Here is a 53,994-nt window from a genome sequence, read left to right as displayed (position 1 = left end):
TAAAATTTGAAATCATACAAAGAAATTAACTTTTTAAAAATGGTCTCTGTCAAAATGAAACAAAATAACAACAACTAAATAACAAACAGATTTTAATTTGATTTGATTCGATTTGATTTGAATAATATACACCCTAATATGGCATAGAAAACATTTATCTTCTTTTTTGAAAAAAAAAATTAATGGGTGTAGCCAACAAAAATTGCATAGAATGGTAAATTAGTATCCTTTCTTTTTAATTATAGATTTTCTATTCGAGTCCTTAGTATATAATCACTTTTATTACAGATATTATATGAATTATCGATGTGAATTTAATTTATCAGTTAAATTACAAAAACTAAATTAAATATTTGATTAAATTGAGTATATGACTCCTCTATCTAGCAATCAAAACTACAATTGAATTAGACATTTGTTAAAGTTGAGTATATGAATCTTCTATTCAAATATAAGCACAATTATCTTATTATTTTGATAATATAAACAATTAAGCAATGTTATCTTATTATTTTGATGAGTATAAACAAATACAAACGAATAATTGATGAAGCTATTATTTTAAACTTGACTTGTAATAAAATGTACACATATCCATCATACATATTATTATATTTATTCAATTATATAGATTTAGAACAGGTGTTTTTCTTTATAATTTGAATAGAACATTCTTGACAAATGTTCTCCAACACACACAAAGTGACAAGACGGGATGGTTTGACGTATAAGGTTGAAAGTAGTTACAAAATATTATCATTTGATGAGTCCCAAATGAGAGAAAAAAGGAATAAACTACGTCATTTTTTTGTATAAAAAATTTTATATTAGCATATTAAATTCTTAAAAAAGAGGAAAAATTTAAATATGTTATTAAAAAAACATTCATCTATGTCATCCGTTAAAAGTTTAATTTATCTATATTATTGTTGTTAAAGAAAAGGCACATTCAAATCATTTTTTATACTCAAGTTTTGCAAAATCATTTTTACATCTCAAGCAACATTTAACGCTCTATCTAAGTTGTTTGACATGTAAAAAAGATTCTGCAAAATCGAAATTAAAAAAAATGACATAAATGAGTCTTTATTTAACAATAATAGCATAGATGAGTTAATTTTTTAACAAATGATACAAATAAGCTCTTCTTTTTAAAGTTTGATGACATATTTGATCGTTTTCGCTTAAAAATAAAAATAAAAAAACCTAATACATCAATTAACAATTTTCACGATTCAAACCTACTAACTATAAATTAAGTACAAAAACAAGTTTACTATTGCTTCGAGGTTATCATATTCACTACATCAACAATGATCATTAGCGAGAATTAATTTTTAATTGTAGCTAAATATATAATTTTTAGCGATAATTAGCATTTTTATGTATTTTCCTAAAGCCTTTAGCGATATTACTATTAATAACACTTGACTAATATCGATAAAAACTTTAATACTCTTTATTAATATCAATATTTAATATGATTAAAAGTTATTTTTGTTCGAGTGATCGAAAAAATTAATTGACTACAAAAATACTATGTTCACATTTTACAAAAGCCTAAAAGCATTAGGTGAAATATTTCTTTTTGGTCCCAAAAAGTTGATTATCTTAATGTGATGAATTAATTTAAGGTATTAGGTGATCATTGATATTAACAATTATTTAAGTGGTCCAATGATAAGACAGAAGCTTAAGTGCGAATGGGGCACCATCTTGGATATGGATAATTAGTTCTCTATCACCGTCCTTTTATAAGTTTTTTGGGTCGATTTCGAATTTAAATTATAAGAATAGAATATTTTTTATTATGAGATATTTTTTTTATTAGAGTTTCAAAATAAGTATTGAATATTGATAAACGATTAAAAAATTATCCTTTCTTTTTCAATCAAATCACTTATATACTAGAATTTGTCCTTTATTTTTCAATCAAAATCACCCCTGTTTTGATAAATTTTGCTAGGAAATTGATTAGAAACTTAAATAGTATATTTTTTAAAAAAAATCAATAAAGAATCTTTATTCATCTCCAATAAACTTAATTATTGTTGAGTTGATGGAATTGAGTTGATACCAATCTCCATAGTTTATCCTGAAAAATAACACTAAATATTGGTTTCCCTAAATAAAACAAACAAAAAAAATGATGGGAACTTTACACTAAACAACGGCCCACAGCTAAAGTTAGGATAATTATAGTCTTTATTTTATGAAAAATTACATAAATTAATACGTTCTAAAGAATAATTACTGATTTTTAGCGATACTTTTTATTTATTACAATTTATATTTATGCTTTGTTAAATCTTTAATATGTATTAAAAGTGAATTATGTATGCAATATATATGAATTAAATTGTTCTTTGAAATATATCATGTTTGTTCGGTAAAAAATTGTCACATTGTATTATAAATGTATTAAAATTAAAATTTGTATTAGGAAAAAGGGTTTGATATACCCTTCAACTTTGTCATTTGGAGTTGATATACCCCTCGTTATAAAAGTGGCTCATATATGCCCTTACCGTTATACAAACGGCTCACATATACCCTTGCCATTACAAAATGGCTCACATATACCCTTCATTTAACGGAAGTTAAAAGATTAGTTTTAAATTTATATTTATTTCTAATTTTTTAAAAAAAAATTATTTAGGGGTATATATGATTCTTCTATCAAAGTTCAAGTTTTATTTTAATTTTTTTCATACATAAATTATTTTTTGACTTCTTTTATTATAATTATTTGAGTTTCTTATTCTTATTTTATTTTTTTCTTTCATTCCTTAGTTTAAAGAAAAAAAATTAAACTATTTTTTTTGTGTGTATTGTAATTAATTTCATATTCGAAGAAAAAATTTGGTCATCTATAATAAGTTTTACAAGAATATTAGTGAAACATAAATAAATTTGATTATCAGAATAATAATTATAAATTAGTCGTTGAAACAAAAAAAAATCAAAAAAAATATGTTTGACGAGGATTAAATTTACTCATATGGGATTATATTTTTAAAAAAAAAATAACAAAAATTTAGATTAAAAATTATTTTTTTTTCATTTCCGTTAGAGGAAAAGGGTATATGTGAGCAATTTGTTTACAAGTAGAGGTATATATGAGCCACTTTTATAACGAGGGGTATATCAACTCTAAATGACAAAGTTGAGGGGTATATCAGACCCTTTTCCCTTTGTATTATATGTGAATAATAAATTATTCTTTGTAATATGTATTAAACGTGTATTATAAATGAATTAAAAGCGATCAGGTGAAAAAATATTATAAATGGTAAATATTTTTTTATTTTAGTATATTTATGTAAGTTTGCCGATATATATAGTGTTTAAATTCTAAATAATGTATGATAACTATATAATTATATATAGACGCTATATTGTATATATTATATATGTATATATATATATATATATATATATATATCAATAACAATTACAAACTATTTTAGTTATAAATTAAAAATGCTTGATTCTCAGGTACTTAAACACATGCTGTTCGAACATCTAGTAATATCAACAACTGAATGAAAAATAATTAATTATCTAAAAATAAATTTGTTTCTCATGAATTTAAGCGCAAACCTTTAAATACACGAAAAAATAAAAATTATATCACGTTTAAAACTGAAATTAACGAGAAAGTTGAAAGGACCATGTAGAAACTCGAAAAAGAGAAGGCAAAGATTTTAATTTTGATTAAAAGAAACACGATCATGACAAATAAATTTATAAATTTCAGAGATATAATATTTTATTCATCATGCATAGCTGGCCAGATCTAGGAAAGTCAATTTTGCAAATACAATGGCCCATAAAAAATCATAAATAATAAATTTTGTAAGAATGATTGAAGACAAAGCTTTATTATAATTATTTTATAATAGAAATTGTAAAATATTTGTATAGACCAGTACGTACACCACACTACTTGTCTTGTGTTATTAACATGTAGATTAATAATATTTTAATTAGTCTTTTTAGTCGATTAACCAAAATGTCATGTCATAATCTGAATTTTATTTTAATCGAAGTTGTTCAAAATTATCATGTCTTTCGTAGACTTTGAATGAACTTTTATTTAATAATAAGTTTGTCAATCACTTCTCTCCCTCAAACTCTCACTCGCTTCCTCTCACTTTTTATAGTATAAAATATGTATCTATTTGTATAAAGTAAGAAAAAATTATATAAATACATATATTTTTGTTTCTCTCTCCAGATCTCACTCGCCACTCTCCATAATCTCGCTCGTCATCCTCGCCTCTCTCGCTTATACAAACAAGAACGAAATATATAATTTGTGTTTCTATTTGTATAAAGCGAGAGAAAATTGTATATGCACATGCAAATACATATATTTTCATCCTATACACTTATAACTATACAATAAAGATACTCCCCTACCCAGTTTCTTCTCCCTTTCTCTCTTTCTCGTTTTATACAAATTCAGATTGTATATAATTTCTCTCTTTGTCGTTTTATACAATTTGATTCAATTATATATTCACTGCCCAAGTCTTTTCTGCCTTTCTTTTCTTTCTCATTTTATACAAATTCAAATTGTATATAAGCGCTCTACACTTATAATTATACAATTCGTTTATGCACTTCGTTTTATATAATTTTTTGCCCAAGTCTCTTTCTCTTTTACTTTTTATACACTTCGTTTTATACAATTCACTTTAATTGTATATGTATAGCGAATTATACATACATACATACATATATATATATATATATATATATATATATTTGTTATAGAGTGCAATTATGCAAACTTTGATGTAATATACAAATATGAATTTTATGTTTACCATATGTGAAAGTTATCCTTTATTATATCATACAAGCCTGTGACATGAAATGCATCAAAACCAAAGCAAACCACCCCTGAGAGAAATAAATGAACTTCAAAGATCTTTGGCAAAATCTAAGAGGATTTTTCTGTACGTTCATTACAAAATATTTTTAGATCTCAATACACCTAATTTCATATAGCTGCTAAAAAGCATAAGCCAGAAAACACAATATGTGCTCCCTCTACACCTTCGTAATTCCAAATACATGGATTCGTTACAGTTTTCTATGATACTCCAACAGCCTCATAAATTGGTTATTCCTATACGAGTCATGAAGGGTATATATAAGATAAATACTTTCTCCATTCAGTATTATTTGTCGTGATTTCCACTTTTAGAGTCAAATTATAAAAAATTTGACAAACATTTTAAGATATATTTTTTCATATATTAATATGTAAAAAATTACAATTTATAGTACTTTTCATATAGTTTTAGAATATCTAATTTTTTTGTTTAAAATATTAAATTAATGTAATCTAATTAAACTTTAAAAATTAATTAAATTAACTTTGGAAAAACGCAACATGACAAACAATACCGAACGAAAGGAGTACCTTTTTTAAATATTAATTCCAAAACTTTTACCCAATTACCTTCAAATAATCTTACACCAAAAAGGGCGGGAAAGGGGTGGGGTAAACCAGAAAATTAGGAAGAAGAAAAGGGTATTTATGGAAAATAACAAACATGGTAAAAGAACAGTTATGGAACATATTTTCTGCGAAAGTTCAAATGGACCCCACAATTTCTGATCCACCTGCTACGCGGCCCCACACTTGTAATCAACGTTTTCTCTTCTTCTTTTTTGTTTTTTAAAAGCAAAGAAGACCTAAAAGAAAATATTAAAAACATCTTAAAATTTGACTTAAATTATAAATTATTGATAGTTTAAAAATACTTAACTGAACATGATTATATATTTGATTTGTCATAGAGTGAAATACTCTTTTAAATTTTTGTCAAGTTTAGAGGTGTTTTCAATACTTCTCTCGATTTTTAATAAAGATTCTCGTGCTCCTATAAGAGTTTGAGAGTACTTGCTACGCCATGACCATGAGGCAGATTAGGGTATATTTAAGTTGAGTTAGTCAAGTAGATGGTGTTCTTAAGTCTGTCAATAGTTGAGGATTGAAACTAATCATTCAGATCAAATTGTTTTCAATAGTTTTCTCTAAAATAAAATAACCAACAAAGATTGTAGTGGAGTGGTAATTATTCATTCATATTTAATAATAGCTCTCTGGTTTGATTTTCTCTAGATACAAAGTTGCATTTGTTAAAAAGTATTTTACACCGCAATGTGATACTTCTTAGCATAAAGTCAAATCCAGTTGGATTTTACTCTAAAATATCAGAAAATAGTAATAAACTAAAATAAAACACACAATAAAAAAAATCTTTTTTCAATTCATTTCATTTAAACACTCAAAGTACTGTTCGACTATTAATAAACATTTGATCACAAGCTAATACATTATTATTATTATTATTATATATTTTCATATCATTTTGAGAATGGTTTTGCTTGTATTCGCAAATATCTATTCCATATATAAATTAATAACTTAAAATGTGTCATTTTGAGAATGGTTTTGCTTGTATTAGCAAATATCAGTTCCATATATAAATTAATAACTTAAAATGTGTCATTTTGAGAGTGGTTTTGCATGTATTCGCAAATATCAATTCTATATATAAATTAATAACTTAAAATGTTTTTTTTTATATATATATATTAACCTAAATAAAGCACAAAATAACATACTTATATATTAATTAAGGTTAATCATATAACTAAAAGAAAGGTTACTTATATTATATTACACGATCAACTTGTTTATTTAATATGTAATTTGAGAAAACATACAAAAGCTATTCTAAAATTCGAACAACAATATTTAATAAAAATATTTTGTCATATATTAAAGTATTTAATTGAAACATAAAGTAATTTATGTGTTCAGCAAAAAAATAGACTATTTGTTTAGATGTTGACATGCGTGTGCATACACGTGCTCTGTACCCCATAATTCTTCATCTTTGGCTTAGCTGTTTTTGTCTTATAAAATACTCACTAATCATTAACCCTCCAAATTTATGTGTATAATTTTTTTTAAAAATGAATTTAAATATACTAGGGGAATTAAGATTTTGAAAATTTATATATTTTAGAGTCGAGGTAAAATAGTTTAGGCACTGACTAAATTAATCTTTCTCCATTTCAAAAAGAATAATCCTATTTCCTTTTTACTCTATTTCAAAAAGAATGATCTCTTTCTTTTTTGGCAACACTTTAACTTTAACTTTTCACGTGACATGTTTAAACCATAAGATTTAATGACAAGATTTAAGGACATTTTGTTAATTTTGACATAACTTTAATTTTGAACCACGAGATTAAAAAGTCTCATTTCTTTTCTTAAACTCCGTTCCAAGTCAAATTAGATCATCTTTTTTGAAACCAAAGGAATACATGTTTTGTAACTTCGTTTTGTTTAAATATGTCATATCATCTATATAATCATTATAGGGCAACTTTCACATATAGCAAACAAAAAATTCATATTTGTATAATATAACAAACTTTGCATAATTGCGCTCCATAACAAACATAAAAACTGTATAATTCGCTATACATATACAAATGTATAATTCGCTGGCCTAAATTGTATAATTCGCTGGGCTATTTTGCTGCAATTGTATAATTTGCTTTGCATATAGTTGAATCGAATTAAAATGTATGTATATTGCATAATTATAAGTTTATAGCAAAAAGATATATCTTTTTCTCGCTTTATACAAAAATAGAAACACAATATATACACTTCTATTGTATAAAGCTAGAGAAAATTGTATTTCACTGCAATTGTATAATTCGCAATTGTATAATTCGTTGGTCTTTTTTTCTGCAATTTTTGAAGTAAAATGTTTGTAAATTGTATAATTAAGTGTATAACACGAAGATATACATTTTTGCATGTGTATATATAATTTTCTCTCGCTTTATACAAAACAGAAACAAAATTATACACTTCTGTGTATAAAGCGAGAGAGGCGAGAGAGAATGGAGAGTGGCGAGCGAGATTCCTGGGAGAGAGACACTGACAAATTTTAGATAATGTTTGCTATGGAGCACAATTAAATCAAACCCTAGCTATTCTATTTAATTTAGGTTATTAGTTTGCTATTTTATACAATTTTTCCCATTATAAAATCTTTAAAATATAATGATATTAAATATGTCATAACATTGTTTGATGGTGTAAAAGTATATATTCAGAATACGTAGAACTAATTATTTTTGAAGTATAAAAGATTACTCTTTCTTAAACTTTTTTTTTTTTTAATATAAATTGAAAGTTGTGCTTTCCTCCTCAAGAAAAGATTCAATATCTTTTTTCTTTTGATTAATTTATGAGATTTCAAAGCACGTTTTATAGACAAGTATAGAATTAATAATATTTTATGATAATTAGTGTTGAAATGTTAAAATCCTAAATATCTACAAGAGATAACGATAAGTATCGTTTAGGTCAAGCTCAATAAATAAATTTGATGACTTAATTAGAACCTAACTTTAGGAAAAGAATAAAATATAATGAACAATATATATCAATTATGTTATTTTAAAAAAATAATATTATATGGAATATTTTGTATGTATTTGATCATTCGATTAATTATTTACTAGTTAATTTTACCAGCTTTCATAATTTAAAAGTATATAATTCTTATTAAGATATTTTTGATATTTTTATGATCCTAGCAAATCAGTCAAAACATTAAACGCAATAATTTTTTTTCAATATTAATGATATTTATTAGTTGAGATTATAATTTATCCATTTTAGTACGTTTACTTTATGCATAATATAAATAAATTTTGGTGTTATTATAAAGTTGTAATATTTGTCTTTCTTGATATAATTTATAATAGGCTGGCATCCATGATTTATGACCAATCAGAGTTAGTTCATGACATCTGTTTTTTTTTAAAAAAATATTTTTTTTAGAGTTATTCTCTTTTTGTCTCTCTTAATTACATTTTTTTCTGGGAATAAAATGATTTGGAGATTAGTTTTAACGGTTGGAATTATAGTTTAACAGTTATTTTTAAAAATGCTTTGAACGTGACATTTATAATTAATGAAGAACCAATTAAATATTGATGTCACGGTCAATTTGATTGTATTTTGGTTTATTCCGATCAATATAAAATAAAAATTTATTAGTATGAAATTCGATTAATTTAAATTTATATGATATATTTATTTAAAGTGTAAAATAAAAATATTTTTATTGAAAGCAAATCAATTTGTTAAAATAAAAGAATACTTATCATCGTAGTATAATTTTTTGATGATACAATCAAGTTGATTCAGTGTGCATGATTAAGAGAGTAATCGCTTTTGACTGAATTTAATTAGAGGGCATTATAATTAAATTAATAATTGTTTTGTTGCGATATTTTCTCAATTTATTTTTATTCGTCATATTTTATTTTACTTACTCAAAAGGTTACATTTATTTCAAATATTTGTCTGTAAAATTGGAAATGGATTCTTTGAAATAAAATTAGCATGTCTAAAATCAACACAAAAAGTACTTTAATTAATTTTAGTCATAATTTTATATGATCTGTGAAGGGAGAGTAAAGTGTTCGTTGATGTAATTGAGCTTGAATGTTTATTAGTCAAGGCGTTTAACAGTTAATTAATTAATTTAACGGTTGAAATTAAATTTGTATGATTTATATTGTACGTTATGAATATAATGTCATCACTAATTATAAAAACATAAATGCCACATTATAACCTGTGGAATAATCATCAATGTTATTGCCTTTTGTCACGAGCCTAATTATATTTGAAGTTTGATATTCACCTAATCAATTTAACTTATTGATAGAATCGTTTAGTTTTAAAATATTTTTGAAAAGGAGAAGAACAAATATATCGTTGAATCATGTAAAATTGATTCATTTTATTATTCGTTATGTTTTAGGTTAAGAAATGTATTTTGATGAATTATTTTAATTTTTTACTTTCTTGAGTTGAAGATTTTTTTGGAATCGATATATTTATCCCACAAAAATAGAAACAAAATTGATATATATCTATTTTTATCAAACTCTATTTATATAAGACTATATATGCCGGATATAGACGGTTTCATCTTAGACGAAGGATTTCTGATCTGATGCACTCTTTTCGCCCAAAAATGTATATGGTGAACATAGATTAATTTTTAACAGCTAAGATTGCATATTTAATTTTGCATACTCTTAACCTAACTGAAAAGAATGTGCATATTTTTCATTAAATTTCTGACTCCGCTATTAATATCGAATGTATTATCATCATTTATATTATTATTTTAAGTTAAACCTTTCCTTCAAATATAAGAGATTAAGTATTTTTTGTGATTTTCTAAAATAATTTCTATTGCCTTGTAAGGTGACACGTTGGTATTTGTAAAGTCATAATTGGTGCAACGTGGCATTTTTATAGAGAATTATAATATGTAACCAATTAGAGTTAATTATTAATAGCGTGCCTAAATCAAAGTGGGCTACTTATAAGAGACAAAAAACGAAACTTCACATCTCTTGTTTATAAATTTTCGACAATTGTCACAATGCCACTTGGAAAACGTCAGACTTTGTATTGTCAATTTATTAAATCAATTATATTGGATTTAAATTTAATACATTTGCCAAATATAACAACTTTTTTTTTTTTACATAATTCTGATTATCTTGTCTATTATAATTTTAGAATAACCTTGTTTTGAATGAAGCATAATGAACCAAGATATTTTTAAATTATGCAGAATTTAGTTATTCCTCGATATGACTTAAACGGTTGGAAACTAAAATTTAGATGTTTTTAATACATGCTTTGATGTCTCCCAATCAATTCAGTTTAGTGTAGGGAATAGTTGAATAAAAATTTATTATTTTTATATTCTTTGACTAAAATTTAATAAGAGGGAATTATAGGACATTATTATAAAGCTTGTCTCTTAATGTTACTCAAAAGGTAAGCATTTTCATATCAATTTATTTATTTGTAGCAGTAAATATTACAAGTTTTGGTACGGTGTATTCAGAAAGTAGGCTAAATTACCATCACTGGTATAATAAGAGTATTTTTATGCTGATGGGTCGATATAACTGTAATACTTTAGGCCCAATAAGTTTATACAAGTCTAATTACAAGTTCAACGCAAGAAATTGCAGAAATTTTTGCTAGATAGTCTCTTTTTCGGACACTGTTTATTTGTGAAATTTTTAGATCGCGATCTAAACATATCTTTTGATCAAATGAACATATTATTAAAAATTATTTAATCATGGAACGCAGTCAAAAGACTATTTAAGAGTCCCCAAATAATTGCCAAAAAGAACATTTGTATACTCTATTTACTGAAATTTGAAATACTATAGGCAAACAATTTGTAGGTAATTGTGCGTCGTCTTGCATTCACTCATTCTAGTAGCAGTTTGTAGTTTTGCTCTTGTTTTTGGTCCTTCAAAATTTTAGTACATCCCAAAATTATGCTAGATTTGAAAAATTGTACCTCATATTTCTAATATACTAACCAAAAGGAAAAGCATTGAAGTTCATGTATCAACTGAATCTGCCTCTAGCAAATTTCAACTCAAGAAATCCAACAAACCATTTGAACTTAAGCCATAGATGTTACTACAAAGACGATTGCAAATCCACCATCAACTAGGTAAGAAAGGGGATGGATAAAGCCAGAAAAAGTGCGCTAAACGCAAGGTGAACACGTTAAATACTCAATCACTAATTTAAATTCAAAGTATGTTGATTGGAATGCTGACAGCCCAAGCTAAGGTACCTAAGAGTCTATTACGGCAGTGGCACTACTGCATTATTAACAAACACATCCATCACATAGTCTACTTACTAGTGAGTATTAGTTACATGTCAGGAAGAGCTGAAAGGATTATGCTGATTTTTGCCAGAATACCTGTACAGGACGATAGTGCTAGCAGCTTCCAAGCATGGCTGTAATAACAACCGGCACCCTCCGACTAATTCCATGCCATGTAATGTTCTCTCCTGAATAAATAGTCACCTTCTCTTGCACAGCACACAACCTCAAGCTTGTTTCACCTTTCTCAGCACCGGATGTGCTGCCCATGCTTTTCTTTATCAGAGAGCCTTCCTCCACCTCATCCCTCAAAATCAAATCATTCAGAGTCATCATACTGTCACCAACTGACCTGAATTTCAGCACTCTTACTCCATCTTACATAGAAAATACAGTCAAACATGACAGCACAAACCAAGTTGCTGGATGCAAAACCATAATCCATAAAGCCACAAACTGGTGGTCCTTAACCGTTGTAATGGAGTTTCTGATTTTGTGAGCCTTGGACTTGTGGGGCTTGAGGCTGTTGAGGTTGGGAACTTTGCATGTTCAATGGTTGGGTGTTGTAATGCCCAAAAGGCTGCGAGTACAGTGGATTGAGTAAACTCTGAAGAAAAACAGAAACAAAATTGATATTGCCATTAATTAGACTGGTGAACTAACCAATAAAAAGATCATTTTGCAACACGGGAAGTCCCCTAAATCTTGATACTGGTGAAGAATGAACTTCCCAGTAGCTAGAGACTTCACGTGATGTGCATATTTCATATTTGGAAGTCTTTCAATGATCTTGTTAACTACCAAGCAGAATTATGATGCAGTAACCTGAGAGTGAAGTGGATTTGCATTGGACATGCCAAAATGGTTTTGTGAACTGTCCTCTTGTGATGGATCGCTGTATCCAGCTTGTGTGAAGAGACCTTGGGATCCATAAGTCATGTAATCCTGCAGAGCAATCAAAATGATTACATAAGCATTAGACCTACGTAAACAGGAAGAAGACAAACATCAGCAAAGAAAACCACATTAGATAACAGTTGTTCACCACCTATGAAGAGACTGCGACCTCTTCCAAACCCCCCCCCCACAAACTTAATAGAGCAAGAAATGAAGGGGCCAAGGGGCCGGACAGCTTACCTGTGACATAAATTCATTTCCTGAACCAAAACGTGAGTATCCAGCTTGTGAATTCCGGTTCAAATAATTTCCTGGAAAACCAGCCTGTGCTCCCTGATTTACATAATCAACAGCATATCCACTTTGAGAAGCCTGAACGGAAGTGAAACAAAGCTGAGCTAATACTACTTAACAAAAGGGAAAAAAATGCACGTACAAATTAGATGGACAGGGATGGGATAATAGCAGCTTCATATGAACTGCTAGATAGAGAATGTGTACGACAGTACCTGTGTAGAGAAGTCAGCAACATGATATGAAACATGGGATCCCTGGCTCTTGAAATCATCTCCCAAGAAGTCCTGATTAAAAAATTAAAGGATAAATGTGATACTTGGCGAAGCAAACAACAATGATTAACAAAATCAATTACCTGTGACATGCCGCCCATTGAAAATCCATCGCGAAATGTCTGGCTTGGTCCTTGAACGGCCATCTATGAATTTTAAAATTAAAAAAACATGCTTGCAACTAGAACAATAAGAATATGATAGAATATTGAAAGAATTAACAGGTTTACTAACATTAGAAGCATATCCAGGCTGAGATAAAGGTCCTCCGGATGGTTGACTGTTTGGATTTTCAAGTGCAGAAAAGTTGAAGTTAGGTCCATGACTTCCAATAGGTTGCTGGGAGGCTTGCTGGTGAGAAAGATGGCTACCAATTGGAGCATTGGCATTCCCACGCCCGGCACCAAAACCCCGGCTACCTAGCTGTGGAACATGAGGTACAGCTCCAACAGGTCCCTGTATAGCACCACGAGCAGGAATTGCATACGGTTGGGGAAGGCCGCCATGGTAAGGGGAGATGGGAACTCGAGGCATTGGATAACCAGAAGGATAGACACCAGGTCTGTGAGTACCATTGGATGGACGAGGTGCCATGTAAGAACCTATTAAAAAGATAAAATATTCAAAACCTGAGCATAAGACAGGACTAGATGTATGAACTCACTGTAATTTGGAACATAACACATGCTTCCACTTCCCGGCACTAATTCAAGAGAACTTGGCAGGTAAAGGAGGTAGCTTGGATTCTAACAACCTTATCAGATGATGAAACCTGCTCAACGTTGAATCATCAATGCCAAGCAACTGCTTTCTACCCAATTACGAGGACCATTATGTTAATGTGTAGATTTTGGAGCCCCTACGGATTCCCATTACGAGTAGGTACTCTTTTTTTTTAGGAAATCACATCTTATCTGAATAATCTACTATGTATATGCTCGTACACGGGTTTATCCCCAATAGCGTCAATATGGTGCCTCTTTTTTCTTTCTTTTTTTTTTTTGGGGGGGGAGGGGGTTACAGTAAACATGCATGACTAATGAGTTGCCTGTCAAATTCTTCGCGCCTCTAGAAGGATCCATATGGAAAAAGTCACATCCATTTCATAACATTTTCTACTATACAGATAAAAGCTACTGAATTATGAGTGTTAAGTAACCCAATAGGAGAAAAACTAAATTCCAACATACCCCTAGAGCGACTACTTCGCCTGTCAGCATTGGGGTTTGATGAGGCAGGAGATCCATAATTATCACTGGGAACAATTCCAGGTCCACCACCAAAGAAAAGCCTGCGGTCATTGTAGATCTGCAAAACCAATGATACGAAAGATCAACACCACATCAGAACCACAATATGATACATTCTGCTGAGGCACAAACATCAAACTTAGAAAGAACATATAAAAACCAACAAGTACCTTTTTTGGCTTCTGAAACTGTACCATACTTTGCTTTAAGTTATTTAAAGGACCTTCTACCAAGCATTCATGCTCCTGATTGACAAACATGTAGAAGTTTGAGCATCTCAAGGCGTAATAAACTAAAAGAGATATTGAAGTGAATCCAAGAGTTTAAAGCAATAATGATGTATTCAGACAAACTCAGCAATACAACACCCTCTTCAAAAGAGGATTGGCCCAAAAATAACACGCAATGAGCAAGATATCAAAAATTTCCAGTTCAAGAACACCTTAGTTTAGAATAATCGTGAAATGCAGAATCTTAGGTAATAAGCATTTTAAAAATCAGCATTACAATAGAAAAAAAAGAAAAAGTTACCTTAAGCATTTTCATTCAGAACTATTTAAGAAATTACCTTGTAGTGTGTCAGCAACCCATTCCAGAGAGGCTGCTTGCTCAACACTTTAGGATTTCCTAGGATAACGATTCCATAACGAGCACGTGTAAGAGCAACATTAAGCCTGCGAGGATCATTCAGAAACCCAATGCCCTGAAATGAATAGCAAAGTAAACTATAAGTGCACCAGTTATTTATAAGGCACTGGCAATATAAGACGTTGCGCACAGCATGTTTTTTTTGTTTTACTTAACTTTCTGGCCAGAACAACCAACAAAGTATTAGAAACTCAGTCTACCCCTTGTACCCCCAAATCAAAAAGGGGTGAAAAACTAGCCTTTTAACACTTTAAAAAAGATGGAATGCAAAAAATCAAAGGTTATGGTGTATACAGGCTGTGGAAAGAGCGGGAAAGAAATAAGCAAACATCACATGAAGATGACAAACTATACACACTAAACCACATTGGTATCATATTAACATGAACAGCAAGCGAAAACAGATAATTCTGGATATCTATACCAACCTGATGTTCATTGCTCCTGACACAAGACAAGATGATATAATCTTTTTCTCTTCCTTGAAATGAATCTACACTTGCAACCTGATGATAGAAATTACTCAGTTAATTGGAAGAATATAAGAGAACGGTAAGTAGCCCCTCTATTCACAGGTTACCTCAATTTCCTTGTAAAGTTGCTGCCTTAAAGCACCATTTCTAGACATATAATTTACAATATATGCTCGTTGACCCTCATATGGTGTTATAACTCCAATCTGGCAAATAAGATACAGACAAAGTTGTATACAAATGAATTATTCAACTCTCCTAGACACTTTGATTGCTGAGAAAAGGAATTCTTAGTACCGGAAAAAAGTTATCTGCCACTATGCATTTGGAAGTAGGTAAGTGTAAGTACAGGTTTTTTAACTTAAAAATAGGAATCTCTTCAAATTAAGTCTTGCCAATTTTTAAGGATTGTGGTTTCTCTTAAATATATTTATATGCTTGAAAATGATTATTCCATCTTTAAGTTTTACTTTGCAGAAATTTTGTACCAACTTCTTTAGCATCCAAATGACAAGTTAAAAATCTAAATAACCACATACCTGACTAGGGACTACACCACTTTTGAGGAACGTAGTCACTAGCTTCTCAACGTTAGCAGCTTCAGTTCTATTTAGATAGGAAGTTCCACTAGCACTGATCTCTTCTTGTCCCATCTATATAGAGAGTAACAACTGCGTATGACTTTATACAGCCAGAAATGGGAATACACAAAATAGAAAGTGAAAAAGAAATCATTAGCCTATATGGCTATATCTCTACAACACAACCTTAGTATCTCATAGCCATAGCAGTAATATCTAAAGATAATCAAGAGAGAACAGAAACAAAATATATACATCTTTTCACTCTAGGAAGGACAATAAGAAATCAACTATATAAATTAAGAATACCCAGACATAATTGTTTATATAAAATTGAGCATACCTGGACATAAAAGAACATGGGACGGTTTGGCACAGGCCAAGGAAAATCAATGCCTAATGATTGTCTCTCGTTGATGGTTACACCGTTTTGAAGTGTACCTTCGTAAAAGCTATTTGACGGGAACTCTGACAGTGCAGGATGCATACGGTATTGTACCTAATATTGCATTTCAATGGACAGGAGAACCAACATTATATATCCATTGAGCAAATATAAAGGGAAAAGCAGAGAAGGTACACACATTTTATAGTAAAGAGGAGTCTGAACAGCATAGACAATAATCAATAAGTTAATGATAAATGCTAACAGAAAGGAACAGACAATCACGAAAGGAATGGAAGGAGAGTATCTACGACTGTACTTTGTTAGGCAAATGAAAAGGGCTAGAATGGCATGCACAGAAACTCAACAACTGAAATCTAAGTTTAAGCAGGATAGGGACTTGATAGTCCCACTACACAAGCTGGTATGAAGCATGGGAATATCACACACTTAAAACTAGAGATCTTTTGTCCAAGATCTAGCTGTTGCTTGTGGGAGGTAACAGGTATCTTGTGAAATTAGTTCAGGTGCGTGCAAGCTGGCCCCGACACTACAGTTCTCTCTCTCTCTCTCTCTCTATATATATATATATATATATATATATAAACACCACCCAGAAAAAAGGTAAGAAGAAATAACTGTCTACATAGAACACATGAGCGCTTCAAATCATTATATCTATTGCATGAAGAATGAGAGAAAACGCTGGATCTCATAATTCAATCCAACCTCATAATCCCAGAAAAGTTAACGCATCAAAAAAACCGCCCAGAAATTCACCTGCAGCCTGATTGGCTTCACACCCAGCAGTACAAGACGTTCAAACAGGGATTGAGCAAGCCCAGCCCGTGCAGCTTTCTTGCACATAATGACAGGTCCAAGCTGGCAGTGATCACCAACAAGGACAATCTAGCACATACATGACAGTAAGTATCTTCCATATGTATAGCATACCTCAATATGAAATAAATAGCAGCAGTTACCTGCTTTGCTCCAAGAACCAAAGGAATAAGGCATTCAGGTTCAGCTGCTTGAGTGGACTCATCAATGAGCACCTACAATAAGGTTGCATAGAAGAGATGCCGAAACCATCAAGGAAACATCCAAATGAATGAAAAGGCGCACACAAAAAACTAAATGGATAAGAAAGTGAGGAAAAAGAGCTAAAGATCCTCGACATCTTCACCTCTGAGGCAAACCAACCTGACGGAATCTAAAATTTGCCAATCTAGGATCTCCAGCACCAACACAGGTGCAACAAATCACATCAGCACTTTGAGCTATCTCCCTCTCTGTAGCCCGTTTCAGAGCTTTATATTTCTTCTCATCACCGCTGGAGAGTTCTCCTGAACATCAATAAATTAAATGCATTTGGATAATGTGCACAAATTTATCAATGCTGCAAACAGATGATCGTGTATGTACATAGAAAACCAAACTCTTCAAGCTAACAAGTTCAATTGGAACACCAATATCCATAAAGCATAAACAAACTATAAGGGAACACCAACCTTGTTCATCCTTCAGTTGCTGTAACTTGTGAAGTTCACTCTTCTCGGATGTGTCAAGATGACGAACCTGCATGGACAAAGAGTTGAAGAATGGATGGAAACTAAAGAATAGAAGGTTCTGAAAGAAAAATTATACGTAAGTGTGTGATAATTCACAAAAGAACTAACCTGATAGTGAAGGGTTAAATGCTCAACTGGAGAACTGACAGCTTCTCTCGACTTAGCACAGAGCCTGACAACCTGGGAGAAAATAATTCAAACAAAAATAACTGAAGAATCCAACATTTGATGAAGTTTCTATTCATTTTCCGTGACTCCTAAGTTCTCATTACTTTTGATTTCTCTTTCCTTCAGTTGTGTGGTTATATAACAATCAGCAAGGCGCCTTCAGGTTATGGAAAAGTACTCCTGACCAATCAAAAAATATGGAAAGGGTGTAGAGGAGGGGAAAAAGGAACATGTGATGTCAAAAAGACAAGGAAGAGTAGTTCAAATTTCAATAGGCTACTTCCATTATACAACAACAAAGATACATGTGTTGATAACCAAGCAAAAACAATGACTGAATGTTATTTTTCTGGAACTAGTGAGTATTTTATTTTTGATGCATAATCATAGAATCTTCTGTACGATAAAAAAATAGTGAATGACAACTTGTAAGAATAGTTCAATGAAAGCTATCCAGCAGAGGGAGATACACACAAATGCTGCTCCTCACCTTCAGTCCAGTAGCACTTATTTTCTCTGCTAATTGGTCCACAGCCACGTTACTGGGTGCACAGACCAAAACCTGATGAAAAATTGTCAAAGAAACAGTAGAGAATATGCTTAGAATCAAGGGGTTACACTAAACAATGAAGACAAGGTCAACTTGTAGAACAATTAACTTACCTGACCCTGGCCTTGCTTGGCCATATGATACACGATGGCAGCGGAGGTAACAGTTTTTCCCGTACCGGGCGGACCTTGAATTAAACTGACGGGCTTCTGGAGAACACTTTTTACAGCAAAAACCTAGAAAAATGCACATGTACTATAAGACAATATTATTCCTCTTATTCATTTCTATCCATCAGAGATGTGATGGGGTGACCATTTTTCCCCTTTTCTTTTTTGGGGGTTGGAGCAAGCAGCTATAAGGCACCATTTTCAGGCTAATAAACTGACAGCTGAGCGGAGGGAAAACTTTATGAGCAGAGCAACCAAACAATACTGCCAACAAATTGGATGCAGGTGGTGACATTAGTAAGAATAGTCAGCTAACGTAACTATCATAACATGTTTAGTTCTCTAGATGCACAAGTGTGCACGTGTATAAATCCCATAACTTCTATTCCTAAGGTGTGCACTTGCAACTATGAACTTGCCCCCGATTATATATTAAGAATAATCCTGAAAAACGGGTAGGAGCAAGATAGATACTGAAACTAGATAAAACTTCAAAGAAAGACAGAACCGCCAACCTGAGACGCGTTAAGCTCTGGAAGACCAGGAGCACCAAAACGGCGAGGAAGTGCATTCCGAATCATCTGCATCTCAACTTCGTGACCTAGCAGATGATGGTAAATATACCTACATAGTAGAATCAATGAATCAAACACGAGTATCCTAATAAAGAAGTTATAATCCGGTTAACACAAGCAAAGTTATTTACAAAAGGTCATCATGTATGAAAAACTACAGCTATATCATATACTTTAAAGTTCCCTCGTGACACCAAGACTGGACAGCAAAGCAAAGTGAATTATCTATCACATTCAGCAACAGCAAAGTAAAGCAGGATAGTGAATTCTTGCTACATAAATGCTTCCAAGAATCACAGTATATCAACACTTGGAAGAAAGTCAGAAAGTAAATGTGAGATGTGTATAAGCAAGATGTAGAAGTACATATTTAAAGCAAAATAACACAAACAAGAGGGAGAAGGACATGTATCATTTTCTTTTAACTTCTTTTAGAAAATTCAGACATTCTCACTCACCCACTAACACTTGTCTCATCCACAGCAAAAGTTTTCATTGCAGTTTGCATTCTGTCAAAGCTCGTACTCTTCCAAACAAAGTCAACACTCAGCCCATGGGTCACATCAACCGGAACTCCCTGCAAGACAGAAATGTCGCAAACGAATTAAGAACACAAATCGTGATGTAACTTTTCTGTTGTTGTTTTTTTTTTTGGGGGGGGGGGGGGGATGACAAGAAAGAGAATAGGAAGTCCTAAAACTAATGTACCTGACTGGCACGAAGCTCAAGGGCAACCTCTTCTTGAGCAGTTAATTTTATCTGAAAATCGAAGAAACAATTCACCAGTCTTGGTCAAAAAGCCAGCCAAAACACACAAATACCAGATGTCGAAGAATACACTTCTCCTTCTAAGTCATCTTGTATGTGTGTTAAGGGTGTTCTTAAGGAGGCTCCATAGTTTTTCCCTTCTAAACAGGGTGAGATATCAAGGTCCATACCACATGCCCCACTGACTGCCATGCTGGATGAGCTGCATCCCCTGAATAACGCAGTCGTAGCTCATCACCAGGTACAAGTCGTAACTCATTGTCTTCCTAAAAGAACAGAACCCTATGTTCAGTCCAGATGAGTGAAGACACAAGACATCCCACTTCAAGAAAGAATTGGCAGTGACAACAATGTAACAACACAAGAATTCCAAGCTTGATGAGAGGCATAGGAGGCAACATTTATGAGGATGATAATATACCTTCGGGAAAACAAAATATGCTACCCGCTTCTTGTTGAGACCAATATCCCACCGAACAGTGAGGTTATCTTTACTTTGAGACTCTTTCATCATCTACCAAATAGAAATAAAATCTTGTTACGTCAGGCAGTATGAAACCTCAATAAAAAAATAGCAAGACGGAGAAACGACACTATCAGTAGAAATTTTTGGGGTCTTATACAACATTATCAGTTTCGCGAAAAAAAGGATGATATCATTAGGTAATTGACAGGGATAGAACACATAAGAGGAAACAATGTCTTAGATAGACTACAGAACTCAATCATAAAAGAAAGAAGAAATATCTCATAATTTACAGATAAGACACATTTAAGAGCAAATATAAGGTTACTTCTGACTTAAGACTATTGGAGAGACCCTCACTCTACTAAAATGCAATTCTAATGGTACTAATCACCCAAAAGAAAAGGAACTACTACACTATCCAAAAGAAAAACCTACAAAGGAAAATTATCTACTAAAGGAAAGCAAACGACATTTTTGTATGGAACAAAATGCCAAGAAATAAAATAGAAACATAATGCACTCAAAATTCAGCAAGTAAAAAAAAACATCTAATGGCTGACATACCTTATCATAGTCAGCTTCAAGCTTGATCAGCGGTGCAAATATGTTTTGATACTACATTAGAAGGATAAAGCCAAACTTAATTAACATGTCAACCACAGGAGCAATTCATGAAAATCCAGGGTGATTTTATGGAGCATCTATTAGACAACAAAAGTTAAACAAAATAGGATAGCAACATTAAAGACACCTGATAGGCATCTTCATACTTCAAGCCAACAGGCTGAGGTTCATCATCCACACCTGGCTTCTCAAGATCTTCCAAATTAGCATCAGGATTTGTCTTCCACAATTCTTCAATTTTATTTATTTGTTGAGCACTGATTTGCCGTGCCCGCAACTGTTCTTGCTCTGATGGAACCTGCAGCAGGCAATAGATTACAGAAATAGGAGAGGAGCAAAACTCAGAAAGCACCATACGAGGAATCAAGAAAGAGTATCCCAAACCTTAACCAGCCATTGCAAGAAACACCTATCATCGATTAGGGGGCACCACTGACTCAAATCCCAATTCATATCCTTCAGCGCATTAACATTCAAACATGGTTCCCTGCAGAGGAGAACAACGACACTCTCGGTCTTGGCAGAGATGAAGCCAAGAAGAAAGACGTTTCGACATCCACAGTTGTAGCACTCTAGAATTGTTTCTCCCAATGGACTATCTTTATGAAGACAAACCTCCTTGTGTTTCGCTCGGACCTAAGGTCAATGTTGTAGATTAAATTTAGAAATTTCCAAATGCCTTGTTTCTAAAGTGAGAATGACAGATGTACCAACTACAGGAAAAACCAAGATACAGCTAGCAAACAGATATAGCTCATAACCTATTTTTGTCGATGCGTGAATATATCCCACTCATTACTATAGTAACAAGATTCAAATGTTAGCACACTCTTACATGAATATGAGTCATATTTATAGGTGAACTCACATCTAATGGACATTGAGCATGTAAAAAAGAGAGATCAAATAGAGTGCATCAACTCCCTTAATAAATCAGCAAAAGGTTCTGCCTTCGCTCTTTACTTATTTTTAAGTAGATAATGCCGTCGCTTCTCAGCTTTGATAATATACAGATATCAGTTTAATTTTCCCTCTACATCTAAGAAAGTAGACTTGCAAAAGAAATAAAATCTTCAACTAACTGACAAGAACCTAGTTATCAGAACAAGAAGAAATGGACACCACAAAATTATAGGCCCTGATATTAGCATTCCAAACACAAGAAAACGGGTCTAAAGAACAACGCCTTCATATTACCATGTTGGGTATCCGTCACCATGACGCCATGTCCAAGAGAAAGAACAGAACAAGGGAAATGACCTCATACATAACATCAGAGTATTCGAAAGGGAAAGAGAACATATTAAGAGGCACAAAGGATTCTTCATCAGTGACAAATAAGCTCAGTTCATAAATTAAACAACTAACACTAGATCATTTTAATCAAACTAGTTGGAGTTGGATGTACAAATCCCACATTCTTTTTTAAACAAAAAAAGGGGTCATTTGGTAGAGTGTATTAGGAAAAATCATGCATGCATTAGCCTTGTGTAGTATATTCACCTTGTTTGGTACTCTTTTCTAACCTATGTATAACTAATGTTTGCATTGGTTATACACTCAACTGAGTATTACTAATACCATGAATTTTTAGCTATTAGCAATGCAATGATTTTAGTGCATGCATTAGCTGATTAAAGACCCAATTGCCCCTCAACTTTTTTAACATCTTTTCCACCATAATAGTGGATGGTATCTTTGTTAATAGATTTTTTAATGCAATGCATGCTATTTTAATGCATAAAAATAGTCTATGTATAATTAAAGCAAACATAACTAATCCATGCATTGCTAATGCAAGCATTAGTAATACACTCTATTTAGCATTATTCTTATACACTCTACGAACGACTCCTCAGTTATAGATTAAAATGAGGAACAACTTAGTGCTAAGATATAAATCCACTACATTCTTTTCCAGTTGGGCCTGATTTATTCCACCTTTCAATAAGTTGTTCTCCAGTTCCTAAAATCGCCAATAAATTGATTTATTAAAAAATTACTGGTGAAGTCTTCCTGTTCAGTCCAATGCAACAGCTTTCTACAATCCCACCAGCTATAGTAATTGTCATCATCCCTGACAGCCACACTATGGGAGCTCAGTCTTTCTTTCTTTTCTTCTGAAGGGGAAATGGGGAGGGGATTATAAGGTGGGGAAATCAAACCCGCACCAATAATGTGAAAGTTCAAGTAGCCAACAACCAGGATGCTAAGATTCTTCATGGGAGCTCAGTTCAATTTTTCTTCTCTCTCCTTTTTTCAACCAGAGGCAGCAAAAGCCTTCAATTGCATCATACAAGGAAAAAACAAAACAGCAGGTCTGAAAAGAATTTTTCATGCAATGACCGTAGGTCAAAACACCTCACAAAATTTTTTTGATAAGTTACAACACCTCATTACAGACAATATTACATAATGTGCTCGAAAGCAGCTAATTATTCACAAGTTTAAAGCTTCTATTTCAAAAACACACTATTCTGTTCAAAGGTCCACACTACTATTACTCGCAATTCTTCTTTGAAAAGTAAAGTAACTGTCATTTCACAATTCACACTAAATTAAACATCACACAGCATACAGAAAGTAGCTTGTCATTTGTATAACAAAACATTTGGTCCCTCTTTCAACACATTTCCATAATCATAAGTATTTAACACAACATAGAAAACTATAGCATACATACCAAGTGATTAACAATATGAGAACCCGAAGTATTCCCTCTCGAATTACAGAACCATTTGCGGCAGGATGGGACGTTACACCTAACCACACAAGCAGGATTCGTCACTCCACAGTACTTACAAGCATGTTCAACCGCAAAATCTCCTTTTCCATACTCAAAATTCTCATCATCACCAGTCTCTTCAAAATTCAACCCGCTCATCCCTGCCGCCAATGCATCCACCGCCACCGCTGCCGCCTTATTACTACTAATCTTACTGCTACTACTACTCCTACTCCGTCCACCGTCACCGCCACGTGATTTACCTGACGCTTGAGAAGCATCAGACGACGACTGCGGACGATCAGGAACTTCAGAGACTAAGGAATCAGACGGTGTAGGCCAAGCAGATGATCTAATTGGCTGTGAAAGCTCATGAAACTCAGGATAATCGAATTCTTCTCCCTGTGTGTTGAATTCCAAAAATGTGTACACATCGTTACCCGTGTCCGGCTGCGACGCTGTGTCGTACAAACTATTCCCCTGAGAATCCATTTTTTTGGTGATGACAGACAGCACTCGTTAATCACATACGAATTCAGCGTCAGCGTTAGGGTTAGGGTTTAGGAATTTGAATGCGCGTAAGAAGAAGAAAACAAATTGTGTTTTTGTTTGAGATTTGTTGGAGACAGTTAAGGAATTAACAGTGTATGGAGGTTGAGGGAGATCGAAGAAGAAGAAAGATAGATACAGAAATGTTGAATGTATAGGTGAGTGCGTTGTTATTTTTTTCGTGAAGACGTCAGGGTGGGGGGTGGAGTGGAGTAACGGTGGGGAGGTCACGTGAGATAAGACTTGATGCTGTGTGTGATTGGGTGATTTTCGTTTGGTCTTGTGTCATGGGCACGTGACCTTATTCTTATTTTTTCTGTATATAATACATGCCTTTTGTGGGACCCGATAGGAATAGAGTGAATATCACGTGTTAGGCTATAAGGTTATAAAAATATTTTGTTTTTTTTAATAAATTTTATAATGCTTTTCTTATTAATTCAGTATTATGTTTTATTTATTAATTTTTTTTTATTTGAGTTTGATGTATTTGAATAATTTTTTTATTAAAATAATCTTGAAATATGACTGAAATCTAATGTATGTGTTTAACTAAATAAAAAAACATCCTCACACTCTCTAAAATTTATAGGATTCATCATTTTATCTATTTTTTTTAAGAAATTTAAGTCATTGACAAAAAAATATATGTCAAAACGAATGAATATATATATACATAGATTGCACAATTTTTTTAGTTTCTAAAAATTGAGGATTTAAATCATTCACACAAAATGTGTTCAAATTCTAAATATTCTTAACAAAAAAAATGCGTTAAATCAAATGAATATACATATATTCATAAATTACACAATTTTTCTAATTTTTAAAAATTGAGAATTTAATTCATTCAAATATTCAAATTCTAAATACTTGGTAAAAAAGATGAACAGATATAAATCCTAAGTCCGAACTTCAAAAAAAAAAAGTATTAATTAAATGTCTAATATCACTAAATTTCTAACCTGGTATAAAATGTGAATTTTATATTATGTTTGCCCTTTCTCAACGCATTTCTTTAGACAAAGACTCCATTTTTTCCTCTTTTCGAATGATAAATCTTTCTCAAGCATTTCTAGTTTGCATGGTCCAATCATTGATCGCGAAAATTTGAAACTTATGAGGCAAATTGATGTAATTCATAGAGATGTCCTATTTACTTAACAAACTCGAAAGGCTCTAGTCAAGTATCTGAATAAAATATTTTATCAAATTTAAAGAGCCATGTTTAGAGCTCGAAACCTGAGCATTAAAAAAAATTCTGTTAAAAGCGTCATTCTCAAATGAAAGAATATTATAGAACGCGATTCAAATTTAATCGAAACTCCAATGTAAACTCCAAAACAGGAGAAAAATAAAATAATGACATTTCTAATGGTAGCTAAAAAGCATTAAGAAATGGTAACCAAGACGTGGATCAACCGACGAGGCGACGACTATAAATGGAAAAAAAAGGTTTATACCAAGTGTAACATATAGAATTGACTAAATGGAAGTTCTGGTGTCATTTCATAATTTTTTAAAAATTGCAAGTGTTATTAAAAGCTTTCTCCATTAGCAAAGGCAGGTGCCATTATAAACTGCAGAAGCCCCTATCTACGAACCACGTCTCTCTTCATGCCACTTTTCAATCTGCAAAAGCACACAAATTATACTAGAAATTACTTATATAAATGACCATTTGAATTAATTGGTTCAATTTTTAAACGTAATACATGTTGAAAACTTGTTTATCAATTGGATTTGTACCTTCTTAGGGTGTTAGATGTACTCAAAGGTCATGATGATGTTATAGCTGGTTGTCTAAATCAGACAATAGATGAAATATGAAATTGTGGAACTTCAAGGTGTTTAGGTTGATCTACAAGTTTAACAAACCTATTTTTAAATCAATTTTCAACTTCGAAAGAAACTTAAGCTGGACATGAAAGAGGAGGGTGAAGGAAGCCACTAATTAAGGGGTACGCTAGCTCGCTTGCTTTATCGCTTGTTAATTGATTTTTAACTTATTTTAATTTTAAAATAAGTGTTTATAAGAACTTCTCAACTTTATCAAACAATTCAAAACTGCTTAAAACTATTTTAATTTAAAAGAACCTGTAAAAAATCGATCCAACGGCACTTAATCGTCTAGTACAACGAGGGTGGTGTGATCAGAGTGAGTATTAAACTCGTAAATAAATTGCAAAGAGATCGATCAAATGAACAGTTTTTACTTTTTTATTTTCCATTCAAAACATTACATAATTCGACATTCCAAAAAAAAAAAAGAACTTGTCAACTCCAAACCGTTTCAAATTTTCAAATTATCATTTTTTGAATTTGAAAAATAAAATAAAATCTAGTTTGCATACCCATTCTGAAGGACAAGATGATTTGAAAGCGTTGCCAAGCTTCTCACACTCCAAGTCCTTGTTGCCCTTCTCTTCAACGCATCTAATCATTCATTACAAGTCAAATATAAAAACTTATCAAAAGTGTAATTAACAGCAAAAAAAATAAATAAATAATTCTACTTTTTTTCTTCTTCTATTAATGGATATAATCATAATTAACATTGTAGGTAAGAGAGGGAACAAACTTAAGGTAGCTGTGAAAACAAGCATAACAACGGCGAATTTCATCAGCAATTGCATTAGCTTTAGCTTTCTCTTCCGTTTCAAACTGCAATCTCACATCCACAAATTCATCACTCAATAAACACAGATCAATAGAACATATTAGTAGTAGGGCACTCGGCCCATAGAAATTATTAAATTTGAATTCAAAATTTTGATTTCAAATCAACAATTGATTATGAAATCTGTACAAAATCTCAATTTCAAAAATATTGAAATATACAGAGTTTTCAAGTGGAGACCAGGTGATCAGTTGAGGAAGGAGGCGGCGGCTTAGAAACAGTGCCAAATTCATGAACAGGGCGAGGTGCTTGTTCGCCTTTGGCTACTTTATTAACATCTCTACTCCTCATTTTGTCATGTGGATCTACTTGAGCTGATGACATTTTTTTTTTCACTATAAACACACACAAAAACTCCAATTTCTTCTTATTCTTCTTCCTCTTTTTTGGTGTTTGTAAATTAATTTGATATGAGCAGAGAGAGAGGTGAGTACGTACTGAAGAAAGAAACAGAGTGAATACTGACATAATGCTATCAAGTTTACAGAAGACACGTACCAAATATGTAAATGAAACGTGTCACATCACACTGCTAAGGTTTGGCATGTCATTGTGATTATGATGATTAAGAAGTTAGTTTTTAAAATATTTGAATATTAAGTGATTAAGATTATTATATAATTATATATTTTTGTTCGTTAGTGATAGTGGGATTGATATAATGGGTTACGATGATTTATGATGATGGAGATGGTTGATACTGTAATAATTGTTATGACTTGTGATAATGACGATTGATAGTGATAGTGGTTATGATGATAAAGTTGGTCGATGTTAATAGTTAAGAGTGTTAATGACGATGGCCGAGGGATATGTGGTGTTTAATGATGTATTGACATGATAAATTGCGACGATGCTAGTTGTGATGGTGAAAATGATTGACAATATATAAGGATTATCGTAGTAATGTTGAAGATGACGATGATAATAATGACTGACGATTTGTTAGTTCTAGTTATCGGTGGTACTGGTGTTGGTTGGTAATATGGATTGACCGCAGTAGCGGTAGGTGTGATTTATAATGATGGTAGAGCCGGCAATGTTAATGGTAATTAATATTAATATAATTATAATGATGAAGGAAAGGTATGGTAGTTGTTGACACTATTGAGAGTGATGGTGGTTGTCAGTGATGATTGTGATGACATAGGTTACTGGCGGTGAATGAGGATAATAATATAGGTGGTTAATATGGTGATTGGTGATGTTATTCACTCCCCTTCTAACTAAATGTCTTAACTTTTATAGCTTAACTTGCTAATGTTCTAGGGTTTTTGTTTTTTCTTTTGGAGGGAGGAGAGGGGGGGATCCAAATTTTGAAGTGAAATTTCCTAAACCTTTGTCACATTTGCTCCATTCATTTGATTTGTTTTTGGGAAATTTCCTCATGGTGTTAACTATCCATTCTGTAATTCTGTACAATGTATATAAATATCATTTCACAATACACAGAAGAAAATCATCAAAACATTAAGCTCAGAATAATGTGGCATTGCCCTTCCTCTTCCCTCTCACTTTGCTGCTTATTCTTACTGTTAACAATAACACCAACACATTGTTACCTGATTTCCCCAGACTGGATAAACTCAACCTGCAAAGTATGCTCAGATAAATCAGCACATACAAAACTACAACTTCTGTGTTACTTCACTCCAAGCAATTCCTATAACTCATGTTACCAACTTACAAGGAGTAGGAACTGTAGCAGTGGAGCTGGCTCTACAAAATGCTACCAACACGATTTTGACCATTGAGAAGATGCTCAGTAGCAAAGAGTTTGGTCCTTTTGCTATGAACTGTTTAAGAGATTGCTTGGAACTTTATGCAGATGCTATTACCATGCTGGTGGATGCTTTTGTCGCGTTCTTGGCTGAGCATTTTGATATAGCTACTGTACTAATGAGGACAGTTATGGATGCAACATCAACGTGTGATGAAGAGTTCACTGAGAAGAAAGGAGAATCGACAGTACTAGCAAAGGAGAATTACAATCTCTTCCAATTGAGTGACATCTCATCGTGCATCATTAAACAAGTTTCCTCTGTTCCTTCTCAGCTAAGTCATGTATCTCCTTAAGATGTGGCTGCTATAAATTGTGTACTGAATGGGACACCAAAGGGTTGCTAAATTCTTGTAGAAATACTTATCAACAAGTCTTGTTATCCCCATCCCCCTTTTCCTTTTCCCCTGACGAGGATATTTGCACATCAAAGTTGAAAACACACACATTAGAGGTCAATTAACAAGAGAACTGGGACGAACACAAGATAAATAGTAACAAAAAAAAGAGCAATATATAATCAAGTGTTAAGATCCATTTAGTTAAAGGTGAGATTTGTCACTTCAAAGGCCCTCCCCGAACTGTTTCTGAAAACCCATCTCCATCCCCTTAGACCTCGCGTTACAATGTGCTAGCTTCATAAATTTCTGTCTAGATTGTTCAGAATAGGCAGCTCTTAGCTGCTTTCTCAGCAATCGTGTGCCGTCAAGGAAGGAGAATTACCAGTACTTGCAAGCCACAGCTGATTGTCATGATTTATCAAGACATGAACTGGTGGAACCTTTGATAAAGCAAGGTTCAGTAGGTATAAATTATACTGCTGAATAAAACATACAGTTATGGGAAACAAAGTGCACGATTTTGTTAGCAAGAAACTTTAGTCAACACAGAAGTAAATGTAACTGGAGAGTATATGATTATACAACACCCTCACTGTTTAAACCAATAATAAACTTGCTAGTCCATTAAGACAAACATACACAGAACATTTCAAAAATGTTACATTACAAATATTATGTTTGTATGGCATAACGTAAAGCTGGGTGTTCTGGGATGCTCATGAAGATATATTTATCTAATGAATATCTATGAACTCCCTAATACTTGAATGAACTAGAATAAATCTTTTGTACGTAAACGGACATGATAACGAACCAAGGGAAGGGGTGGAAATTTCCTTTCCCCTTCTCAATTTTATCTAAGAAGCAGTGCACCAACCAAGCATTTGAGATTATGACAACAAAATTTGAAGTCGGGCACATGTACTGATCAGTTGGTACTCGCAAATTTGCATTTCTTTCCATGATTTGGGGATAACCACATCCAAACAAATAAAGATTTAAGAAGAGAAAAAATAGTAGATAATTATCAATCAGCTAAGCCTGAAATGTTCTCTTTAATTGAGTGGGACAGAAGATAACTACGCAGTTGGCACTAGTAGAATGCTTAAAAAGAAACAATCATGTTCATTGTCCAGTATGTTTTTTGATTGTTGCCCATCGTCTAGTATAACTTCTTTGATACATGTTTTTTTATAGCACTGCATTTGATGCAAAACAGGAATTATCATTTTTACCACACTAATTAAACTTGCTGGAAATATGATTTCTCAAAATTGTTGACACCATACCCTAAGAAAAAGGAGAAAATCTGAACTCTACTGTTCCAGTTGAGTTCTTTTCTGATAAAAGTGTGGATTAATCATCTCTTTTAATAGTGATTTAGGAAATTAGGTAAAACATATGATAAAAACGCATTGTTGCATTACTTACTAATAACCAGGTAAAGACATCTGCCTAAAAATGAACGCAGTATCATAAACTTTCTGCTTATATGTAATTGTTTCAGCTTGAAATTATCTAACCATGACATGTCATGTGCTTTCCTCCTCTCAGAAATATGCATAGCTGAGAGTTATTCAACTAAACCTAGATCTGCTAATCCTGCAAGCTGACCTAGATTAATAGGCTCTTCAAATTTGTAATAAAGTTCACAGCAGATTTGAGCTTTCAACATTCCTAGAACATAATCATGCAACATGCAGTAGTCTAACTATGAAGAGTGTGTTCTTCCGCACTCAGCGAGCAAGAGTAAATTCATTAAGAAAACCTTAAGATCATGATAAGAATATCACAATTCAGGATTAGCCAAGGCAGTATAGCACTTAACTTCAAGCTGTATAAAGTATTTTACTTGAATTTCAGCAATCCTGTACCATGCCTACCAAGTTGTCCAATCAATAAGGTTACTGTAAAAACTAGCATATAGTCATATACAACAATAGTATAAAAGATAATACATTAATATTTAGCAAAAAGAGTAAATTGTTAATGCTGTAGTATTTTAGCAGGGAGATAGATAACATTACCTGGAGACCTCCAGTCAGTCGGTCAGTTTCAGAGTTTAACGATCCCGACAATTGTCTCCATTCAAAAGGCTAGATTTCTGGCTCGTTTGCCATTGCATGTAACTATTGTTGATTTTTTATTTAGTCAACTTAGCTATACTATAATTGGAACAAGGAAATTTAGAAAACCCTCTGTGACTAATATGGTATAAATCACAAGGGAAAAGAAATGAATGATGATGCCATGGATTGCTAAAAACACAGACAGAGAAGGGGCAGGGAGAAGAAATAAGAAGATAAAACCGAAGATACAAAATTGACAAATATGGAAGATCTTAACTTTGGCATAAGTTCAATATTTAATTGTCTTAGCTAACCTGGTTGTGGGTAGTGGCGCCAGTGATGTAGCGAGGAGAGAGAAGAGAGAAGTGTAAAGGACAGATCTAGTGGTTGCGGAGGTTGTGGCAGAATGGCAGGTGAAAAGACCGTGAAGGGTAAGAGTGAAGGTTCGATGGTGGTGATATGGCAGTGGTGACAGCGGTGATGCATTATGGTGGAAGAGGTGGTGGCTGAAGGGAGAATGAGGAAGAAGAAATAATTATTTTTTTGTTAAAAATGCAAATATGACTTTCACATTCTTATAATAGGTGTATTACACACTATGCCATGTCAACCATCTGTCTAATAAACACAATTTGAATAGAGTTAAACCATTGGTGTACAGAGATCACAACAGAACCTTAGGCTGTGGGTGCATGGAGATCATAGAAACTTGTGGTCACAAATGGAGACAAATTTATATATCAGGGTGGGAAATGGCACTAAAACAAAATTTTGGAAGAATGTTTGGATAGACCAATCCCCTCTTAGGGATCTCTTTCAAATTTGTGGAAATCCTGATGCCAATGTTGGTGATTGCTGGACTGAACAGGGCTGGGATCTAGTATTTAGAAGACTTCTCAATGATTGGGAGGTGGAAAGGGTGGCTGAGATATTAGGGATGCTAGGCGGAGTGACCATCAACGCCAATGCCACAGACAGGATGTTGTGGAAGCACAGCAAAGATGGCCTTTTCTCAGTCAACAGTGCTTACAGAAGAGGTCTCCAGGTGATGGCAGGGAGACCAAAACACCTCTGGAACTATCTTTGGAAGGGGGATATTCCTACAAAAGTGAAATGCTTCACTTGGCTAGTGATAAAGAGAGCTTGTTTAACACAAGAAGTACTTCAGAAGAAGGGTAGACAGCTGGTCCTAGGTTTTTTTTATGCAATTTGACAAGTGAAACCAACAGCTACCTCTTCTTGCACTGTAATTACACTGCTCAAATCTGGAATTTGTTCAGCATCTCAAATCTGAATTGGACAATGCCAGAACGTACATCAAACGTGTTGAAGAGTTGGGTAAGGAGAGGAGGTACCAAGAGCCAGAAGAGAGTGGAGGTTAAGACCATCATGTATATGGTGGTCAGTTTGGAAGGAAAGGAACAGTAGATGTTTCGACAATAGATCCAATTCCATACACAAGGTCAAATGGAATTGTATAGTATATCTACTTTTTTTGGTGTAAACAGTTGTGTATAGTAGATACAAATCAGATTGTAGATTTGATAGGAAGTTTGTAATTGACACTTTCTGGTGGTGGCCAGCATGCCCTTAATGCTGAAGAATACAACCTTACCAGTTTCAAAAAAAAATATGTATATATATAGTTCAAGTGTCAAAATGAAATTCTTTTAGATGCTGATTGATTAGTTCTTATAAAAAAAAAACTGATTAGCTGTATACTAAGATCAATGTGTATACATAGCAAAATATATCACAGGGGGTATGATTGTTCATGAAAAATCTTTTGATCATATAGGTACAAATTCAAACAATGTAATATGTTTGCAGCGAAAAGTACAAGTTATATGTTTTAAACCATTTCTCAATGAGGAAAGAGCGGTAAACAGTTAAGTTCATGGATTATTATGAATATGGAGCATAACAATGTAAAGTTTGCTAGTGGAAACTGAAGCTTAAACAAAAGCAGTGACGGAATACTGAGGAACTATCTCATTTTATAAAATTGGATACTTACATACAAGCTGCTACACTCTTCTTGGCAATACAAGTAACTTTAGTACCATAAAATGTAAAATGTGATTTTCTTTAGGTTTAGGAAGAACAAAAGCCTGAAGGACCTCCAATAGCACTAATCTGGCTTAAACTTCTACTGCATAAACCCCTTCTTCATCACGTTCATTTCTCCTATTATCATCCTGACATGATGTAAGACCATGTTTTTTAAGGTAGTTCTGTTGCTCCAATGATTTCCAGTCACTCAGCTTTATATACCCTAGCAATGCCTTCTCATGGACCAGGCTGCAACTGGAAAAGGGGTACTTACACAGAAGCTGCTACACCCTTCTTGGTAACAGAAGTACGTTAAGCACCATAAAAAGTTTGCTTTTCTTTCAGAAAAGGTAGTGCCAGCAAGAGTTTCAAAAGTGTTAATCTTGCTTAAATTTCTGCTGCATGAACCCCTTCTTCATCATCATCACTTTCATTTCCTTCATTATCTTTTTCCTCACCTGTGCCTAGTAACAAACTTTTCTGATCTACTGGAACAGCATTTCTTTTGTAGTTCCAAACGAGCATTGAAATGTAATCCTGAGGTGAGATCAAACCTTGTTCTTTTAGACAGTTCTGTTGCTCCTCCAAAGTTTTCTGGTCACTCAACCTTATATACTCCAGCAGTGCCTTCTCATGATCGGGCCTCCAAGCCACTGGAAAGGGGGTGTAATCAGTTTCTGGTACCAGGGACATGCGGGTGTACATGAGCCCATCAATTGATTCCACCAGACCCATCCTCAGCAAGTTATGGTATTCTGGAGACTGTCCCTTTTTCTCCTTCAGAGGACGACTAAGAGTCCTAGAACCAATCTTGTAAACCTTTGCTCGTGACCGAAGCTTGTATTTTGCAGCATAGAGCTTAGCAAGTGAACCCCTAATGATATAAGAACAAAAATTAACAATCTTTTTTCTATTATCAGCATACCTGAACCATTCCACCATTGTTGACAAAAGCTTATTCATCTGAGCATTTGTATGGGCTTGAGTTGCATGAAACATTCTAAAACACGGCTGTGGATCTGGATCCCTGTCTCCCTTGAGAAAGTTCAACTTTCTAAATTGTCTAATACATTGTTTCAGGCTAGCTGTGACAGACAACAGTGTCCCTACACCTTTTTCACTAATGATTTTCCCACCAGTAGCAGTATATCGGAGTGTGGGATATACTACTCTACGGCACAATACATGATCAAGAAACATAATACCTTTTGTTATGTGTTCAATAGGAAGGCTCTCATTGTCAAGCTTGAGCATATATTTCTGATCACAGAACTCAATCAACTGCTTTCTTAGCGTTGCAGCATCTGCTCTTGGTCCCCTTACCCCTATTAGAATGTGACCACCAAAACGGATGTAATCAATCTTCCTGGTCTTGTCAGGTCCACTGGTAGGAACAAATTCGGGCCAAGAAGTATTTCCTTGTTCTACTTCCCCATCAGGACTATTCCAAATGACATCATTCTTCGAAGGCCGATAAAACTCTTGAATCTTACCTTCCATCCAGCGGTCCAACTCATCAAGGCAAACATTAGCCAGAAGTGGACTAAGTATACCACAATGCCCCCATGAAGGAACTTTCTCAGCCTCCTCTGGAGCAAACCCAAAGAACGATTCCAGCCAGTATGGATCAGGCTTAGGCTCATCATCTGCTAAGACTCTCTTCTTCTGATACTTTCTTTTCGTCTTCTTCTTTTTCTCAACATCATCAGGTCTAGTAGTTACCACAGGAGTAGTTAAAGCAGCCTTTATCAAATCAACTACCTTCTTATCTCTAACATCCCTCATTAAAGCACTAATGACCATCCCAACCTTCATTCCATCCAAAACTGTACTTAAATCCCCTTTTATATACCACAAATACCCTGCAAAGCTTCTCCTAATAACCCTCAACGCTGTATGTGCAGTCCTTCCAGGTCGAAAAGCAAACGACTTCTGCGAAAACCGAGCCTCATAAACCGGCTCCAATATCATAAACAACACTTCCTGCACAATCCTATCCTGAAACGCACTTGGCTGTGTTGTAGTCAAGATAGCTTTGATCTTCCTCTTCGACAACGACTCATAATCCGTTTTATCCCTAGGAGATTTAATAAAAAACTCCAACCTAGCTCCCCACTTAAATCTATTATCTAAAACAGCATTTCTCAAAGCCAACAAATCCTCAAGTGCTGGCCGAGTAATCGCATTACGAGGCATATACGCACCCGTATCATCAGCAGAAACTTTTTGATAAGCTAATACCCACAACTCAAATCTCCTTAAATAATCAGTTAAATTATTCACTGTCTTATCAGATTCTCGAAAACTATCAATCCACATTTTACAACAAAGTGATATACTATCTTCTTTCATCAAGGTGGCCGGATCATTCGGGTCCGGTGCTCTCCTATTAGAGTGTGTTGAAGTATACATAAATGCACGAAATACAGTAAAACCATTATTTCTAGGGTTACAAATACTCAATTCAGGGATAAATAAAGCATTGATTTTTGCAGAAAAAAATGAAGAAAATTGAAGTACCCGATAACTGGATAATACAATACGTTGATGCATCAGAGATTTTGCATCTGCGAGAGAAAATTCTTCGAATAATTATTCAATAATTTGAGTTGAAATGAAAAAAAATTGAGAAAAGTGAAAACCTTAAACCCTATTACTAAACCCTAAACGGGTATCAATCGACCCACGAGCTGTTTCGGGTTATCTAGCACAAGGATATTCGGATCCAAAATGAGGGTACAATTTGCATAGCGTAGCCAGTTTTCATCCGTATTCAATGTTTTAATTTAAAATATAACTCTTCTTCTTTCTTTTTTAAACTAAAAACTTTATCTAAAGTCAAAATCAAACAACAAATCATTTTTTTTAAGAGAAAATTTATGCAGTTAAGTAAATTTATATTAGTATTTAATTAGTCATCATAGCTATAATATTGTAATAATTACCATTTGCAACTAACATTAATCATTATTTACGTGGGTTGACTTGTGAAGTTTATATATTTAGCTACGTTTGTATAATTCACCATATTTGTATGATTCACAACTAACAATTTTTCATTTGATTTTTATTTGTATGTGATGGTTTTTATTTTCTTTGATTTTTCGGTATTAACACCATATACATTCAATCTTTTTGTGTATGATTTATTAAAGCATGTATAAATGTGTAGTTTTTAAATTTTGTATAATATAATTTATATAATGTAAATTGTGTAATATAATTTTTATAATTTTTTAAAATTCATATGTTTATGTTTATATCAATTAGTTATTCCGAGATTTATCATATTTGTATAATTTCAGATTATATTATTTAATTATACAAAAACACGCTAATTATACAAACCGCGAATTATACAATTATTGCCCTCACGCTCGCCTCTCTCCTCCTCTCCCTATCTCGCTCACCTCTCTCCTCTCTCTCCCCCAATCTCGCTCGCCAGATATACAAATACATGTGTTTAACATACAGTTATCTAACCAATATACATATAGTTTTCTACCACTCTGTGTCCTCTCTCGCTCGCCTCTCTCTTCTCTCTCCTAATCTCGGTCACCACTCTCCTCCCTATAGCATGTATGTAGCTATGAATCGAAGCAAATTATAGCTAAGGAGCATAATTAAGCTATTTTTAAGTGGCTATATGCTAAAGTTATTTCCCTTTATTTTAAGGGTCAAGTCTATATGGAAAAATTACTAAACTACACTACTTTAATTTATCTAATTTCATTAATTCCCTACTAATGTATTAAATTACAAAAAAAAACCCTTTTTTTATGCCAAATGATACTAATTAAATTTTATACGTTATAATACTAAAGAGTTAATTTAACCTTATCAAAGTAAAACAAAATTTACCTTCCCAATATCTGATTCCTTTCCCCAAAAAATTTCACGTTCCCCAAAAATTCCGCCTTCCCCAAAATTTTCCCCCTAATTTCACTTAAAAATTGTAAATCAAATTTGAAATTCAAATTATTCTAAGGATTATTATCAATACTCTTCCGAATATGGTCCTAAATAAGGTATATCATTATCCACATTACTATTTTTCATTAATTCTGTTTTTTTTTTTTTGTATTTTCTGTGATGGTATATCATCATCCACATTAATATTTTTCAATTTTCTTTTTCTTTTTTTTTGCATTTTCTATGATTATTGTACAAAAAAATTTATTATTTATTTTCATAATCACATTCTATGTAGATTTGGGTTCTTTATAGTTGCATCAAACTATTGCCATGAAAAACTAAGCTCTAGCAAGAAATTTTTTTCAAAAAACAAACATACATCTACATCGAAAGACCCGAAAACTCCAAAAAAGAGGTGAAGAAAGGTGGCACCTCCTATTGTTCGACCAACATTACAAACGGTATGTAAATTTGTTTCCCATATACATCATTATTTTCAAGTTGTTTCTTTAGTTTGTTGATTCTGATTGTTAAGTGTAGTTTATATTGTATATGGAATTATTTTTTTTAGTTAATTTGATAAATTAGTATTAGTCTGATGAATTATATTAAGTATCGTTTTGATCTTATCATGATTTTTGTATATATTTGTTAGTATGTTCAATTATTTTTTATTAAGTATCTTTTTTTGGTGCTCATGATAGAATAATTCTTTGTTTTATTTTTACTTATATTTCGTATATATTAAGGTATCAAATAATAGTATACGTGTAGCATACAGTCATACATCTGTTATTTAAGTATCATATTTATATGAATTATTGATAAGTATATAAAAATTTAAGTATCTAATTTAAATTGTGAATTTAAGTATATTTTCATGTGTTGGAAATGAAATTTAATGCATCAAAGAAATATATTTAAATTTAATGTTTCATGTATATATAGTTTCAAATGTATTTGTAAGTATCATGTTAACCTATTTATTTATATTTAGTATCAGCATTAGGCAATTTTTAGTATCATTTAAAACAGTAATATTATTATATGCGGTCAATAGTTTATAAACTTTTTATATATGTTACAATTTGATAAAATTTTATTTGTTTTATTGTAGAATATGGACTACGTCATTAAACATATTTCAACTAATGTATTAAATTTTTGTCCAATATACAACACGAATTTTGTTGAATACTTAGTATCATCTATTGAGGTTGAAGACATGAATTTATTTAAAGAAATAATTTTTGCATCATACCTAAATATCCCTAGATGCAATTATTAAGGCCAAATTATTAAGTGTTAATACTTGTTAGAGATTGAGCATGATAATTTAGATGAAGAGATTCACATTCGTCATGCCAAAGGGAAAGGGAATGCGTTGAAATTTAGAATCAGTGAATTTGCAATTGTCACAGGTTCGAATTATAAAGATAATGTAAAAGACTTTACATATCTGGTCTAAAAAACCAGTAGATTAGTTGAAAGATATTTTTCTGATACTAAATGTAATGTTAACAAACAAAGATTGGTAGACCGGTTTATGGTAGGTCAATGGAAAAATAATGAGGATGCCCTTCAGATGGCTATACTTTATTTTATCCATACATTTTTGTATTCCCAACCTGATAATACATCAAATCCTATTGAAGATTTCTATATGGTGGAAGATGGTAGTTACCAATAATTTCCTTGGGGTATAGTTGCTTTTGAAAAGTTAATGAAATCTTTTCAAAAAAAGTACAAACCTTCAAAAAATTGTATCGATCGAATGGATTTCCATATGCACTTAATATATGAATTTATGAATGTGCTTCTACGATAAACACTGATATTGCTGTCAAAGAAGGAAACGGTATACTACGGTCAACTGCTTGTTTGACTTCTTCCGTAGATAAACAAGCAGTTGACCGTAGTATACCGTTTCATTCTTTGACAGCAATTTCGGTGTTTATCCTAGAAGCACATTCATAAATCCATATATTAAGTGCATATGGAAATTCATTCAATCGATACAACTTTTTGGAGGGTTTGTACTTTAAAGATTTCATTAACTTTTCAAAAGCAACTATGCCCCAACGAAACTGTTGGTAACTACCATCTTCCACCATATAGAAATCTTCAATAGAAATTGGTGTATTATCAGGTTGGGAATACAAAAATGTATGGATAAAATGAAGTGTAGCCATCTAAAGAACATCCTCAATATTTTTCCATTGACCTACCATAAACCGGTCTACCAATCTTTGTTTGTTAACATTATATTTAGTATCAAGAAAATATCTTTCAACTAATCTACTGATTTTTGAGTCCGGATATGTAAAGTCCTTTACATTATCTTTACAATTCAAACCAGTGGCAATTGCAAATTCACTGATACTAAATTTCAACACATTCCCTTTCCCTTTGGCATGACGAATGTGAATCTCTTCATCTAAATTATCATGCTCAATCTCTAACAAGTATTAACACTTAATAATTTGGCCTTAATAATTGCATCTAGGGATATTTAGGTATGATGCAAAAATTATTTCTTTAAATAAATTCATATCTTCAACCTCAATAGATGATACTAAGTATTCAAAAAAATTCGTGTTGTATATTGGACAAAAATTTAATACATTAGTTGGAATATGTTTAATGACGTAATCCATATTCTACAATAAAACAAATAAAATTTTATCAAATTGTAACATATATAAAAAGTTTATAAACTATTGACCGCATATAATAATATTACTGTTTTAAATGATACTAAAAATTGCCTAATGCTGATACTAAATATAAATAAATAGGTTAACATGATACTTACAAATACATTTGAAACTATATATACATGAAACATTAAATTTAAATATATTTCTTTGATGCATTAAATTTCATTTCCAACACATGAAAATATACTTAAATTCACAATTTAAATTAGATACTTAAATTTTTATATACTTATCAATAATTCATATAAATATGATACTTAAATAACAGATGTATGACTGTATGCTACACGTATACTATTATTTGATACCTTAATATATACGAAATATAAGTAAAAATAAAACAAAGAATTATTCTATCATGAGCACCAAAAAAATGATACTTAATAAAAAATAATTGAACATACTAACAAATATATATAAAAATTATGATAAGATTAAAACGATACTTAATATAATTCATCAGACTAATACTAATTTATCAGAGTAACTAAAAAATTATAATTCTATATACAATATAAACGACACTTAACAATCAGAATCAACAAACTAAAGAAACAACTTGAAAACAATGATGTATATGGGAAACAAATTTACATACCGTTTGTACTGTTGGTCTAACAATAGGAGGTGCCGCCTTTCTACTCCTCTTTTTTTGCGTCGGGTCTTTAGATGTAGATGTGTTTGTTTTTTGAAGAATTTTTCTTGCTAGAGCTTGGTTTTCATTACAATAGTTTGATGCAACTATAAAGAACCCAAATCTACATATAATTTGATTATGAAAATCAACAATAAAATTTTTTGAACAATAATCACAGAAAATATAAAAAAACGAAAAAAAAATTTGAAAAATATTAATGTGGATGATTATATACCATCACAAAAAATAAAAAAAATAATAATAATAATAATGTGGATGATGACATACCTGATTTAGGATTCAAATTTGAAAGAGTATTTATTGATAACAATCTTAGAATAATTTGAATTTCAAATTTGATTTACAATTTTTAACTGAAATTAGGGGGGGAAATTTGGGGAAGGTGAAAATTTTTGGGGAAAGTGAAATTTTTGGGGGAAAGGAATTAGATATTGGGAAGGTAAGTTCTGTTTACTTTGGTAAGATTAAATTAACTTTTTAGTATTCTGTATAAAATCTAATTAGTATAAAAAAAGGATTTTTTTATAATTTAATACATTAGTAGAAAATTAATAAAATTAGATAAATTAAAATAGTGTAGTTTAATAATTTTTCCCTATATACAAATACATGAAAAGAAAATCTTAATCAAACGAATAAAATGCATTAGGACGGCCAAACTAATGACTATTAACCACATATAAAGAAATTTTATTTTTTCAATATACTTAACAAACTACAGAACAGATTTTACCTAATTTCTGTTTCATAGAACCATTGAATTGTAAGCAAGTTTATTCCATACACGACATTATTTGTAAAGTTTTATTTGGTATTTATTATTATTATTATTATTCATAGACAAAAAGGGTAGCTTTTAAAGTAGAGTAAGAATTTTGCTGCAATGATAAGTATTTATTTATTTTCAATTAATTATGATAAGATTCGATATTTTACCTAGATTTTCTAATATAAATTTAATCGAATTTTAATAAAATATTTCAAAAGTCACAAGATCCAAACTTTTTATTTTAGATATTTTTTTAAAAAAAATTAAAAGCTTTGATAACATATGAGTCATGATATTATAGGAAATCGTCTACACTATACATATTAAAATATATCGTAATTAAAGAAGAGATATTTTAACAAATTTATGTCATTAATTATTTTATAAGTCTATGTACAAGGTAAAAGCTACGTTATATGTAATATTAATAGATACATGTCAAATACGTTTAATCTCAATGAAGTTAAAATTAATTACATGATTCTTTTTCGATCATATATCAAATTAAATGCATCTCATATTAATATTGTCCAAAATAAAAAATAAAAAGTAATAGAAGTTCTTTATTATCTTGTAACTAGCATGATATGTCGGCTATATTATAGCCAATATAGATCTCTTTTTTTCTTTCTAATTTAGTAATTTTAGGTCTATATTATCTCATTTTAATATTATTTTTTTTTGCTAGTTTTCATATTTTTATACGAGATTATTGGTTTTACAAAACAAATTTATTCATCAAACATAATTTTAGATTTTAATATCTTCACTAAGAATATGTTTGGTAAGCGAGATTATATGAAAATATTATATATGCTGACGCCCGACAATAAAGATGACAATCAAAATATATAATTACTAGTTAATGCTGATTTTTCTAAGAATATCAAAATCTTAACTAAATGTTGTATTACTAATCCTAGATTTTGTGCAAATATTATATAGCAATTTTACAAAAATTATTGGTTGGATTCACAATTTATTTTTTCTACTCGATATATCGTATATTAAATACCTATATGGATGTATTTGTGATTGTCTTTTTAATTAGTAAATATTACTTTTGTTTCAATTTATATAACACAATTTTTTATTTTGAGAGGTGAACTATTTAAACTCGATCTTAAGTATAAACACAAAATTTTCTGTATATTTTAAAATTAAGTATACTATTACTAAGTAATAAGTCATAATAATTAATAATTTAAAATATTAGAAACATATATAATACGTCATTTGAGCCTAACTAATATTTATTTAGTGATGATAAATCAAGTTTTGCCTTTTTCATCCTTTAAATTCGTAATAGTTGGCTCTAAAAGAACAAATTTTCGATTTGTGGGACTTTCTGTTATTTTGTATACGTTATTAGTGTAACGGATTTATCTGAATTTTCGAAAATTATATGGAATAAGATTAGAAATTATCCCTTATACTGGAAATTAATTTTGTAGGTTAATAATTATGTTTTAATTATCACTTTTTAGAAGAAAAAAAATATATATATCCATTTTTATACCCTAGTAGATCTACATTTTCGGATATAAGAGATCTGACATGCAATTTTCTTCTATTTATTTTATAAATAAGCTCGAGATCTTAATTCCTCACTTCTTCGTCTTCTCTCTTATTATTAGGTTTACTTTTTCGTATTTTAAATCTCGTTAGTAAAAATTTGCGTACGTGATATTTCTTATTAATACAATCACTCTTTGTACTTATTCATGGCGCAGTCTACTCCACAAGTGGAACTGCCAATCCCAGGTTTGTTACTAATTTTTCCATATTTTTAATACTATTTTATGATCAAAATTTGATACACTTCTTGTTAAATTTAATAATTTGGAAAAGGAGAACGATTATGATAAATCAATATCCTTCTGGGTGATTTACTGTTTCGGGCTTGAGACTTTCGTGTTTAAGGTCTAAAGTTTGAAACTCCTTGTCGGCCAAAAATAATGTTTTGCCTTCTGAGTGGCAGATTATCTCTCATGTGTAAAAAGCTATTGCATAGGACCGGGATTTTACCGTTGCGCTCCTAAGGGATGAAATAAAAAACTATTTTATGATCAAAATTTGATCATACACTTGTTAAATTTAATAATTCAGAAAAAAAGAACGATTATGATAAATCAATATCCTTCTGGGTGACTCACTGTTTTGGGCTTGAGACTTTCGTGTTTAAGGTCTAAAGTTTGAAACTCCTTGTCAATCAAAAGTAACGTTTTGCTTTCTGAGTCGCGGATTACCTCTCCTCAGTGTTTTATCGGTGCGCTCCTATAGGATAAAATAAAAAAAACTACGATATACCACTTTCACTTGGTTAGTAAGGATTCGATAGTCCTTGTCGTACTAATTTGTTCATTTTTGTGGTGTAGAATCAAACAGGCAAATAACAGAAGATGAAACAAATGAGAAGAAGAAAATTGGAAAAAAATCAAATCTAAATTATGGATGGTGGTGTAGAATATTTATATACATCATTTGCTTAATTGGTGGTCAATGTGCAGCTACACTTTTAGGAAGATTTTACTATGATAAAGGTGGAAATAGTAAATGGATGGCAGCATTTGTTCAATCATCTGGTTTTCCAATTTTGATTCCTCTGTTTTTTTTCTTCAAATCTCCCAAGAAAACCGATTCTTCGCCTCTCGAAAAGCCATCAAAATTCACCCTTTCTATGATCTACATAGCTTTTGGACTACTATTAGCAGGTGACAACTTGTTGTATTCATATGGAATGTTGTTTCTTCCTGTTTCAACATTTTCCCTGATTTCAGCATCTCAATTGCCCTTCAATGCCCTGTTTTCCCTCGTGTTAAACGCGCAAAAATTCACAGCTTTAATACTCAACTCTGTTGTGGTTGTCACAATCTCAGCTGCATTACTAGCAGTTAACTCAGAATCTGAAACTAGTGAGCAATTTTCAGCCGGTAAATACGTGATTGGATTCATCTGCACTGTGGCTGCATCATCAGCTTACGCGTTATACCTTTCCTTACTAGAGTTAACGTTCAAGAAAGTGACTAAAAGCGAGTCATTTGACACAGTAGTGAAAATGCTGTTTTATCCGTCACTCGTTGCTAGTTGTTGTTGTGTTGTGGGGCTATACGTTAGCGGAGAGATGAGTATTTTGACAGCAGAGATGAATGGTTTTAGCAAAGGCGAAATTTCGTATTTGATGACATTGATTTGGACTGCAATTTTGTGGACAATTGGTTGGGTTGGCATGATGGGGTTGATCTCTGAAGTATCTTCATTGTTTTCAAATGTTATAGGTACTCTGGGTTTGCCTACTGTACCAGTACTTGCTGTGTTTTTCTTTCATGATAAAATGGATGGTGTAAAAATCATTTCTTTGGTACTTGCTGTTTGGGGATTTCTTTCTTATGTCTATCAGAATTATCTTGATGATACCAAAGACAAATCTACCAAATCCGAGGACATTGAAGCAACTACTACTACTCATTGACAAATTCTAAATGGCGAAAAACATAGCGCGTATATGCTACATTATTTTCCCTCCGTTGGTGAAGCTGAGGCTTAGAGGAAAAACGTGATTCTCCAGTGTCATATAGGTTATGCTACATTATTCTCATGCTCTCCCTTCCGTCCGTGAAGCTGAGGCAAGAGGAAAAGCGTAATTCTCCAGTGTCATATAGGTTATGCTACATTATTTCTCATGTTCTCCCTTCCGTCCACCAAGCTGAGGCAAGAGGAAAGATGTAATTCTCTAGTGTCATAAGTTATGCTACATTCTCATGTTTCTTGAAGCTGCGGCAAGAGGAAAAGCGTAATTCTCTAGTGTCACTAGGTTAGTTTTCCATTTGAATTTTCAAAAGAAGTGGTGTTTATGTAGTAGTGTGTTGATTTGAAAATATGAAGTTTTTATTATTATTGGACTCTTTGAATTGTGAAAAATTAGAGTATTCTCTTGGCTCTTGAGTGATGAATTCAATATGGCAACATTTATTCTCCTCCTTTTTCATTAAAGTTGAAGAATAATTGATATTTAATTCCAGGATTTATTACATAATGGTTCTTATTATTATTATTAATTGTTTATTTAAGAAAGAATTAAATTAAGTTACAAGATTTAGATGACAGTTACATATGATCTTCCTTTTTTTGTAAAAAGTTGTAATCTATTTAAAGGTTTTTATAATTTGTTGAATAATTGCTATTTAATTATCCTTTAGTAGTAAAAGCAAATAATCCCAGATATAGAAAATATATTAATTAAAGAAATCCCAGGGCAATTTTGTAAAGGATTGTTGAATTTAGTACTGGTTTTAATTTCCCATTATCACATTTATCTTGTATCAAAAATATTTTGGACGATAGCCTCATATTTAAATATTTAAATTATGATATATTTTATTTAAATACGTAAACACATGATAAAACAATACATTGTAATCTCACTTCAAAATTTTGATTCATTACTTATGGTTTATAATCATCTCAATATAAAGAATTAATTTTTCAAATAAATAGTGTGAATGTGAAAACGATGTTTTTCTATATTATTTTTAATGTGCGTATTGTGATAAATTTATTAGTAACATACAACTAGATGTTTACAGTTCGACTTCATACTTATTTTTGGGGTCTAAATTTTGAATTGACATTAAAATTTCACTTTGAAGGAATATTTAAACATGAGATATTTAATAAAAGATATTAATCTCGTTATGATTTTCTATTGTAATAAGTCGATGTAGTTAGTTGAACTTCAAGAAAACATTGAAATATTTTACTCTCAAATTCGATCTCATCAAATCATGTATGTCCCTTCATTTTAATTTATTTGATTTGCCTTTTAGTCTATTTTTTAAAAAAAAATGTCTCTGTTTTTCTTTTGACAACTATTTTATTCTAATAAGTTTTCACATAGAATATTCAATACCATAAAATTAATTAATGATATTTTTATACATTCTACATATTTTTAAAGCCCTCTTTTGTTTTTTTATTACAAGTTTATCCGCTAGTCTATGTTGAAGTAATAATTTTTTTGATTTTTTCTAGCTATCAACATCTTTGTCTTTTTCTGTATTAGTTTAGATATTTTATGCCGGTCCCTATAATAATAATTTTATTAAAAAATAAAAATTTAGTTTCGAAAATTTTAATTTAAGATCAAGATAAATTATAAATTTTAGTCAATTTCTAATTTTATGTCCAAGAAATTCAAAAGTTATATACTATCATGATTTTATATATAAGTAAAATAATTACCATTAAATTAAAAGATACCTTGAAGGTTCCTCAAACCTATTTTTGAATTCTAAAATATATAATTTGAAACAAAATAATTTTTTTGGATAAATTCACATTATATAAAATACTTTCCCTCTCATTAATAATCACATGCAACTCTATAACTCTATCTAGATAATAGAATATAAAATGGTTGTTGGATTTTATCTTAGCTACTCCTGTCATATACTTTAGATTTCGTATTTGAGTCTTATCTATAAAAAAAGTTCAGATTTCATATTTGAGTCTTATCTATAAAAAAATTTCACTACAAACACTATTTCAAAAAAAATTGCAATGCATTATTTGAATTTAATCAAAATTTTTAATATGAAAATCAATATTTGAATATAGACTTGGGGAAACGGTTTTTTAGTCCCAGTATTGAGGCTATATTCCAATTTTAATCCTTGTGTAATTTAACTTAGCATTATTAACCTTCAATTATATCAAGTGAATGATTTTGATCCTTCAACTAACATATTCAAAAAAAATTAACAGAGAGTTCACTGCTAAAAGGGATAGTTCGGATATTTCATTTAATTCTCTCTTTTTGAAAAATAGTTAAGTGTCACAAACTTTTCAATTCGGACAATACTCCGTGCGGCACTTGACGATTTGCTCACGATTCTTTCACGATCTCGCAAACTCAAGTAAGCCTTTCACTACTTTGGATTGCTAAGAGAAATTGAAGGAAAAACAAAAGACTGTTTTGGAAGAAAAGACTTGTATTCAAATGTTGGTTGATGTATTACAAATACAATGACTATCTATTTATACTACTCTAAACAATAAGAGTAAATAAATGCTACACTATATACAAGCCCCTAAGTCCATGCCCACAAGACATGCTTCTAAGTCTTCCAAAAAGGGACTCCTAGCTGCTCCCTAGTCTGCCCCACGCCTAGAGGCCTTGAACAAACCTCTCCAAGGCTTGAAACTGCTGCCTCTTCACCTGCTGTAATGGCTGTAACAGCTGTAACGGCTGTAACTGCTGTAACAGCTGTAACGGTTGAAACTGTTGAAACGGCTGCCCCTTGGTCTGCTGGCCGGTTTGGGTTGTCTGCCCCCTTGCACCTGCTGTTGGCTGCCTAGGCAGGTCGCGATCTGCCTGGGTATCTGGCGGGTCGTGACATAAGTCTTCCATGTCTCTATCTTGAAGAACAAACTCATCAATCTGAGCTACAATTTCAACAAAACCAACTTGATAGGCATTAAACCTCCCTCTTACATTGGCGAACGATAGATACGCAGCAAAAATTCTTTTTAAAAGTTATATGTTTTCTCAAGCAATAACTTTAAAATTACTTGAATTACTCCTTTTAGCAGTGAATTCTCTGTTAACTTTTTCGAATCTGTTAGTTGAAGGATTAAAATCACTCACTTGATATAATTGAAGGTCAATAGTGCTAAGTTAGATAATACAAGGACTAAAATAAGAAATTTGCCTTAATATAGGGACTAAAAATATCGTTTTCCCTATTAACTTCGAATATCGAATAAAAAACTAAAACAGAAAAAAAAGTTAGCTTCTAAATTATATTCCAAAGTGTTGAAATTTTAGGTGGAGATTATTTCTCCAATTGCTACCAACCAAATGTTTTATCATTTGGGCAGGAATCAACGTATATTAACTGCGTAATTCAATGAGTGATTAAGACTAGTAAGGAAGTCATTCCATACACGACGCTTCCACTGATTTATGATATGGTATATATCGAATTATTTTATCATATTAAAAGTTTTAACATCGTGGTATTATTATATATATATATATATATATAACAAATATACAACTTGAATTACTTGAAATAACAAAAAAAGTTGTTTGTACTTCTTTTTAATACATATTTCTATATATGTACGCATGTGTTAGTAAGATATAATTAAGACTTTTTTAAATTATCAAAGTCGTAATACTCTATCATACACATATATCACAGTTGAATAAATTATAATTTTCAAATTATAATACCGCAAAAATCGAATTAAATTGATATGTTAAGGTATAATAGTTTAAAAATCAAATATCAAAATTAAGGTGCTAAATTTCTAAATATGTACCATATCATACCACACCACGTGCCCCGTAAAAGACAATATTTAATCAGTTTGATTTGATTATTTATTACTCATCTAATTGATTTATCCTTGTTATTAATTTTTAAAAAAGTTTTTTAATATTTATATGACTTATAATTTATAGAAATATCTATTTATTATTTTGTATATAATATATAAAATCAAATATAAATAGGTAAAGATAAATGAAGAGATTACTAATAGACAAAAAGTTACGTGGTGTGTAAAGTAAAAATGATAGGAGATGATATGTACTACTCTATTTTTAATTAAATGTCATCCACTTTACATTTTTATAAATAAAGAGTTTTTTTTTAATAAAAACATTTTATTATGATGTGAAATTTTCTAATACGAACATGGCTGTATCTCGTGATGGAATTGTTTTATTTGTTATAATATGTTTTAAATTTAAGTACTGAATATAAAGAAAATTATATTAATAATACTATTTAATATAATTTTTATAATTTATATTTAAATTTAATCAAACTATAATATGAATAATTAAGAAAAATACCAAAGAACACATAAATAAGTCAACTTTTGCCTTTTTCATCCTTTTAAATTAGTCAAAATTGGCATACAGACACAATACAGTTGGCTCTAAAAGAGATAATTTTCAACTTGTACGACTTTCTGATATTTTCTGTACGTGATAAGGAGGCGGAGTTAGAATATTAAGGATTTATTTTATTTTTTTTTATCAAAAATATAAATTTCGCTAAATTTTTAATATATTATATTTTTTTTAAATATTTTGAATTATTTTAATGAAAATTTTAATTTTATTAATTTATGTAATGTTTCTTTGCCTTTTTTTCTTTGATTTATCGGCTTTTGATATTAATATATTAAATTTGAATTCACATAAAAAAATCATATTGAAGATAAAATATTTTTTAAACTCTGTATCAAGATGCTCAACCTTTCTTTGCTTTCTTTATTAAAGAAGAACAGGGCTTTATTACTTTATTATCACTCTTGTGTTATCTTATTCATGGAGAACTCTACTCAACAAGTGGAGCTACAAATCCCAGGTTTGTTACTTATTTTTCCTTTCAAAAGTTGTTTTCCCCCATCTTTTTTAGCTTTTTTTTTATGATCAAAATTTGGTATATTTCTTGGTAAATATAATAATTTAAATTACAGATATATAAGGTGTGTTCCTATAATTCTTTATAGTATCAATCAACTAAACTTAACTGATTGATTATCTGAACTTTCAACTAATCAATAACTATTTTGGTACAAAGAATCAAGCAGGCAAATATCAGAAGATAACGATACAAATACAAATCAGCAGCAACAAATATCAAGAAAATCAAATAAACACTATGGATGGTGGTTTAGAATATTTTTATACATCATTTTTCTACTTGTTGGCCAATGTGCAGCTACACTTTTAGGAAGATTTTACTATGATGAAGGTGGGAATAGTAAATGGATGGCAACATTTGTTCAATCATCTGGTTTCCCAGTCTTACTTCCTCTGTTTTTTCTCTTCAAATCTTCCAAAAATACCGCCTTTTCATCGCCCGAAAAGCCATCAGGATTTTCCCTTTTTCTCATCTATCTGTTTTTTGGACTGATGTTAGCAGGTGACAATTTGATGTATTCCTATGGTTTGTTGTATCTTCCTGTCTCAACTTATTCCCTCATTTGTGCATCACAATTAGCCTTCAATTGCCTGTTTTCGCTCTTACTAAACGCGCAAAAGTTCACAGCTTTAATACTCAACTCTGTTGTGATTGTTACAATCTCAGCTGCACTACTAGCAGTTCACTCTGAACCTGATACTAGTACGAAACTATCAGCTGGTAAATACGCGATTGGATTTGTATGCACGGTAGCTGCATCAGCTACTTACGCGTTATACCTCTCTTTACTAGAATTAACCTTCAAGAGAGTGATCAAAAGCGAGACATTCAACACAATATTGAAAATGCAGGTTTATCCTTCATTCATTGCAAGCTGTGCTTGTGTTGTGGGACTATACGCGAGCGGAGAAATAAGGCATTTGACAGCAGAGATGAATGGTTTCAACAAGGGCGAAATTTCGTATCTGATGACATTGATTTGGACTGCTGTGCTTTGGCAGATTTGTTGTATTGGTTTACTGGGATTGATATTTGAAGTTTCTTCTCTGTTTTCAAATGTGATAAGTACTTTGGGTCTGCCTGCTTTGCCAGTACTTGCTGTGATTTTTTTCAATGATAAAATGGATGGTGAAAAAATCATTGCGTTGTTGCTTGCTGTTTGGGGATTTCTTTCTTATGTGTATCAGAATTATCTTGATGACTCCAAAGCCAAATCTTCAAAACCTGAGGAGAATGAAGCCACTATTACTCATTGAGAAGTCTAAATGGAGGTACGTACGAAATCGAGGCATATTTTGTAGTGTCATAGTTATACCTTTCATTAGAATAGTAATGTTATGTAGTATGCGATATGAAAATATGATCCTTTTTTATTAGAACGTTAGTTAAATATTGTGATGGAAATTGACTATGATTGATTCATTTGATCAAGGTATTATAGTCAAAGTATAAGTGATCAAATTGATCAACTTTTACAATTATAAGCAAATATAGTGGTAGATTTTTTCCTATATAAAGGTGAATTATATGTAATCAATTAGTTATCCTATTTAACCCACCCCCACTAATTTTTTGGTTTATTAACAACCATTAGATTCGAATTAGAGAGTAAGGTTTATGTCCTTTCCTTTGTATTTTTTGCTATTTATATTTATTTTTTACTGGTCACAATTTAATTTTACGAGAATTAATTTAACTAATTTTTAAAGTTTAAATTGGATTATTTAAAATTTAGGTGCTCGAGAACTATACGATAAGTTGCAATTTTTCTCATATTAATATGATCAACAAATATTAAAATAGTAATCAAAGCTTATATAATTAGATTTTCGAAAAGCGAAATAAGACATGTTAAAAGGAACAAAGATTACCACTTTTTTTTCCAAGGTTGAGCTTGTTCAATTAAAGCTAATGCTATGCTGCCCTTCCCTTGTTCAAGAGAAAGCGAGGACTTTCTTTTAGCTACCGGCCCAAACAAAAGAGATTAGCCTATCATATCAGATCCCACCACCACGTAAGGTAAAAGCTCTTGCCCCAAAAAAGTTACGAAAGTCGCTTTTTGAATCGTAGGGAGCGGTTAACTTTCTGGCGCGAATAAATTTTTTCAGACTTATATGTGGATTTAAAAATCCCTAACGCTATGTTTGGATCATTGTTATTCATTGTATTGTATAGTTACTACGCCTATAATGTTTGTTTTGATTGTTACTTAAAATGTATTGTACTATTGTTAAATTTCGTTATTACGTAACAATGTAAACCCCTATTTTATGTAACAACCAATTTGATGTGTTCCCATTGTTACTTAATTTCTTTTTCCAATTATATCTTTACATAATATTTCAAAATACTATTTTACACTTTACCTTAATTATTTAAACGTAGTCAAACCTCCTACCCTAGAATAATTAAGGATATTTACGTAAATTTATATACAATCAAACCAAACAATTAAAATGTTACTAAACAACAACAAACAATATAATCTAGCCAAACATTGTATCTATCATATAATATAGTACAATACAATACAATACATTATGAAACAATGGGTAACAACGATCCGAAATAATTAAAATGTCTTCTTGAAAGTAAAATACAAATTCATGGATTAATTATCGGTCATCTCAAAAATTATTACGATGACTAATAATAGATGAGTAGCCAAAATACAGTACAAACAAAAACGTTACAACTTATCGTTGTTAATCTAACAACATCGTAACTCGTAGAATACGATGAACTCTTGGTCCGGAGCAAAAATCATGGTGCTAGCGGCCACGGTAATTTCAGCTTCAATAACGTATATTTAAGTTGTTATGATCGAAAGGTTTGGACTAATTATATTTTTGAATAGACCGGCCAAAAACGGTTACTTATATATAATAATATGTAGCTTAATTAAATCATAATATAAATACTTAATATCAGATTGAGGGAAAAAAAAGAATGTAGAGAGTTGATTTTTGATGTTAAATTACACGCTTAACAATTTCTCTGATGTCACGCTAAACTAAACACACACAAATATTAATTTATAGTTGTCAAATAATATTTATTCATTCTTAGTAGAATCATAAATAAGTAATTAAATGTTGTCAAAATATATATTTAAAATTTTATAATTAAATGATATAAGTTTTAGGTGCATAAAATCATGTGAATAAAAAACATTTTTCTACGAGAGATATTGAACACATATAGATTGCTTATAAAAATTAAAAGGATAATTTATTTGAACAACAGCGATAACTTGCATAAAATGCCATTCCTTTTTGCTACAATTATATTGTTTTCCAATTAATGTGATTTTGGTTGATTAATTAATTAATGGTTATTATTTAGTAATTTAAGAAAGAATAAAATAAGTTACAAGATCTAGATGACAGTTGCATATGATCTTTTTTTCAAAAAAAGATGTAATCTATTTAATTAAAATTTACTATAATTTGTTGAATCATTACTCTTTAATCATCCTTTAGTAGTAAAAGCAAATAATCCTAATTATAGAAAATTAGTAGTAATATTTAGTACTGATTTCCGGTAAATGCACAAGCATATCACATCAACCAAAAATTTGGAATTTTTTATGTGTGTTCACAAACATCATTGACATAAATAAGTTAAGTTAATTATATGAAAATGTATTTTTGTTTATATTAGACATAACAATATCAATTAAACAAGCATCAAAGATTTTACGTCTTATTAAAGTTAATACATAAATAAAGGAACAATAATAACAAAAACATACTCATTAAGGGTGGTGTACATGTTGTAAGATGTTATTTTTTAAAATAGTTAACCT

General features: G+C 31.4%; 5 protein-coding genes across 6 annotated transcripts; 2 read left to right on the top strand and 3 right to left on the bottom strand.

The window, feature by feature from the left end:
- Nucleotides 1–11,672: 11,672 nt before the first annotated feature.
- Nucleotides 11,673–24,993, bottom strand: LOC101257199 (regulator of nonsense transcripts 1 homolog). Of its 2 annotated transcripts, none has more exons than XM_004245807.5 (29): nt 24,168–24,993; nt 21,869–22,120; nt 21,612–21,782; nt 21,425–21,475; nt 20,813–20,905; nt 20,562–20,657; nt 20,332–20,382; nt 20,082–20,200; nt 19,564–19,672; nt 18,992–19,114; nt 18,819–18,890; nt 18,269–18,340; nt 18,101–18,167; nt 17,793–17,935; nt 17,573–17,644; nt 17,370–17,498; nt 16,548–16,703; nt 16,163–16,276; nt 15,731–15,829; nt 15,579–15,656; nt 15,071–15,205; nt 14,673–14,747; nt 14,443–14,560; nt 13,487–13,854; nt 13,336–13,398; nt 13,193–13,264; nt 12,924–13,055; nt 12,612–12,731; nt 11,673–12,393 (listed from the first exon to the last, which is right to left on the bottom strand). In XM_004245807.5, exons 1-29 carry the CDS (start codon nt 24,699–24,701, stop codon nt 12,253–12,255), a joined length of 3,825 nt encoding a protein of 1,274 aa, XP_004245855.1. In that variant the 5' UTR covers nt 24,702–24,993; the 3' UTR covers nt 11,673–12,252. The 2 variants fall into 2 exon arrangements, with proteins under 2 accessions (XP_004245855.1, XP_010325538.1); XM_010327236.4 differs by having other exon boundaries at nt 12,924–13,016.
- A 1,059-nt stretch (nt 24,994–26,052) lies between these two features.
- Nucleotides 26,053–27,987, bottom strand: LOC101257495 (putative cytochrome c oxidase subunit 6b-like). Its single transcript, XM_004245808.5, has 4 exons — nt 27,619–27,987; nt 27,340–27,422; nt 27,113–27,194; nt 26,053–26,390 (listed from the first exon to the last, which is right to left on the bottom strand). Exons 1-4 carry the CDS (start codon nt 27,904–27,906, stop codon nt 26,355–26,357), a joined length of 489 nt encoding a protein of 162 aa, XP_004245856.2. The 5' UTR covers nt 27,907–27,987; the 3' UTR covers nt 26,053–26,354.
- A 5,610-nt stretch (nt 27,988–33,597) lies between these two features.
- LOC101258685 (nuclear intron maturase 2, mitochondrial) lies at nt 33,598–36,407 on the bottom strand. Its single transcript, XM_004246129.5, has one exon. The coding sequence runs from the start codon at nt 36,231–36,233 to the stop codon at nt 34,068–34,070; it is 2,166 nt and encodes a 721-aa protein (XP_004246177.1). The 5' UTR covers nt 36,234–36,407; the 3' UTR covers nt 33,598–34,067.
- Nucleotides 36,408–43,269: 6,862 nt separating this feature from the next.
- On the top strand, nt 43,270–45,718 carry LOC101258983 (probable purine permease 11). Its single transcript, XM_004246130.5, has 2 exons — nt 43,270–43,506; nt 44,121–45,718. Exons 1-2 carry the CDS (start codon nt 43,467–43,469, stop codon nt 45,212–45,214), a joined length of 1,134 nt encoding a protein of 377 aa, XP_004246178.1. The 5' UTR covers nt 43,270–43,466; the 3' UTR covers nt 45,215–45,718.
- Nucleotides 45,719–49,679: 3,961 nt separating this feature from the next.
- LOC101257792 (probable purine permease 11) lies at nt 49,680–51,697 on the top strand. Its single transcript, XM_004245809.5, has 2 exons — nt 49,680–50,126; nt 50,343–51,697. Exons 1-2 carry the CDS (start codon nt 50,006–50,008, stop codon nt 51,440–51,442), a joined length of 1,221 nt encoding a protein of 406 aa, XP_004245857.2. The 5' UTR covers nt 49,680–50,005; the 3' UTR covers nt 51,443–51,697.
- Nucleotides 51,698–53,994: the final 2,297 nt, after the last annotated feature.

This window comes from Solanum lycopersicum, chromosome 8 (assembly GCF_036512215.1).
Source record: "Solanum lycopersicum chromosome 8, SLM_r2.1".
Taxonomy (NCBI): Eukaryota; Viridiplantae; Streptophyta; class Magnoliopsida; order Solanales; family Solanaceae; genus Solanum; species Solanum lycopersicum.
Note: the sequence above shows the minus strand (reverse complement) of the source record. Positions and strands in the feature narration are given on the sequence as shown.

Bases quoted from the DNA above. Each gene is read 5' to 3' on its own strand.
- LOC101257792 (XM_004245809.5), top strand. From the start codon at position 50,006: ATGCTCAACCTTTCTTTGCTTTCTTTATTAAAGAAGAACAGGGCTTTA. The intron at 50,127-50,342 runs GTTTGTTACTTA...TTTGGTACAAAG, and splicing joins AGTGGAGCTACAAATCCCAG to AATCAAGCAGGCAAATATCA.
- LOC101257199 (XM_004245807.5), bottom strand. From the start codon at position 24,701: ATGGATTCTCAGGGGAATAGTTTGTACGACACAGCGTCGCAGCCGGAC. The intron at 18,341-18,818 runs GTGAGGAGCAGC...ATTTTCTCCCAG, and splicing joins TAAGTGCTACTGGACTGAAG to GTTGTCAGGCTCTGTGCTAA. The intron at 12,394-12,611 runs GTTACTGCATCA...GTTTTTCTTCAG, and splicing joins CAAATCCACTTCACTCTCAG to AGTTTACTCAATCCACTGTA.
- LOC101257495 (XM_004245808.5), bottom strand. From the start codon at position 27,906: ATGTCAGTATTCACTCTGTTTCTTTCTTCAGTACGTACTCACCTCTCT. The intron at 27,423-27,618 runs GTCTCCACTTGA...GTGAGATTGCAG, and splicing joins CTTCCTCAACTGATCACCTG to TTTGAAACGGAAGAGAAAGC. The intron at 26,391-27,112 runs GTATGCAAACTA...GTGCTTTTGCAG, and splicing joins CATCTTGTCCTTCAGAATGG to ATTGAAAAGTGGCATGAAGA.
- LOC101258983 (XM_004246130.5), top strand. From the start codon at position 43,467: ATGGCGCAGTCTACTCCACAAGTGGAACTGCCAATCCCAG. The intron at 43,507-44,120 runs GTTTGTTACTAA...TTTGTGGTGTAG, and splicing joins AGTGGAACTGCCAATCCCAG to AATCAAACAGGCAAATAACA.
- LOC101258685 (XM_004246129.5), bottom strand. From the start codon at position 36,233: ATGCATCAACGTATTGTATTATCCAGTTATCGGGTACTTCAATTTTCT.